Source organism: Artemia franciscana, unplaced genomic scaffold (genome assembly GCF_032884065.1).
Source record: "Artemia franciscana unplaced genomic scaffold, ASM3288406v1 Scaffold_1575, whole genome shotgun sequence".
Taxonomy (NCBI): domain Eukaryota; kingdom Metazoa; phylum Arthropoda; class Branchiopoda; order Anostraca; family Artemiidae; genus Artemia; species Artemia franciscana.
Genome location: NW_027062872.1, coordinates 2,955 through 75,043, shown reverse-complemented (window position 1 = coordinate 75,043; position 72,089 = coordinate 2,955). Strand labels below are relative to the sequence as shown.

The 72,089-nt window shown below is 35.1% G+C and overlaps 1 protein-coding gene and 1 long non-coding RNA gene across 2 annotated transcripts; one reads left to right on the top strand and one right to left on the bottom strand.

Annotated features, from left to right (window-relative positions):
* The first annotated feature begins 30,626 nt into the window (after window positions 1–30,626).
* LOC136042600 (TBC1 domain family member 2B-like) lies at window positions 30,627–48,285 on the top strand. The gene is made up of 4 exons (XM_065727572.1): window positions 30,627–30,656; window positions 32,872–33,042; window positions 35,674–35,751; window positions 47,905–48,285. The coding sequence occupies exons 1-4, from the start codon at window positions 30,627–30,629 to the stop codon at window positions 48,010–48,012; spliced, it is 387 nt and encodes a 128-aa protein (XP_065583644.1). The 3' UTR covers window positions 48,013–48,285.
* A 15,028-nt stretch (window positions 48,286–63,313) lies between these two features.
* LOC136042601 (uncharacterized) lies at window positions 63,314–70,838 on the bottom strand. Its single transcript, XR_010621357.1, has 2 exons — window positions 70,771–70,838; window positions 63,314–63,687 (listed from the first exon to the last, which is right to left on the bottom strand). It is a non-coding gene; the product is annotated as an uncharacterized LOC136042601 (long non-coding RNA).
* Window positions 70,839–72,089: the final 1,251 nt, after the last annotated feature.

Below are 72,089 nucleotides of genomic sequence, written 5' to 3'. Positions count from 1 at the left end.
AAAATCTAAAAATCTAAATAAACTAAAAAAGAAAAAAAAAGGAAAAAAATAAAGGAGAAAAACAAAACTAAAAAACGAATGCATATACAGACCGGTACACCGGGATACAAATGACGACCGGGACACAGGGAATATAAATAACGACCGGGACACAGGGACACAACTACAACGGGGACACCGGGGGAAACAGGGGGATATAAATGACGACCGGGACAAAAAAACTAAAAAGAAATAAAAACTAAAAACTAATAAAAAAAACTAAAAAATCTAAAAATCTAAATAAGCTAAAAAAGAAAAAAAAAGGAAAAAAATAAAGGAGAAAAACAAAACTAAAAAACGAATGTATATACAGACCGGGACACCGGGATACAAATGATGACCGGGACCCGGGACACAGGGAATATAAATGACGACCGGGACACAGGGACACAACTACAACGGGGACACCGGGGGAAACAGGGGGATAACCTGACAATCTATTTATATGCAAAGACAATGGGACAGCAAAGAATGTTGTATATTCGCAAGTTTTACGTAGTTAAAACCATATATATATATATATATCTATATTCACAGGTGGGACATAGGGACACAACTACAATGGCGCGTAACTATTATGGCGCGTAACGACTTACGCGCGCGGGGGGGCTTGGGGGGGGGCGCGAAGCGCCCCCACCAACTAGGTGTTGGGGTGGCGCGAAGCGCCACCCCAACAGCTAGTATATATATATATATATATCTATATATATAAAAATAAGTTGTCTGTCCGTTACGCCAGATTATATCTATATATATAAAAATAAGTTGTCTGTGACGTCACCTGAAAAAACTGGATCAGGTGACGTCAAAACTGAAAAAACTAAAAAAAGGCAAAAACTACAAAAAAAAACTAAAAACTAATAAAAAAAATAAAAAAGCTAAAAAACTAAAAAAACTAAAAAAAGGCAAAAACTACAAAAAACTAATAAAAAAGGTAAAAAACTAAAAAAACTAAAAAAAGGCAACAACTACAAAAAAAAACTAAAAACTAAAAAAAAAAATAAAAAATCTAAAAAACTAAAAAAACTAAAAAAACTGAAAAAAGGTAAAAAACTAAAAAAAAGTAAAAACTAAAAAAAACTAAAAAAAGGAAAAAACTGAAAAATAAGCTAAAATAAAGGTAAAAACCAATAAAAAGCTAAAAAAAACTGAAAAAAACTAAAAAAAGGCAAAAACTACAAAAAAAACTAAAAACTAATAAAAAAAGTAAAAAAGCTAAAAAACTAAAAACTAAAAAAACTAAAAAAAGGTAAAAAACTAAAAAAAATAAAAAATAAAAAAACTAAAAAAAAGGAAAAAACTGAAAAATAAGCTAAAATAAAGGTAAAAACCAATAAAAAACTAAAAAGAAAAAAAGGAAAAAACTAAAAAAAATTTTCATCTTAAAAATTAAAAAAAACTAAAAAAGGTAAAAACTAAAAGAACTAAAAAAGAAAAAAATAAATGACGACACTCAAAGAGAAAGCGACCAGGACAAAAGGAATGTTCGATTAGCAATCAACAAAGCACCGGGACACAGGGAGTATAAATGACGACCAGGACATAAGTAAAAAAAAAAACTATCTATATATATATAAAAATGAGTTGTCTGTGGATCTGTGGATCGTGGATCAGGTGACGTCACCTGAAAAAACTGGATCAGGTGACGTCAAAACTGAAAAAACTAAAAAAAGGCAAAAACTACAAAAAAAACTAAAAACTAATAAAAAAAAATAAAAAAGCTAAAAAACTAAAAAAACTAAAAAAAGGCAAAAACTACAAAAAAAACTAAAAACTAATAAAAAAGCTAAAAAACTAAAAAAACTAAAAAAAAGGCAAAAACTACAAAAAAAAACTAAAAACTAATAAAAAAATAAAAAAGCTAAAAAACTAAAAAAACTAAAAAAACTAAAAAAAGGTAAAAAACTAAAAAAACTAAAAACTAAAAAAAACTAAAAAAAAGGAAAAAACTGAAAAATAAGCTAACATAAAGGTAAAAACCAATAAAAAACTAAAAAAAAACTGAAAAAACTAAAAAAAGGCAAAAACTACAAAAAAACTAAAAACTAATAAAAAAAGTAAAAAAGCTAAAAAACTAAAAAAACTAAAAAAACTAAAAAAACTAAAAAAAGGTAAAAAAAAAAAAAAATAAAAAATAAAAAAAAACTAAAAAAAAAGGAAAAAACTGAAAAATAAGCTAAAATAAAGGTAAAAACCAATAAAAAACTAAAAAGAAAAAAAGGAAAAAACTGAAAAAAATTTTCATCTAAAAAACTAAAAAAAACTAAAAAAGGTAAAAACTAAAAGAACTAAAAAAGAAAAAAATAAATGACGACACTCAAAGAGAAAGCGACCAGGACAAAAGGAATGTTCGATTAGCAATCAACAAAGCACCGGGACACAGGGAGTATAAATGACGACCAGGACAAAAGTAAAAAAAAAATAACAAAACTAAAAAGAAGGTAAAAACTACAAAAAAACTAAAAAGAAAAAAAAAACTAAAAACTAATAAAAAAACTAAAAAATCTAAAAATCTAAATAAACTAAAAAAGAAAAAAAAAGGAAAAAAATAAAGGAGAAAAACAAAACTAAAAAACGAATGTATATACAGACCGGTACACCGGGATACAAATGACGACCGGGACACAGGGAATATAAATGACGACCGGGACACAGGGACACAACTACAACGGGGACACCGGGGGAAACAGGGGGATATAAATGACGACCGGGACAATAAAACTAAAAAGAAAAAAAAACTAAAAACTAATAAAAAAACTAAAAAATCTAAAAATCTAAATAAGCTAAAAAAGAAAAAAAAAGGAAAAAAATAAAGGAGAAAAACAAAACTAAAAAACGAATGTATATACAGACCGGGACACCGGGATACAAATGACGACCGGGACACAGGGAATATAAATGACGACCGGGACACAGGGACACAACTACAACGGGGACACCGGGGGAAACAGGGGGATATAAATGACGACCGGGACACCGGGACAGGGAATGGTCGATTAGCAATCACCATCAACAAAGCTCAAGGGCAATCATTACAATCATGAGGTATAGATCTGAATACAGATTGTTTTCCCATGGACCATTATATGTTGCATGTTCAAGAGTCGGTAAACCTGACAATCTATTTATATGCAAAGACAATGGGACAGCAAAGAATGTTGTATATTCGCAAGTTTTACGTAGTTAAAACCATATATATATATATATATATATATATATATATATATATATATATATATATATATATATATATGTATATATATATCTATCTATATTCACAGGTGGGACATAGGGACACAACTACAATGGCGCGTAACTATTATGGCGCGTAACGACTTACGCGCGCGGGGGGGCTTGGGGGGGCGCGAAGCGCCCCCACCAACTAGGTGTTGGGGTGGCGCGAAGCGCCACCCCAACAGCTAGTATATATATCTATATATATAAAAATAAGTTGTCTGTCTGTGGATGGATGGATGGATGGATGGATGGATGTGTCAGGTGACGTCACCTGAAAAAACTGGATTAGGTGACGTCAAAACTGAAAAAACTAAAAAAAAGGCAAAAACTACAAAAAAAAACTAAAAACTAATAAAAAAAATAAAAAAGCTAAAAAACTAAAAAAACTATAAAGGTAAAAACCAATAAAAAACTAAAAAAAAAACTGAAAAAACTAAAAAAAGGCAAAAACTACAAAAAAAAACTAAAAACTAATAAAAAAAGTAAAAAAGCTAAAAAACTAAAAAAACTATAAAAACTAAAAAAAGGTAAAAAACTAAAAAAAATAAAAAATAAAAAAAAACTAAAAAAAAGGAAAAAACTGAAAAATAAGCTAAAATAAAGGTAAAAACCAATAAAAAACTAAAAAAAAAAGGAAAAAACTAATAAATGACGACACTCAAAGAGAAAGCGACCAGGACAAAAGGAATGTTCGATTAGCAATCAACAAAGCACCGGGACACAGGGAGTATAAATGACGACCAGGACACAAGTAAAAAAAAAAATTAACAAAACTAAAAAGAAGGTAAAAACTACAAAAAAACTAAAAAGAAAAAAAAACTAAAAACTAATAAAAAAACTAAAAAATCTAAAAATCTAAATAAACTAAAAAAGAAAAAAAAAGGAAAAAAATAAAGGAGAAAAACAAAACTAAAAAACGAATGTATATACAGACCGGTACACCGGGATACAAATGACGACCGGGACACAGGGAATATAAATAACGACCGGGACACAGGGACACAACTACAACGGGGACACCGGGGGAAACAGGGGGATATAAATGACGACCGGGACAAAAAAACTAAAAAGAAATAAAAACTAAAAACTAATAAAAAAAACTAAAAAATCTAAATAAGCTAAAAAAGAAAAAAAAAGGAAAAAAATAAAGGAGAAAAACAAAACTAAAAAACGAATGTATATACAGACCGGGACACCGGGATACAAATGATGACCGGGACCCGGGACACAGGGAATATAAATGACGACCGGGACACAGGGACACAACTACAACGGGGACACCGGGGGAAACAGGGGGATGTAAATGACGACCGGGACACCGGGACAGGGAATGGTCGATTAGCAATCACCATCAACAAAGCTCAAGGGCAATCATTAGAATCATGAGGTATAGATCTGAATACAGATTGTTTTCCCATGGACCATTATATGTTGCATGTTCAAGAGTCGGTAAACCTGACAATCTATTTATATGCAAAGACAATGGGACAGCAAAGAATGTTGTATATTCGCAAGTTTTACGTAGTTAAAACCATATATCTATATATATAAAAATAAGTTGTCTGTCTGTGGATGGATGGATGGATGGATGGATGGATGTGTCAGGTGACGTCACCTGAAAAAACTGGATTAGGTGACGTCAAAACTGAAAAAACTAAAAAAAGGCAAAAACTACAAAAAAAACTAAAAACTAATAAAAAAAATAAAAAAGCTAAAAAACTAAAAAAACTATAAAGGTAAAAACCAATAAAAAACTAAAAAAAAAACTGAAAAAACTAAAAAAAGGCAAAAACTACAAAAAAAAACTAAAAACTAATAAAAAAAGTAAAAAAGCTAAAAAACTAAAAAAACTATAAAAACTAAAAAAAGGTAAAAAACTAAAAAAAATAAAAAATAAAAAAAAACTAAAAAAAAGGAAAAAACTGAAAAATAAGCTAAAATAAAGGTAAAAACCAATAAAAAACTAAAAAAAAAAGGAAAAAACTAATAAATGACGACACTCAAAGAGAAAGCGACCAGGACAAAAGGAATGTTCGATTAGCAATCAACAAAGCACCGGGACACAGGGAGTATAAATGACGACCAGGACACAAGTAAAAAAAAAAATTAACAAAACTAAAAAGAAGGTAAAAACTACAAAAAAACTAAAAAGAAAAAAAAACTAAAAACTAATAAAAAAACTAAAAAATCTAAAAATCTAAATAAACTAAAAAAGAAAAAAAAAGGAAAAAAATAAAGGAGAAAAACAAAACTAAAAAACGAATGTATATACAGACCGGTACACCGGGATACAAATGACGACCGGGACACAGGGAATATAAATAACGACCGGGACACAGGGACACAACTACAACGGGGACACCGGGGGAAACAGGGGGATATAAATGACGACCGGGACAAAAAAACTAAAAAGAAATAAAAACTAAAAACTAATAAAAAAAACTAAAAAATCTAAAAATCTAAATAAGCTAAAAAAGAAAAAAAAAGGAAAAAAATAAAGGAGAAAAACAAAACTAAAAAACGAATGTATATACAGACCGGGACACCGGGATACAAATGATGACCGGGACCCGGGACACAGGGAATATAAATGACGACCGGGACACAGGGACACAACTACAACGGGGACACCGGGGGAAACAGGGGGATGTAAATGACGACCGGGACACCGGGACAGGGAATGGTCGATTAGCAATCACCATCAACAAAGCTCAAGGGCAATCATTAGAATCATGAGGTATAGATCTGAATACAGATTGTTTTCCCATGGACCATTATATGTTGCATGTTCAAGAGTCGGTAAACCTGACAATCTATTTATATGCAAAGACAATGGGACAGCAAAGAATGTTGTATATTCGCAAGTTTTACGTAGTTAAAACCATATATATATATATATATCTATATTCACAGGTGGGACATAGGGACACAACTACAATGGCGCGTAACTATTATGGCGCGTAACGACTTACGCGCGCGGGGGGGCTTGGGGGGGGCGCGAAGCGCCCCCACCAACTAGGTGTTGGGGTGGCGCGAAGCGCCACCCCAACAGCTAGTATATATATATATATATATATATATATATATATATATATATATATATATATATATATATATATATATATATATATATATATATATATATATATATTTATATATATCTATCTCTATTCACAGGTGGGACACAGGGACACAACTACAATGGCGCGTAACTAATATGGCACGTAACGACTTACGCGCGGGGGGGCGTCTTGGGGGGATGCGAAGCGCCCCAACAGCTAGGTGTCGGGGTGGCGCGAAGCGCCACCCCAACAGCTAGTATATATATATAAAGATAAGTTGTCTGTCTGTCTGTCTGTCTGTCTGTCCGCATATGACATCTGAATTATTTCATCATATACCAATTCAAAAACGAAAGTATTCAAACCGATGTAGCAGAGTTGGTAACGCGTTATGTTCCAGGTTCTAGGTTCGAGAGATTCCAGGCTCGAACGTTGACTTTGGTATTAATACAAAAGAAGAAAAAAACTAAAAAAAGGTAAAAACTACAAAAAAAAACTAAAAAAAAAAAATTAAAAAAGCTAAAAAAAAGGTAAGAAAATAAAAACTAAAATAAAAAAAATAGGTAAAAACTACAAAAAAAAACTAAAAAGAAAAAAAACTAAAAACTAATAAGAAAAAAACTAAAAAAAGGCTAAAAAACTAAAAATAAACTGAGGCATCAATTCGATCAAAAAATGATATAGCGTTGGCAATTGCGTCGTCCGGAATAGCCGCAACATTGCTGCCTGGTGGAAGAGCTGCTCATTCCGCTTTGAAATTGCCTCTGAATTTGCATTCTACAGAAACTCCCACGTGCAATATTTCCAAATCATCTGGGATGGGTAAAGTATTGCAGCAATGCAAACTCATTATTTGGGATGAGTGCACAATGGCACACAAAAAATCGCTCGAGGCTCTGGATCAATACTTGAAAGATTTGCGAGGGAAGTCGAAACCCTTTGGCAGCACATTAATATTGCTTGCGGGAGATTTCAGGCAAACATTACCAATAATACCTAGATCAACTCCTGCAGACGAAATGAATGCTTGCCTGAAAAATTCTAATTTATGGGCACACGTAAAAACATTAAAATTAACTACAAATATACGTGTCCGATTGCAAAACGATGACTCTGGTCAAACATTTTCAGATCAATTGCTGGCAATTGGAAACGGAAAGCTCCCAGTAGACTCAATTTCAGGACGTATACGACTACCTGCTGATTTCTGTAACTTAGAGACGTCCAAAAATGAATTGATTGAAAAAGTATTTCCGAATATTCTAAGAAATTATATAAATAATAAATGGCTAAGTGAAAGAGCGATTCTCGCACCCAAAAATATAGAAGTCCACGAAATCAAAAATATTGTTTTGACCAAGATTCGAGACCAGGCAGTCCTTTACAAGTCAGTCGACACAGTTTTGGAACCAAATGAAGCGGTTAATTATCCATCTGAATTTTTAAATTCCATAGATCTTTCAGGGTTTCCACTACACGTGCTACAACTAAAAATAGGCGTACCAATAATACTTTTAAGAAATATCAACCCACCAAAGCTTTGCAATGGCACGTAACTTGCCGTAAAAAAAACAATGGAAAACCTAATAGAGGCCACAATCTTGACAGGGCCTTTTGAAGGTGAGGCTGTTCTTATTCCTCGCATTCCCATGATTTCAACGGATCTGCCTTTTCAATTTAAAAGATTGCAATTCCCAATTCGATTAGCATTTGCAATCACCATTAACAAAGCACAAGGTCAATCATTAGAAAAATATGGTATAGATTTTAATACTGATTGTTTTTCCCATGGACAATTGTACGTTGCATGTTCGAGGGTCAGTAAACCTGACAATCTATTTATATGCAGCGACAATTGGACAGCGAAGAATGTTGTATATTCGCAAGTTTTACGCAGTTAATTTGTATTGTATCGATCTATCTATCTATCTATATAAAAACGAGTTGTGTGTATGCATGTTTGTTTGTTTGTAAAAAGAGCGTTTGCATATGACGTCATTATTAGTACATACGGCTTTGTATATGCACAGACAATGGGAAAGCCAAGAAAGTTGTATATTCGCAAGTTTTGCGTAGTTTGAAACACATATATAAATCTATCTATATTCACAGGTGGGACACAGGGACACAACTACAATGGCGCGTAACTAATATGGCGCGTAACGACTTACGCGCGCGGGGGGGCTTGGGGGGGCGCGAAGCGCCCAACCAACAAGGTGTTGGGGTGGCGCGAATCGCCACCCCAACAGCTAGTCTATATATATAAAAATAAGTTGTCTGTCTGTGGATCGTGGATCTGTCAGGTGACGTCATGTTTCTGTGTCGACTGACGTCATGTTTTCGACTGACGAAATTACAGACTGGGACATCGGGACACAAATGACGACCGGGACACCGGCACATAGGGAATATAAATGACGACCGGGACGCAAGGAATGTTCGATTAGCAATCACCATCAACAAAGCACCGGGACACAAATGACGACCGGGACACAGGGAGTATAAATGACGACCAGGACATAAGTAAAAAAAAATTAAAAACTAAAAAAAAGGTAAAAACTACAAAAAACTAAAAAGAAAAAAAAACTAAAAACTAATAAAAAACTAAAAAAGCTAAAAAGCTAAAAAAAAAACTAAAAAAGAAAATAAAATGAAAAAGGAAAAAAAATGAAAAATTCAGGAGAAAAACAAAACTAAAAAAAAAATAAAAAAAATTAAAAAAGGTAAAAAACTAAAACCTAAAAAAAGACCAATTCAAAAACGAATGTATATACAGACCGGGACACAAATGACGACCGGGACACAAATGACGACCGGGACACCGGGACATGACGACCGGGACACAGGGACACAACTACAACAGGGACAGGGGGATATAAATGACGACCGGGACACCGAGACACAAGGAATATAAATGACGCCCGGGGCACTCAAAGAGAAATCACAAACGGGGACACCGGGACACAAATGACGACCGGGACACAGGGAATATAAATGACGACCGGGACACAGGGACACAACTACAAAGGGGTTGCCGGGGGGAATAGGGGGATATATAAATGACGACGGCGACACAGGGAATGGTCGATTAGCAATCACCATCAACAAAGCTCAAGGGCAATCATTAGAATCATGAGGTATAGATCTGAATACGGATTGTTTTCCCATGGACTATTATATGTTGCATGTTCAAGAGTCGGTAAACCTGACAATCTATTTATATGCACAGACAATGGGACAGCAAAGAATGTTTTATATTCGCAAGTTTTACGTAGTTAAAAACGTATATATATCTATATATATAAAAATAAGTGGTTTGTGGGTTATGTCTGTCTGTCTGTCTGTCTGTCTGTCCGCATATGACGTCTGAATTATTTCATCATATACCAATTCAAAAACGATAGTATACAAGCTGATGTAGCTGAGTTGGTAACGCGGTATGTTTCAGGTTCTAGATTCGAGAGATTCGAACCTTGAATACAAAAGAAGAAAAAAACTAAAAAAAGGTAAAAACTACGAAAAAACTAAAAAGGAAAAAACTAAAAAACTAAAAAAGCTGATATACTAAAAAAAACTAATAAAAGTTAAAAAACTAAAAACTAAAAAAGAAAAAAAAACTAAAAAACGTAAAAACTACAAAACTAATACCTAAAACAACTAAAAAAAGGTAAAAACGAAAAAAAACTAAAACGAAAGAAAAACTAAAAACAAATAAAAAAACTAAAAAAACTAAAAACTGAAAAAGAAAAAATACTAAAAAGAAAAAAGAAAAGAGCTAAAAAAGCTCAGATCTGAGAGGTTTAACCCTGAATACAAAAGAAGAAAAAAAACTAAAAAGGTAAAAACTACAAAAAAAACTAAAAAAAAGAAAGAAAAACTAAAAACAAAAAATTTATTTCATCAACCAATTCAAAAACGAATGTATTCAAACTCGAGTAGCTGAGTTGGTAACGCGTTATGTTCCAGGTTCTAGGTCTAAGAAACTACAAAAAAAAAGAAAAAACTAAAAAAACTAAAAAAACTTAAACAAGGTAAAAACTACAAAAAAAACTAAAAAGAAAAAAAATAAAAAACTAATAAAAAAATTAAAAAAAAAACTAAAAAAGAAAAAAGGAAAAAAACTGAAAAATAAAGGAGAAAAACAAAACTAAAAAAAAACTAAAAAGGTAAAAACTACAAAAAAAAAAACTAAAAAGAAAACAGAAAAAAACTAAAAAAACTAAAAAAAGGTAAAAACCAAAAAAACTAAAAAGAAAAAAGGAAAAAAAACACAAAATTTATTTCATCATATACCAATTCAAAAACGAATGTATATACAGACCGGGACACAGGGACACAAATGACGACCGGGACGCCGGGGAGCACAGGGGGATATATAAATGACGACAGGGGCACAGGGAATGTTCGATTAGCAATCACCATCAGCTCACCATCAAAGCTCAAGGGCAATCATTAGAATCATGAGGTATAACTAAAAAAAAACTAAAAAAAGGTAAAAAACATAAACTAAAAAAAAGACCAATTCAAAAACGAATGTATATACAGACCGGGACACAGGGAATATAAATGACGACCGGGACCCTCAAAGAGAGATTACAGACTGGGACACCGGGACACAAATGACGACCGGGACACAGGGAAGAAAAAAGAAAAAAACTAAAATAAAAGTAAAAACCAAAAAAAAAAAAACTAAAAAGAATATAAATGACGACCGGGACAGAGGGACACAACTACAACGGGGACGCTGGGGAGCATAGGGGGATATATAAATGCAGGTTCTAAATCCGAGAGGCTCCAGGTTTGAACCTTGGCTTTAGCATTAATACAAAAGAAGAAAAAAACTAAAAAAGGTAAAAACTACATAAAAACTAAAAAGATATATATATATATATATATATATATATATATATATATATATATATATATATATATATATATATATATATATATATATATCTTCTATATATATAAAAATAAGTTGTCTGTCTGTGGATCTGTCAGGTGACGTCATGTTTCTGTGTCGACTGACGTCATGTTTTCGACTGACGAAATTACAGACCGGGACATCGGGACACAAATGACGACCGGGACACCGGCACATAGGGAATATAAATGACGACCGGGACACAAGGAATGTTCAATTAGCAATCACCATCAACAAAGCACCGGGACAAAAATGACGACCGGGACACAGGGAGTATAAATGACGACCAGGACATAAGTAAAAAAATTAAAAACTAAAAAAAGGTAAAAACTACAAAAAAACTAAAAAGAAAAAAAACTAAAAACTAATAAAAAACTAAAAAAGCTAAAAAGCTAAGAAAACTAAAAAAGAAAATAAAATGAAAAAGGAAAAAAAATGAAAAATAAAGGGGAAAAACAAAACTAAAAAAAAGAAAAAAAACTAAAAAAAGGTAAAAAACTATAACCTAAAAAAAGACCAATTCAAAAACGAATGTATATACAGACCGGGACACAAATGACGACCGGGACACCGGGACATGACGACCGGGACACAGGGACACAACTACAACAGGGACGCCGGGGGGCTCAGGGAGATATATAAATGACGATGGCGACACAGGGAATCGTCGATTAGCAATCACCATAAACAAAGCTCAAGGGCAATCATTAGAATCATGAGGTATAGATCTGAATACGGATTGTTTTCCCATGGACCATTATATGTTGCATGTTCAAGAGTCGTTAAACCTGACATTCTATTTATATGCACAGACAATGGGACAGCAAAGAATGTTGTATATTCGCAAGTTTTACGCAGTTAAAAACATATATATATATATATATATATATATATATATATATATATATATATATATATATATATATATATATATATATATATATATATATATATATATATCTATATTCACAGGTGGGACATAGGGACACAACTACAATGGCGCGTAACTAATATGGCACGTAACGACTTACGCGCGCGGGGGGGCTTGGGGGGGCACGAAGCGCCCCCACCAACTAGGTGTTGGGGTGGCGCGAAGCGCCACCCCAACAGCTAGTAAGTATATAAGGCTTTGTATATGACATCATTATAAGATGACACTACAGTCCGGGACAGTCAAAGAGAAATTACAGACCGGGAAACCGGGACACAAATGACGACCGGGACACCGGGACACAGGGAATATAAATGACGACCGGGACTATCAAAGAGAAATTACAGACTGGGACACCGGGACACAAATGACGCCCGGGACACAGGAAATATAAATGACGACCAGGACAAAGGGACACAACTACAACTGGGACACCGGGGGGCACAGGGGGGATATATAAATGACGACAGGGACACAGGGAATATTCAATTAGCAATCACCATCAACAAAGTTCAAGGGCAATCATTAGAATAATGAGGTATAGATCTGAATACGGATTTTTTTTTCCCATGGACAATTATATGTTGCATGTTCAAGAGTCGGTAAACCTGACAATCTATTTATATACACAGACAATGGGACAGCGAAGAATGTTGTATATTCGCAAGTTTTACGTAATTAAAAGCATATAAATATCTATCTATATTCACAGGTGGGACACAGGGACACAACTACAATGGCGTGTAACTAATATGGCGCGTAACGACTTACGCGCGCGGGGGGGCTCGAGGGGGTGCGAAGTGCTCCCACCAACTAGGTGTTGGGGTGGCGCAAAGCTCCACCCCAACAGCTAGTTACCAAAAAAAATCGTGCCGAGGAATCACAAGAACAACGTTAAAACAGGCTCGTGGCTCAAAGAAATAATGCCAAAAGAAAGAGTGCCGAGGAATCACAAGAACAACGTGAAAACAAGCTTGAGGCTCAAAGAGATAATGCCACAAGAAAGCGTGCCGATGAATCACAAGAGTAACCTTGAAAATTACCGCCTGGCATTCAGGTACAGCCCAGTCGAAGATTAAAGCTTGAGCAGATGTTCAAATCGGGACTACGTCTAAAATTCTTCACTATTGCAAGACCTTGAAATTTAATCGTGAAACATTGGGAATGAGTTGCGCCTCAGGAAAAGTTAAACTTCCTCAACTGGCTGCACCACTAGAGCCATTGAAGAGCCATTTAATTATTTCAAAGCACGATTCCTGGTATAACTTTTTTTGCATTTTACATGGAAGATATATTACTTCATACGGGCAAGGGTAGTCTTCAACATATAAATTCTAGATGCGTCACATCTTATTTTGAGGGAACCGAGTCAATCAGTGGAAACAGTCTGTGAAATTTCTAGATATGGGGCCAGATATTAAAATTGATGAGGTCCAAAGAGGGGAGGGGAAGGGACTCTTATGGATGAACCTGATCTAAAGGTAAATATTGCCAGAAGATCCTTGTAGACAAGACGTCATCCCAAATAGCTGTCAAATATCCACATTCAAGACTTTTTCTATTACGGTTATTGTGGTTGCAGCAATAACAACAACCTTGTAAAAAACAAACACGCAAAAACAGCGTTTTTTACACGCTGTAAAAAACAAAACCGTAAATGACTAGGTGTCAAGCTTATCTGAAGTTTTATTATTCAGGTTACATAAGCTATAAGAAAAACTACCTTACAACTGTTTGACTATTTCAGAAGAATTTCTAATAGAGAAGAAAAACCGCAGCTAATAATTACACTTCAGATAATTAAATAACTAACTGACGCTTTGTTTCTAAAAAGAACAAATGTAAGAACGACAGAGACATCGTTTTTTACACGCTGTAAAAAACAAAACCATAAATGACTAGGTAACAAGCTTATCTACTAAAATGAGGTTTAAAAAACAAAACAAAACTCGCAAAAAAAATTTTGGGTAAATTTCTAGCTGTTAATTTGCTGAATTTGAACATATTGTGCACCAATATAGGAATCAATATACTTTCAACTAAGAACATTTCGAATATGGGCTGTATACTACGCGAATATTCCAGTTAAACCAGCCTGCACAGTCATGAGGGGACAAGCCACATTAGCTATAAGAAAAATTACCTTGCAGCCTTTTGACTATTTCAAAACAATCTCTAATAGAGAAGAAAAGCGAAAGCTAATGATTACACTTCATATAAATAAACAACTAACTGACGTTTTGTGTCTGAAAAAGACAAAGGTATGAACAGCAGAGACCCAAGATTTGTGTTAGTATACAGATTCTTGGAGATGAAAATTTCACTAAAAAAAGCTGAATACGGGAAATTTGGAAATTAAGATCATCCAATACTTTCGTCAAAGCACAGAAGATTTGAATTTAACATTAGGAAGAAAAGAAGAAGAGTCTAATTTCATAATGAAAATAAGATCAGCTTTACGAAGATTTATTTTATATAAAAAGTAGTTCCTTTGTTTATCAAATAGAGAGCAAAAAACTAGCACCAGGACTAGTGAGTAATGACTACTTTTGGAAAAAGAGAAAATATTATGTCTGAGTACCCTAAACATTTGGTAAAACAACAACAAAAAAGAAGAAAGTCTCATTAGACGACGGGAAATCTGGCTATCAAAACGATATCCAATACCAAACCTAGCATTACTCTTAGCATTACATGACTGCTAAGTGCACAATCATTGAGTATTACTACTACTCAATTACGTATATCCCAAAGTAATTGTAATTTTCTAGTTAGTAACAAACCTCGCAAGCAATGATTTTGGTGTGCTACCGATTGATTTTGTTTGAATTTTTTCGGAAATAAATTGTTACTAAAAAAAAAATAATTATTGTTCCTGCAATACCTGTTAAAAGTCCTTTTTTTACTGTTACTTATATTTGGTTCAATGCAAGACCTACACAGTGTCATGATTTAGGATAATCAAGCTACCGATTTTTGAATCCATGCATATTTTTGCTCTGGTAATAGGCGTTCCTCTTTTCCAAATATACATTTTGAAACTATATTCAAAAAAACAAATAGCCTATAGGGAAAATGAGATTTCCCTGATCTCCTTTCTCTGCAGAAAAACTGTTAACCGTTTTCTCAGGTTTGAGGCTGGATACAAAAAAAATTATCCATTATAAACTCCGAAACTTTAAATATATTCAGATTAGAATCAGTATGAACATTTTTGAGTTTTGAAGTTCTACTCGGTTGCATAAGCATAATAGATTCACATCTATTCACTTTCCTATTTTCTTCGGAATCAGTTGACAATTTAGCAATATCCCAGGACTTACTTGCAAAGATATTTTCAGGTTTGAAAAAAAGATGATAAATAATGTGTAAACTTGGCATGTTGACTAAAATTCCCTGTTGTTTCTATTTGTTGTTCGTATTTGTGATGGAAAGGCAGTGTGGTCTTTGTCACTCAGGACAGAAATCTCAAGGTCTTGGGGATCCCATATACCGGCAGCCCTGGATAGATGTCCCCAAAAACCTACAACTAGATATGAAGACGATGTGTCATTATCTAAAGCGACTCGTTGAGAAACCATAGGCAGCACAGTAACGCTGCCTAAGTAAAGAGCGATGTGGGCACAATTTATTATTATTTTTTTTTTGGTTTTAGACCAGGGTACTTCGTTTCGAAGGAGTTGTCGAAGAATCTTCGAAAAGGGATCATTCGATTGGAAATTGGAAGGCCTAGCGCCCTTTTTCATAGTCAAAAGTGATTGAGGTGACTAATACCCTTCCCTCGCCCACTTTTTCCCCAAATACATCCGATCAAAATTTTGACATTACCATTTTGTTCAACGTAGTTGAAAGATCCGTATATTATATCTTTGAGGATGGACCCCCCCCCTCCAAAGCCCTCAGGGCAAGGGTTGGGAGTTATACCCTGGGGGCATGTAAGGTTTATAAGGAAAGGGTGATCGTATAAAATTCGGATGGAACTCATTGGATTGGTTATTAAAAGTTCTAGTTACTTTTAAAGATTCAAAGTGAACGGAGGGTGGTTACCCCCCCCCTAGACCTCTTATTTTCCAGAAACCCAACCTTATGAAATTTTAAGCAATCCATTTGTTGTCATAGAAACTTCAAAAACAGCTCATTCGATTGGAAAATGAAGGGGATAGTGCTCCCTTTAATAGCCAAAAGTGATTTGAGGGAACTAACCCCCCTCACATGCTCATCATTTCCCCAAACACGTCCAATCAAAGTTTTTAGATAACCATTTTGTTCAGCATAGTTAAAAGGTCCATGAATTATATCTTTGATGGTGACATCCCCCCAGCCATCAGGGCAAGGGTTGTAAATTATGCCCTGGCGCCATATAATGTTTTTACAGAAAGGGTGGTCGTATAAACTTCGGAGGGGCTCATTGGATTGGTAATCAGAAGTTTCAATACCCTTTTTAAGATTCAGCGATCGTGTACGGGATACCCCCCCCCTCAGTTCGTATTTTCCCTTAATGCATCTGATACAAATTTGAGATTGTCGTTTGTTGTCGTAGAAACTTCAAAAAATGATCATTCGATTGGAAAAGGAAATGGTCTTTTTAATAGCCAAAATTGACTACAGGCCAACAAGCCCTCCCTCCCCGCCCAACAGCACTTTGTAAGGAACAGTTTGGTGCGTGAAGTTGAGACTGATAGGACTTGTTTTGAGGGATGGTTAACTAACCAACAAAAAATATTTACATCCTAATGCTAGTAAGACCTTGATAAAAAAAATTTACATGTTAATTATCGAAAATACTGTTATTTTATACAAATTAGATACATTGTGAGGATTTTAGCCTATAGGTCTCTTTTGTCGTCTACCTCTTTTCCAGAATCTTTTCCAAATCTATATATAAAAATAATTTGTCTGTGTGTGGATCTGTGGATGGATCAGGTGACGTCATGTTTGTCCGCATATGACGTCTGAATTATTTCACACTAATACAAAAGAAGAAAAAAACTAAAAAAGGTAAAAACTACAAAAAAAACTAAAAAGAAAAAAAAACTAAAAAAGCTAAAAAACTAAAAAAAACTAAAAAAAGGTAAAAATCTAATAACTAAAAAAAAAACTGAAAAAAATAAAAAAAGGCAAAAACTACAAAAAAAATAAAAACTAATAAAAAAACTAAAAAAGCTAAAAACCTAAAAAAACTAAAAAAAAACTAAAAAAAGGTAAAAAACTAAAAAAAACTAAAAACTAAAAAAGAAAAAAACTAAAAAAAAGGAAAAAACTGAAAAATAAAAGAGAAAAAGAAAACTAAAAAAATAGAATAAATATATATAAAAATAAGTTGTTTGTGGGTTATGTCTGTCTGTCTGTCTGTCGAGTGACGTCGTGTTTGTCCGCATATGACGTCTGAATTATTTCACACTAATACAAAAGAAGAAAAAAAACTGAAAAAGGTAAAAACTACAAAAAAAAACTAAAAAGAAAAAAAACTAAAAAAGCTAAAAAACTAAAAAAAACTAAAAAAAGGTAAAAAACTAAAAATTAAAAAAAAACTGAAAAAACTAAAAAAAGGCAAAAACTAAAAAAAAACTAAAAACTAATAAAAAAACTAAAAAAGCTAAAAAACTAAAAAAACTAAAAAAAGGTAAAAAACAAAAAAAAACTAAAAACTAAAAAAGAAAAAACTAAAAAAAAGGAAAAAACTGAAAAATAAGAGAAAAAGAAAACTAAAAAAATATTAATAAATATAAAAAATATAAATATAAATATAATATAAATTAGCAATCAACAAAGCACCGAGACACAAATGACGACCGGGACACTGGGAGTATAAATGACGACCAGGACATAAGTAAAAAAAAAAAACTAAAAAAACTAAAAAAATGGTAAAAACTACAAAAAAACTAAAAACTAATAAAAAAACTAAAAAATCTAAAAATCTAAATAAACTAAAAAAGAAAAAAAAGAAAAAAGGAAAAAAATAAAGGAGAAAAACAAAACTAAAAAACGAATGTATATACAGACCGGGACACCGGGATACAAATGACGACCGGGACACAGGGAATATAAATGACGACCGGGACACAGGGACACAACTACAATGGGGACGCCGGGGGGCACAGGGGGATATAAATGACGACCGGGACACCGGGACACAAGGAATATAAATGACGCCCGGGACACTCAAAGAGAAATCACAGACTGGAACACCGGGACACAAATGACGACCGGGACACAGGGAATATAAATGACGACCGGGACACAGGGACATAACTACAAAGGGGACGCCGGGGTGCACAGGGGGATATATAAATGACGATGGCGACTCAGGGAATGGTCGATTAGCAATCACCATCAACAAAGCTCAAGGGCAATCATTAGAATCATGAGGTATAGATCTGAATACGGACTGTTTTCCCATGGACCATTATATGTTGCATGTTCAAGAGTCGGTAAACCTGAAAATCTATTTATATGCACAGACAATGGGACAGCAAAGAATGTTGTATATTCGCAAGTTTTACGTAGTTAAAAACATATATATATATATATATATATATATATATATATATATATATATATATATATATATATATATATATATATACTAGCTGATGGGGTGGCGCTTCGCGCCACCCCAACACCTAGTTGGTGGGGCGCTTCGCGCCCCCCCCCAAGCCCCCCCGCGCGCGTAAGTCGTTACGCGCCATATTAGTTACGCGCCATTGTAGTTGTGTCCCTATGTCCCACCTGTGAATATAGATATATATATATATATATATATATATATATATATATATATATATATATATATATATATATATATATATATATATATATATATATATATATATATATATATATATATATATATATATATATATATATATATATATATATATATATATATATATATATATATATATATATATATATATATATATATATATATATATATATGTTTTTAACTACGTAAAACTTGCGAATATACAACATTCTTTGCTGTCCCATTGTCTGTGCATATAAATAGATTTTCAGGTTTACCGACTCTTGAACATGCAACATATAATGGTCCATGGGAAAACAATCCGTATTCAGATCTATACCTCATGATTCTAATGATTGCCCTTGAGCTTTGTTGATGGTGATTGCTAATCGACCATTCCCTGAGTCGCCATCGTCATTTATATATCCCCCTGTGCACCCCGGCGTCCCCTTTGTAGTTATGTCCCTGTGTCCCGGTCGTCATTTATATTCCCTGTGTCCGGTCGTCATTTGTGTCCCGGTGTTCCAGTCTGTGATTTCTCTTTGAGTGTCCCGGGCGTCATTTTTATTCCTTGTGTCCCGGTGTCCCGGTCGTCATTTATATCCCCCTGTGCCCCCCGGCGTCCCCATTGTAGTTGTGTCCCTGTGTCCCGGTCGTCATTTATATTCCCTGTGTCCCGGTCGTCATTTGTATCCCGGTGTCCCGGTCTGTATATACATTCGTTTTTTAGTTTTGTTTTTCTCCTTTATTTTTTTCTTTTTTTCTTTTTTTTCTTTTTTAGTTTATTTAGATTTTTAGATTTTTTAGTTTTTTTATTAGTTTTTAGTTTTTTTGTAGTTTTTACCATTTTTTTAGTTTTTTTTAGTTTTTTTTTTTTACTTATGTCCTGGTCGTCATTTATACTCCCTGTGTCCCGGTCGTCATTTGTGTCTCGGTGCTTTGTTGATTGCTAATTTATATTATATTTATATTTAAATTTTTTATATTTATTAATATTTTTTTAGTTTTCTTTTTCTCTTATTTTTCAGTTTTTTCCTTTTTTTTAGTTTTTTCTTTTTAGTTTTTAGTTTTTTTTTTGTTTGTTACCTTTTTTTAGTTTTTTTAGTTTTTTTTTAGTTTTTTAGCTTTTTTATTTTTTTTTATTAGTTTTTAGTTTTTTTTTAGTTTTTGCCTTTTTTTAGTTTTTTGCAGTTTTTTTAGTTTTTAGTTTTTACCTTTTTTAGTTTTTTTTAGTTTTTTAGCTTTTTTAGTTTTTTTTTCTTTTTAGTTTTTTTTGTAGTTTTTACCTTTTTTAGTTTTTTTTCTTCTTTTGTATTAGTGTGAAATAATTCAGACGTCATATGCGGACAAACACGACGTCACTCGACAGACAGACAGACAGACATAACCCACAAACAACTTATTTTTATATATATTTATTCATTTTTTTTAGTTTTCCTTTCTCTTTTATTTTTCAGTTTTTTCCTTTTTTTTAGTTTTTTTCTTTTTTAGTTTTTAGTTTTTTTAGTTTTTTACCTTTTTTTAGTTTTTTTTTAGTTTTTTAGTTTTTTAGCTTTTTTAGTTTTTTTATTAGTTTTTATTTTTTTTTGTAGTTTTTGCCTTTTTTTATTTTTTTCAGTTTTTTTTAGTTATTAGATTTTTACCTTTTTTTAGTTTTTTTTTAGTTTTTTAGCTTTTTTAGTTTTTTTTCTTTTTAGTTTTTTTTGTAGTTTTTACCTTTTTTGGTTTTTTTCTTCTTTTGTATTAGTGTGAAATAATTCAGACGTCATATGCGGACAAACATGACGTCACCTGATCCACGATCCACAGATCCACAGACAACTTATTTTTATATATATATAGATATATAGATGTCCCGGTCGTCATTTGCGTCCCGATGTCCCGGTCTGTAATTTCGTCAGTCGACAAACATGACGTCAGTCGACACACAAACATGACGTCACTCGACGCACAGACACACAGACAACTTATTTTTATATATATAGATAAATATATATATATTTAACTACGTAAAACTTGCGAATATGCAACATTCTTTGCTGTCCTATTGTGTGTCCATATAAATAGATTGCCAGGTTTACCAACTCTTGAACATGCAACATAATAATTGTCCATGGGAAAACAATCCGTATTCATATCTATACCGCATTTTTCCAACGATTGCCCTTGAGCTTTGTTGATGATGATTGCTAATCGAACATTCCCTGTGTCCCCGTCGTCATTTATATATCCCCCTGTGCCCCCGGCGTCCCGTTGTAGTTGTGTCCCTGTGTCCAGGTCGTCATATATATTCCCTGTGTCCCGGTCGTTATTTGTGTCCCGGTATCCCAGTCTGTAATTTCTCTTTGAGTGTCCCGGTCGTCATTTATATAGATATATAGATACAGTTTCATTTCAGTTTTTTTTCTTTTTTAGTTTTTTCTTTTCTTAGTTTTTCTTTTTAAGTTTTTCTTTTTTAAGTTTCTTCTTTTTATTGATTTGTTTTCTTCAATTTGTCAATGTTCATTCTAACATTGACACTTGGAAAAATCTTTACGTGCCAAGCAAGCTAAAGCTCCAACAATTTATAATAAACCTCAAATTGGGGGTATCTGTTTTAAGGTTTTCGAATTACTTTAATCTATTGTCAAAATATATTGAAATATTTGTGCAATTCCCAGTTTTTTTAGTTTTTTCTTTTTTTAGTTTTGTAGCTTTTTTTAGATTTTTTTTTAGTTTTTTATCTTTTTTATTTTTTTAGGTTTTTTCTTTTTTTAATTTTTCTAATTTTTTTTTTAGTTTTTTCTTTTTAGTTTTTTTTTAGTTTTTTACCATTTTTCTTTTTTCGAATTTAATCTATTGTCAAAATATTTCGAAATATTTATGCAATTTCCAGTTTTTACATTCTAGTTTGTTTTCTTTTATACATATAGAAGATATAATCTGGCGTAACGGACAGACAACTTATTTTTATATATATAGATATATATATATATATATATATATATATATATATATATAATATATATATATATATATATATATATATATATATATATATATATATAATATATATATATATATATATATATCTATATTCACAGGTGGGACATAGGGACACAACTACAATGGCGCGTAACTATATGGCACGTAACGACTTACGCGCGCGGGGGGGCTTGGGGGGGGGCGCGAAACGCCCCCTCCAACTAGGTGTTGGGTTGGCGCGAAGCGCCACCCCAACAGCTTGTTATTTATAAGATATTATGCACCATTCCTGGTCTTTTTTCTTCTTTCTTTTTTTTTTGGTACTTGAGTTTAATTTCCCACGTTGAATGCAAATACGTCAAAATCGGCTCTTATGCTGATAGTCAATTACTAGAAAAAAAAAGGTGTATTGGTTTATCCGTTCAAAAATATACCATAAGATTAAGGGTAAATCAAATTCTTCTAATGTCTTGTCATTATCATGTGCTACTCTAAATAAGAAGCTCGTATAAACTCATGTAATTAATTGATTCAACTGTGTTTTTTTTTTTTTTACATATTTTGAGAAACTTTTTGAATCAACAGCGTAGGTAATGTTTAAGTTTCTATGTGAAAACATAAAAGGAAAAAAGAAATAGAAGAAACATTTTATTTTAACTTTCCTCTATACTAAAATAATGAATTAACTTAAATTAAAAGACTTGAATCTTTCTATTATTTTCTTATTGCTTGCTAACTCTAGATTAGGTGAAATATTGTACGTTTATAAATACTTGTATCACACTCCTTGCTCCTTAATTAAAAAAATACAAAAGCTGTATCATCCTTTACACGTTCCTAAATTTTATAGCATTAGTGCAATGGTGAAAGTTCATTTTCCAAGACATAAGCTGTCTTCTGTCAGAGGACAGAAGAGGACTTTACACACCCTTTATCCCCCTCAAGGTTGTTCCTTGGGCGCAATACCTTTTACCCAGTACATTTATACCACACAAGGTAGTTCAACGAACAAAGCCTGAGAGTTTCGTACTGTCTTTCATTGAGACATTTTTTACATATCCTTGTGCTGAATAACGTCGTTCTAAAGGTATTCATAAAGCCCTAAAAATTCATAGGAGTCTACTAATTTAATATTAGTTTATGAGCCTTGAAACCGAAAACAAATTAATAACCAAGAGGATAAATAGCTAAACTAACATAAATACCGACTTTCATTTGAGTAGCCTTGGTCCCAACGCTAAAATCACATTTTCAACGAGTTATTGACGAGTTCTTAATTGAGAACACACTATGAAGCGATTGATGAAGGCAGGTTTTTTGCTACTCCTAAAACAGGATTTGATACGAAGTTGAAAGTAACAGAAAATAAGCTAGAGGTTCAAAAAGTTACTTCTAAATAATATCAAAATAGCAAAAACCTGCGAAGTCCCTGAATAGCCTTTCAGATTCCTTGCTCAGAACCAGATTTTTGAGTAACACAAAAACCACCGTGCTATAAAACTTAACAGAGTGTGACTATTTCGTCCCATTGTAAATGTTTCAAGGGTGAAAAAAAAAGAAAAAAGAAGAACCAATAAAGAAAAAATTCCTAAATGGCCAAGTACCTTTTAGGGACACATGAGTCCAACCTCCTTTATGGCGATATAAAACAATAATCATAAAACTATTTAATCCAGAAAAACATATTTTTGAGCAATCAAGGCTCTTTCTTCCGGCGCCAACTTATAATACAAACTCTGGTCAACATTACATCAACCCTCAATAAATACACCCGTATTTAAATTGCTTCAGCTAATACATAATATTACATGCCGAATAAGTTGTTGCAAACAACTACTAGCATATTTGATTTTTCTCTTTGCACAAATTAAAGCTATTTTATATTTCTCATTCCTGTTTGACTTTGATCAAGAGATGGATTCTCCAAAGGGACTGCAGGGTTCAAAATTTTTAATAAGTGAATAAGGATGAACTTTGGTCTAACTTCCTGAATAACTTATACTGCAAGAAAAAAAAGTGACATGTGTCAACAAGTTAACAAAGACTAAATTCAAATCTATCGTCGTGTCACATGGGACACAATCTCTGTGTGATCCATTAAAACTAAATCAATTGGATTAAACTCAAAATCAAATGCCTCATATAACTCCTTAAGGCAAAACACTACGGATAACCATTAGAAAATGATGACATTTCTACCCTTTTTTTTACCATAACTTTTCCACTGTCAGTAAGTTTTATAGTTTTCACTCCTCCTATATAAGAAAAATGAACAGTTTATCGACGATAATATCATCAGTACACGCTTAGGACCTGACATCTTATTAAGACGTAAAATAATTAGGACGTGACAATTGTTGGTGCACAACATCTTATCTTGGGGGGAGAGCAATCGAATGACATCATACTTTAAATTAATTAAACCAATTAATCAATGTTTGGGCAGGATTTGATAAATTTTCGACTTATTTGTTGTTCTCAAGAAAAATATAGGTCGAAAAATCATTTGAATAGAGTCTTAAATCATCACTGAATTTCTAAGTAGTGTTCAAAAGCAAGAGAAAGAGAGAGATAGAGAGAGAGAGAGAGAGAGAGAGAGAGAGAGAGAGAGAGAGAGAGAGAGAGAGAGAGAGAGAGAGAGACAGAGAGAGAGAGACAGAGAGAGAGAGAGAGAGAGAGAGAGACAGACAGACAGAGTGACAGACAGACAGACAGAGAGAGAGAGACAGACAGACAGACAGAGAGAGAGAGTAATCTAGTGACACCACACTTTAAATCAAGAGAAAGAAAGAGAGAGAGAGAGAGAGAAAGAGCGAGAGAGAGAGAGAGACATCAGAGAGAGAGTTTTGACATCAAGCTTTAATTTATTTAAACCTGTTTGGGCAGGATCTGATAAATTGTCGACTTATTTGTTGTTCTCAAGAAAAATATAGGTCGAAACATCGTTTGAAACATCATTTCAAATCCTGCCCAAACGGGTTTAATTGATTTAAAGTATGATGTCATTCGATTGCTCTCTCTCTCTCTCTCTCTCTCTCTCTCTCTCTCTCTCTCTCTCTCTCTCTCTCTCTCTCTCTCTCTCTCTTGCTTTTGAACACTACTTAGAAATTTAGTGATGATTTCAAATGATTTCAAACTCTATTCAAATGATTTTTGGACCTATATTTTTCTTGAGAACAACAAATAAGTCGAAAATTTATCAAATCCTGCCCAAACAGGTTTAATTGATTTAAAGAGTGATGTCATTCGATTGCTCTCTCTCTCTCTCTCTCTCTCTCTCTCTCTCTCTCTCTCTTTCTCTCTCTCTCTCCCTCTCTATTTCTCTGTCAAATAATTTTTCGACCTATATTTTTCTTGAGAACAACAATTAAGTTGTTCTCTCTCTCTGTCTCTCTCTTTCTTTCTCTCTCTCTCATCATTGAGAAATATCGGACAGACAGACAGATTGACAGATAGACCAGACGGACCAGACAGATAGTCAAACAGAGAGACAGACAGACAGACCAACCCAACCAGAGAGATCAGAGAGACTGACAGACCGAAATACAAACGAGACATACAGACAGACAGACGGAGAGAATGACAGGCAGATCAGACAAACAGACAGACAGAAAGACAGACAGACCAGAGAGACCACACCACACAGACAAGACAGACCAGACAGACCGGACAGACAGACAGCAATCTCTCTCTCTCTCTCCCTCTCTCAAATGATTGTTCGACCTATATTTTTCTTGAGAAAAACAAATAAGTCGACAATTTATCAAATCCTGCCCAAACAGGTTTAATAGATTTAAAGTATGATGTCATTCAATTGCTCTCTCTCTCTCTCTCTCACTCTCTCTCTCTCTCTCTTTCTCTCTCTCTCTCTTTCTCTCTCTCTCTTTCTCTCTCTCTTGATTTAAAGTCTGGTGTCAATAAATTATTCTCTCTTTCTCTGTCTGTCTATCTCTGTCTCTCTCTGTCTCTCTCTCTCTCTCTCTCTCTCTCTCTCTCTTTTCTCTCTCTCTCTCTCTCTATCTCTCTTTCTCTTCCTTTTGAACACTACTTAGAAATTCAGTGATGATTTAAGACTCTATTCAAATGATTTTTCGACCTATATTTTTCTTGAGAGCAACAAATAAGTCGAAAATTTATCAAATCCTGCCCAAACATTGATTAATTGGTTTAATTAATTTAAAGTATGATGTCATTCAATTGCTCTCCCCCCAAGATAAGATGTTGTGCACCAACAATTGTCACGTCCTAATCATGTTACGTCTTAATAAGATGTCACGTCCTAAGCGTGTACTGATGATATTATCGTCGATAAACTGTTCATTTTTCTTATATAGGAGGAGTGAAAACTATAAAACGTACTGATAGTGGAAAAGTTATGGTAAAAAAAAAGGGTAGAAATGTCATCATTTTCTAATGGTTATCCGTAGTGTTTTGCCTTAAGGAGTTATATGAGGCATTTGATTTTGAGTTTAATCCAATTGATTTAGTTTTAATGGATCACACAGAGATTGTGTCCTATGTGACACGACGATAGATTTGAATTTAGTCTTTGTTAACTTGTTGACACATGTCACTTTTTTTTCTTGCAGTATAAGTTATTCAGGAAGTTAGACCAAAGTTCATCCTTATTCACTTATTAAAAATTTTGAACCCTGCAGTCCCTTTGGAGAATCCATCTCTTGATCAAAGTCAAACAGGAAACTGAATAGATATGAATCTATTATGCTTATGCAACCGAGTAGAACTTCAAAACTCAAAAATGTTCATACTAATTCTAATCTGAATATATTTAAAGTTTCGGAGTTTATAATGGATAATTTTTTTTGTATCCAGCCTCAAACCTGAGAAAACGGTTAACAGTTTTTCTGCAGAGAAAGGAGATCAGGGAAATCTCATTTTCCCTATAGGCTATTTGTTTTTTTGAATATAGTTTCAAAATGTATATTTGGAAAAGAGGAACGCCTATTACCAGAGCATAAATATGCATGGATTCAAAAATCGGTAGCTTGATTATCCTAAATCATGACACTGTGTAGGTCTTGCATTGAACCAAGTATAAGTAACAGTAAAAAAAGGACTTTTAACAGGTGTTGCAGGAACAATATTTTTTTTTTTTTTTAGTAACAATTTATTTCCGAAAAAATTCAAACAAAATCAATCGGTAGCACACCAAAATCGTTGCTTGCGAGGTGTGCTACTAACTAGAAAATTACAATTACTTTGGGGTATACGTAACTGAGTAGTAGTAATACTCAATGAGTGTGCACTTAGCAGTCATGTAATGCTAAGAGCAATGCTAGGTTTGGTATTGGATTTCATTTCGATAGATAGATTTCACTTCGTTTAATGAGACGACTTTTTTTCTTCTTTTTTGTTGTTGTTATACCAAATATTTAGGGTACTCAGACATAATATTTTCTCTTTTTTCAAAAGTAGTCATTACTTACTAGTCCTGGTGCTAGTTTTTTGCTCCCTATATGATAAATAAAGGAACTCTTTTCTATATAAAATACATTTTCGTACAACTGATCTTATTTTCATTATAAAATTAGTCTCTTCTTCTTTTCTTCCTAATGTCAAATTAAAATCTTCTGTGCTTTGACGAAAGTATTGGATGATCTTAATTTCCAAATTTCCCGTATTCAGCTTTTTTTAGTGAAATTTTCATCTCCAAGAATCTGTATACTAACACAAATCTTGGGTCTCTGCTGTTCTTACCTTTGTCTTTTTTAGACACAAAACGTCAGTTAGTTGTTTATTTATATGAAGTGTAATCATTAGCTGTCGCTTTTCTTCTCTATTAGAGATTGTTTTGAAATAGTCAAAAGGCTGCAAGGTAATTTTTCTTATAGCTAATGTGGCTTGTCCCCTCATGACTGTGCAGGCTGGTTTAACTGGAATATTCGCGTAGTATACAGCCCATATTCGAAATCTTCTTAGTTGGAAGTATATTGATTCCTATATTGGTGCACAAAACGTTCAAATTCCACAAGATAGCCATTGAAGCCACTACTTCTACATTTGAGGCGTAAGAGCTTTTTATGAAAATTTGTGAAACCCTTGATGTTTTTTTTTTTAGAGTTTGGTTCACTTCGTCTCTCAAGCTTGAACACAAAGTTTTATGTGAGAGGAGGGGATGCAATATTGCCGAAAAAATAAGGTGATTAATGCTAACACACTTCATATGTCTCTGTCGTTCTTACATTTGTTCTTTTTAGAAACAAAGCGTCAGTTAGTTATTTAATTATCTGAAGTGTAATTATTAGCTGCGGTTTTTCTTCTCTATTAGAAATTCTTCTGAAATAGTCAAACAGTTGTAAGGTAGTTTTTCTTATAGCTTATGTAACTTTTCGCCTCAGGACTGTGCTGGCAATTTTACCTAGTATATTTGCGTAATGTATAACGTACACAAATTACTTGTATAATCATTTCAAGTGTATTCTGAATATCCAATAGTAATACCTTGTGATAGCGTATTGGTGTAAAGAAGGTTCAAATTCTGCAAGAGAGCCATTAAAGCCAGAACCACCACTTTTCACCGAGCGAAGCTAGATTCCCTGGTACTCATAACCCAGCAAGATGACAAGTAAGCTTGAAAATGAAATTCAACCTACCAGAACAAATTTATGGTACTATAAGAGAACAATCTGATAACGGAGGAATTGAAGTCCCAAGTTTCAATTTACGTGAAGTGCCTTATACGGTCATGCTGATCTGTGGTAGTCTTTGTCATTATTAAACTTAAAAAAAACAAGTTTTTTTTTCAACTGAATGTAGGGAGCAATATTAAAACTTAAAACGAACAGAAATTATTATGTATACGAGGGGTTTCACACCCTCGTCATTATCTCGCTCTCTACGCTAAAGTTTGAATTTTTTACCAATTCTTTAAGAATGACCCCTAAGTCAGAAAGGCCGTTTATGTAGAATAAATAGCTCTTTTGAAAGTACTAAAAATACTTCAGCGTAAAGAGCGAGGTATTGACGAGGGGGCGAAATTCCTCGTCTATGTAAAAATTTCTGTTCGTATTAAGTTTTAATGTTGCTCCTTACGTTGAGTTGAAAAAACTTGTTTTTTTATTTAATTTCTGACCATTTTTTAAGTAATGCTGGGAAAACCAGCGCCCCCTTCTTGGAAATTTCTCTTCCCCCATGAACAATTCCTCTATGAAAGATCCTCCCACGTACTTTTTGATCCTCCCTTCAGCTTTTGATGGGTAAGAGTAAACTTGATGAAACTTATGTATTTAAAATTAGCATAAAAATCCGATTCTTTCGATGTATCTATTTATATGAAAATTACGTTTTTTAGTGTTTCGGTTACTATTGAGCCGGGTCGCTCCTTACTTACATTTTGCTACCATGAACTTTGATAAAAGATAAGGCACTAAACATAGTATCAGTATCGGTTCAGTTTATCTTGGTCTCCCGTACGTTAAAGGGGTTTCAGACCTCATTTCCAAAAATTATAGGAAAAATAATAGTTTCACTTACTATAGACCCAGAAAAACTATCAGTTCCCAAATCTACCAAGGTGAAAACCCTATCCCGATAGGTGAAAACTCCGGTGTCTACAGAATGCCTTTCTCTTGTGGTCTTTGGTACTACGGAAGGACTGATCAATGACTTACGCATAGATTAAATCAGAACTATATCTCAATTAATAAAACTATTAAAAAGCGGAAAAACCAGAAAATTATGACTTTGCCCTCTCAGTACACATATTTAATAATCCAGACCATACTGTTTTATTTAACCAAGCTAGCCTAATTTGACATGACGAAGGTATTGTCCAGCACTACAGAGAAGCTGTTGAAATTTATAAATACCAACATTTAGGTCTATCTCTGAACAGAGATTCAGGTGATTTAGGAATAAACCAGTCGTATTTCGGTTTTCTCAAAAGATAAGCCGATACTTTAGTAATCCCTGAAATAAACAAACCACTTACCCAATCACATAATCAAATACACCATCGACCCCTTAGGTCTCAAAGGGTATCAGCGAGAAATGCAATGGTTAAAATCAGAAATCAGGGGACCTAGTTCTCCAATTTATTCAATTCCTTTTTCGTTTGTTTGAGGGAACGAATTTTTCTTTTATTTCTCAGTTGTTCGGTATTATCCATCGATGGCAGTTCATATTCTTTTGGATTTTGTGCAAATCGCGGATATTTGCGAATACCTCACTTTATGGTTTGTTAGGTATTTGAAATTAATTCTTTTAATTTTCGCTCTTTTATTGAATTCTGTTTAATTTTTTGGCGTTTTTTTTCTCATTGGTTTTGTTGTACTTTCCGCGCTTGTTCTTTGGTTTTGTTTTTCATATTATTTTGTTCGCGTGAAGAAGAGAGATGGTTGTTCTCTCGAAATATTCGCTTTCTGTGTTTTCTTCTGTATTTTCATTTGGCCTTTAAAAACCCCATTTTGATCGTTTTCTTTCTTTATGATAAACATAGTATGTCGCGTTTCACAACCGTTGTCATACAAATTTTATATGTTAACCCGAAATGTCACAAACAGAGTCAAACTAAAACCTGAAACATACAGCTATCTGCGAAAATTAAAATAAACAGTTTCTTAAGTTCAAATTAAAGAAAAAACCTTCAAAAGCGACAACGAATAAATAGAATAATTAACTAAAACAAATGAATATATACAATTATTCAGGAGTGAATGTAGTATTGAAAAACTTGACAAAGGAGGGAACGAAACTGTTTGCATAATGTATATGTGGTGCTGTTACCGGCTGAATGTAAGCTAAAACAAATAGCATCAAACAGCTTAAGAAGGTGTAGCTTTCTTTCGAAGTTAACTTTTCAAAAGTGTAGCTTTCCTTTGAAGTTTAAGAAAGTTAAGTGGGAATTAATAGGTTGTCAATGCTTTAGTGTCGACTGACGAAAAGTGTTGTAAAACCCATCTAATTAGCTTTGATTATCTGTTTTCCCGGATCAGTGTGGCAAAATGACTGAAATGCTATTCTGCCCTTGTAACTTTATAATCTTAAAACAACAAAAGAAAAATTCTAGAATATCGGGGTTGTAGGTTGAACAGTCCAAAGATATGTTCAAGGAGTAAAATTTTTTTCGTTTCATGGGGCGCTTTAAAATCAGTATCAGATTGGAAAATATTTCTTGGTAGACACTTGGTGTGTTTTGAAACTCAATAAATCTCTAATGATTGATTCTTTGTTTTTAACTTCAGTCTAAAGCGGCAGATGACAATAAATATAGCCTAAAAATGCTTATAATAACCACAGGAAGCTAATATTATGGTCATTTCTCCACTTACGGTAATTCAAATACTTATAATTATGTATTACCCGTTGTCTAAATAATTAATCACAATTGAATTCTAGAATACATCCTTGGTGAAAAGAATGACCGTCTCGATAAATCTAGCTTGTTTTGTTCCTTCCCGTAAGGCTTTTTAAAATGGATTTTGAGTTGGAAAGCCTTTTAAAACTTTTTACAATATTCTAAAACGGAGTAATAATGAAATTATCGACTGTCGGTAAGAAAGAAAACCGGAATTAACTGCGAAAGTAACTGCTTAAATATTATGGCCAATGCATGAGCTAAAGCTTAGTTGATGAATACAGTGTCAAATATTCGGTTATGAGTATGTTGTGCTATTCAAAAATATAAACTTAAACCTTGTTCTATTCAATACTGTGTCCTCCCTTTACACTAATAAGATGGTTCTGAAATCAGCTAAAATAAAATGAAAGGGAGTTTTTATGTGGGCAAGACAGTTCGAGTGTCACCAGTGCCATGTTTAGCACACCCATATGGCAGATCATGTCTTTGATGAGCAACACTTCGGTTTCAATTTTTATTAATTTTTTTCACATTTTGAAATTGCGTTTACTTCTGGTTAATAATTAATTTTATGCTATTTCTTTCTATAAATACCACTGATTCATAAACTTACGCAATAGATCCTTCGGTGACGGCAGTAAAGACAAGGATTCGAAACAAATTCGTCCTAGATTTTCTAATTATTTAATTTTAATTTTTGCATGCTTTCATTGCAAGCCCACCAAGCTATGTGGTTTTTTCATTCCATTGATTCTGGCAGGCTTTTAGTAGACTAAACTGCATAAAGTGTATTTACAGATTTTGCGCTGAAGTATCATACATTGGTAATTTCAGTTAGTATCCCTGGTCCTTGACAAGAAGTTGCCTATCTAGCACAAAAGCGCCAAATATATAACTGCTTCTTCGGTAGAGTTATTAAGTTTGTCCCTTCTCCAGTAAAATATACTTTTAGCCTACACATAATCTCTTTCTCAAAAGTTTCTTTACAAAATCTGCATATAGCCCTGTTCATATAAAGGAAATATATATTGATTTTCAGTTTTGATCTCACTATTTGCTTCCATTCGGGAAAACGTCTTTTTTTGTATTTAAAACAAATTCACCACCCCTCTGTTTGTTACCCACGATTTCTCAGTTTGTGTTAATATATTCTGTCGCAGAGTAACAGACAAAAGTCCCGCTTTTTTTGTGTTCAAAGACGCTGAAATAATGATAATATTCTGATATGTTGTTTTAATATTGACTTGAAATCAGCTGTAAAAGTTTTGATGGCATAGAAAGATGTATAATCCTTCATACAACTATATCATTATGATAGATTAGAATCTCCATGTTCAAATCCGTATGTAAGAAGGTTTTGTTTTAGTTTTATTGATTTACAATATGGATTAACAAACTATTGTAATTTGATTTTTATCAAAAGTCAAGAAATAGTCTAGTTCCAAGACACCACAGCTTTGGTGTATACTCGTCAGGCACCCATGATAAGTACGAATCAGTTAATGTTTATTAGGTAACCTGAAAAAGCGGAATTTTTTATAATTTTAATGTTTTTAAAGCTTAAAATGTTGCACAGAGTTGCACAACCTATCTTTTCCTTTTTTTGGTGACCTAATCACCTAAAAAAACGAAATTTATCGTCAAAATCAGGTGTCATTCGGGTTTTTGATTTCATTTTTAACTCAGGTTTTACTTCGTTATGCTCTCGCTCTATTTAAGTACTGTGAAGAAGAAGTATTGAAATGTGAAGATGCTGGATCAAGCCTTGAATGCTTACAACGCACTGCCAATACTGTTCTTGATGCAGATCAGTTAGCCCAGGTAAATAATAAGAGGTATCTATTTTTACTCGCTTTTCTTTTAATTTCGTTTCTCACAAGCTCCACGCATTTTATAATTGACATTGCTCTTACTTTTTCCTGCTTCAATGCTCCCTGGTTTTCCCTATAAGCTTTTATATTTTCTTACAATTCCAGACTCGTCCTTTTACCAAAATCTAGGGGGAGAGTGGGAGGGTATGGGTGCAACATTTTTCTGCCCCACAGGCCCTTCATTTTATGGAAAAGTGTCGTCAGGAATAGAAACATGGTCGTTGAACCTTAATCCCCCCGATATAATTTTTCAACTCATGAAAAAGTAAAGAATGCATATAAAAATTGCAATGGTTTAGTACAGTTTTAATGGTACCCCTCCCCCTCCTGAAAAAAATCCTGGATACGCCCTTGGGTTGGAATTCCAGTTATATCTGTGTTTAGTGACAGCGTATTTCTCCACTCACAGATAAAATACAAATGTTTTCAATTACCGTGAAAGTGTATTTCTGCAAACTACAGAAAAAATAGATAAGTGGATAAGTAGACAAAGAAGCTAAACAAGGGGATAATGTCTTTTTTTTCTAATTTTGTAAAATGATCGACTATCTTATCCTTGTTGAGGCAGCGCCTCCTCTTTCTTATAGGCTATTAAAAGTAGATTGCTAACCCTTTCATCACCACAGGTCGTGCGTAAATATTTTTTTTACGTGTTTCATTGTGTTGAACAAATTGTCGTTAGTCACAGAAGTCGCTAGAAGAATAATAGCAATGTCACTAATTTTATTAAGTTCGGTAAATACCCTCAGCAGCCTGGAAAGCTCGAACCAAACTTGAAAATATTGGATGGACGAATCTGCATTGATTGAAAAAGTGACATAGATGGCTTAGCTTGCGAGGAAAGGGCTAGATTGTCTATGTCAGACGTTGGGTAGAAACTACTCAAATTTTGTAATTTTCCGTCTAAAAGAAAGTCTTGTGATTCTGGGATCAGTGCGGACAAACTTTCATAGAGACTGGTGTTTTCTTTGAAGCACATGCAAGTTTTACCCATTAAGAAGAGAGAAAATTAACTTTATCACTCCGCTGTTCAGAACTACTGTCAAACGTCATTCTCCTTGTGAAGGAGATAACACAGTAATCCATTGGGCTTTAAGAAGACATGTCTCACCTCGGTCGCTAAGAAGGGTTTTCTTCGGGTGGCACTTCCATTGAAGATGCTATTCGTTGGTGAATAGCAAAATGGTCGTAACTAGCACCCCTAGTCGAAATTGAGATACGAACGGTATGCAACCTTATTTTTCGAGCTTTCGATTTATCTAGTTCGTTTTGTTGCACGATGCCTTTCAGCTGAATAAATTAACAATGCGACATTATAGCTAAACTTTGGAGGCTATGTTTAAACCAAGGTAGGATATTTTTTCCACAGAAGTGGTTAAGGTTCTTGTAGTCCCAAATCTTTTGAATCGTAAGCCTATTATTGCTATTGAAAGCATCAGAGACGTGTAGTCAGTCTACATGTTTATGTCTCCTCTAAATGCGACTATTCAGGTGCGTTTTTGCTAGTATCGGTCAAGAAAACGACTGCCCAACCCATTGCAGCACAGACAGCTTGCTCCCTGAAAAAGCTGAGAACAGGGAGAGGCAATTAGTAAAGGCCTAATCAGTTGCCTTCCTTTGTTGTTTTAACCGTGTAATTGAAATTTCTGAAGCGGATCTATAACCATTTTGAATAAAAATCAGTTTGAATGGATAAAGTAGTACAAAAAGGTAGAAAATTCGCATTTGAGTCCCAAAATAAACCTTGGCTACTCCCAAAAAAATCTAGGTGACAAATTGTCGTAACACAGGGCAAAAGAACAGAAGGGCTTTCGTGAATTTTGTCGTACCTGTCATAGCAGCAAAGAGGATGATCGAAAATGTCTTCAGAATTACATGTTGTGTTTATTTGAACCAAATAGGCACTTGCAAACGTAAGTTTTATCTGTGGCTCAACGGCAGGTGCTCTAAATCGTCTTATTTGGCAGACACTTCAGCTGAAGGCTGGATGTTTCATACAAAAATCCTCTGAAATCGGTAGTTCTAGGGGTACCAAGGTATTTTATGTCATTCCATTCGCCCACCCACCCACTCGTCTGGAACTATACCTTGTTGGACTGTAGATTGAAAATTGTGAAAGAAATCTTGATAGAATACATTTTTTGAGTTTAGAACCTATGTTTGGGTCTTTTATCCTCTCGGTTGCGTTTCCCCAGTTTCGATATTTTGTAATTATAATGTTAGTCTTTCTGGCCAATTAGTTTGTTTATTTCCTCTCGAAAGCTAAGATTTTAATAAACAAAAACAAACAAAAAATCTCCCACATGCTTGAGTGTAATCACTTTTTGCGGTTGAGGAAGAAGATAGTATAGTATATCATTAAACCTTTGTAATTCGAAGTTGATGAACTTTCAGCGATTAATCAGTTTAATTTTAACCACGCGAAGACTGTCGTTCCTTCAAAACAATTTGACTGAAAATCACGAGGATTGGTCTAAAAATTGTTAATGCCTATAATGCTGCCATTGTAGCAGTCTCAAATTTAGTTGTTATTATGAAATCATTTTTTTTCTTGTGTTTATCTACTTATCACATTTTCTAGATTGCTTTCTGTGAATTGAATCCTTTTTCACAAAAGATGGTCAACAGTAAAAGGGAAAAACATCTGAAGGCGCTAAAGGTAATTGTAAATTTCATTTTTTTTAATGCTAGTTAAATCATAGATCAATCAATCGTGGCTAACATTACTTTTGAACCGCCTTCACCACCGAGGAGAACTCTTTTCCTCACACACTTTACACATATGTGTTAATCAGGCGGGCAAGGTATGGTCATTTTTGTAGAAAGAAAATCCAGATGTTTTTCCGATGTCCTTAAAGAAATAGGAGTTCTTTCAAATTAACTAAAAAGTATCGATTAATTAAAGTTCTGTGAATAATTCAAAAGCTATTAGATTTACCTAAAATCTAGAATCGATACATATCACATTAGTAACAAGCTTTATTATTCCTGTCATTTTTTACGTTCAAAATGATTGAGGAGACATACTAAGACAAGCAAAAAATTGTTCATGATTCTATTGTTAAAGTTACGGGAAAAACTTCTGTTGAAGTAGGATAACTTTCCTCGGGGCTGGGTAATAGCATCTATCAGAAATTGAGCAACTATAGTAAAATCCAGTCACCCATACTGCTTTAAACCTTGCATTGTCCCCATTCTCCCGGAAAAAATAGGCAATAGCATTGCATTATGCTAAGTCCTGTGGTTTTTAATAATGCTATTCGTTCGGTTAATCACCGTTTACTGCCATATTCAATTGAGCCATATGTAGATCCAAGTCATTTTTCATATGCGGATGATATTCTTCTTCTGTCTGATGACCTCCAAGGGTTACAGAAAGCTGTAGACAGTGTTTGCGCTGCTTTAAATGGAATCGGACTTTCAGTTGCCACTTCTTAAACAGAACTTCTTGTTTTTGGTTCGGGTTCCCAACAATCCCCAAATGCGGCTATTCAAGTTGGTACTACTACTGTATTTGCATCTTTTTCACTTAAGTATCTTGGTCTCCCATTTGGGAGCTCGATTAAAGCTACTAAAACACTCATTATAATCTCGCTGAAGGATAAACTGAGAAAATCATATGGGCATGCTTGCTAGGGTAAAAGGCCAATTTGATAAACGAACACTGGGTCGGCTATACAATTCATTTTTTTGCACCGCATGTATTTTGCCTGATACCAGTGTGGCAATTATTTTCTCAAGGTGAGCGTAAACAGATCCGTTCAGTGTTTTTTCGTTTTTGCAAATATTTTCTATGTATACTCATTTGGATACGAAACAGTTACATTTCTAGGCGCTATGGAGTGTTTGAAATATGTGAAAAAATAGATGTACTCGCCACCAAATTCCGAGAGCGTTGCGACAGAATTCTTGATTTTCCTCGTGCGTGCATTCTGAACTAAATATATATATCACTAGCGTTCGACCTATAGTTGATGTTTTTTTTTCTTTTTGTGTTGTTACGTGAACGTTTTTTGCTTTTCTTTTTTCTCTCTTTATTAACTCCTCTATGATGCTTTTTTTGTAAAGAGGGTGTCAATAAATTATTATTATTATGCACTCTGACTCCCTCGGCTACTGTCCATTCGTGGTTGCAGTCATCTAATACTGGTGCAAATTTTTATTGTAATTTTCTTTGTAACTTCCACTTTGATGCTTGACTCCGTCAATCCCTGCACAAATCTTAGTTGATTTTTTTTCCAGTGATCAGTAAAAATGTTTTCAAATAATTGAATTTCGTGTATCATGTAGACACTTAAACATCATATACATAATTTTTATACAAAGCTGTCATGTGCTAGTAACTTAGAACCAATGGTGCCCGTCATGACGATTTTCGGACCATACGTGTATATAAAGTGATTTTCTTAAAATATATCGGTGTGATATTTCTGTTGTCCAATGGCGACGTTGATTTTTTTTTAAATGACGTATTTGCTTTGAATTTGGAATATATGCTTAATTTGGAAATGCTTAATTTGGAAAAATTAGAAAAAAATGAGGTATTTTTAACTTACGAACGGCTGATCGGATCTTAATGAAATTTGATATTTAGAAGGATATCGTGTCTCAGAGCTCTTATTTCAAATCCCGACCGGATCCGGTGTCATTGGGGGAGTCGGAGGGGGAACCTAAAATCTTGGGAAACGCTTAGAGTGGAGGGCTCGGGATGAAACTTGGTGGAAAAATTAAGCACAAGTCCTAGATACGTGATTGACCTTATCGGAACGGACCCACTCTCTTTGGGGGAGTTGGGGGGAGGGTTAATTATAAAAAATTAGGAAAAATGAGGTATTTTCAACTTAAGGTGGAGTGATCAGGTCTTAACGAAATTTCATATTTAGAAGGACCTCGTAAATCAGATCTCTTATTTTAAACCCCGACCGGATCCAGTGTCATTGGGGGAGTTGGGGGGGGGACCGGAAATCTTGGAAAACGCTTAGAGTGGAGAGATTAGGACGAAACTTGGCGGGAAGAATGAGCACAAGTCCAAGATACGTGACTGACATTACCGGACCGGATCCGCTCTCTTTGGGGGAGTTGGGGAAAATCTTGGAAAACGTGAAAATTGAGGTATCTTTATCTTACGAATAGGTCGTCGAATCTTAATGAAACTTGATATATAGAAAGGTTTTATGTCTCAGATGCTCTATTTTCAATTTAAATCGGATCCGGGAACATGGGGGTTGTAGGGGGGAAACAAAAATCTTGGAAACCGGAAATCTTGGAAAACTTTTAGAGTGGAGAAATCGGGATGAAACTTGATGGGAAGAATAAGCACAAATTCTAGATACGTGATTGACATAATTGGAACAGGTCTGCTCTCTTTGGAGGACTTGGGGGCGATTTCCAGTGCTTTGGCGAGTTCGGTGTTTCTGGACGTGCTAGGACGATGAAAATTGGTAGGCGTGTCAGGGACCTGCACAAATTGACTTTATAATAGTCGTTTCCCCGATTCGACTATCTGGGGGGCTGGAGGGAGAGGAAAAATCCAAAAAAATGAGGTATTTTAACTGATGAATGGGTGTTCGGATCTTAATGAAATTTGGAAGGACCTCGTGTCTCAGAGCTCTTATTTTAAATCCCGACCGTATCCAATGATATTTTGGGAGTTGGAGAGGGAAACGGGAAATCTTGGAAAACGCTTAGAGTGGAGATATCGGGATGAAACTTGGTGGGAAGAATAAGCACAAGTCCTGGATACGTGATTGACATAACCAGACTGAATCTGCTCTCTTTGGGGGAGTTGGGGTGTTAATTCGGAAAAATTAGAAAAATAGAGGTATTTTTAACTTAAGAACGGGCTGCCGGATCTTAAGGAAATTTGATATTTAGAAGGAAATAATGTCTCAAAGCTTTTATTTTAAATACCAACCAGATCTGGTGACATTGGGAGGAATTGGAGGTGGAAATTGAAAATCTTGGAAAACGCTTAGAGTGGAGAGATCAGGATGAAACTTGGTGGGTAGAATAAGCAAAAGTCGTAGAGACGTGATTGACATAACCGGACCGGATCTGCTCTCCTTGAGGGAGTTAGGGGGGGGGGGGTCCAGTGCTTTGGCGAGTTCGGTGCTTCTGGACGTGTTAGGACGATGAAAATTGATAGGAATGTCAAAGATCTGCACAAATTGACTTGATAAAGTCGTTTTCCCCAATTCGATCATCTGGGGGGCTGAAGGGAGAGGAAGAGAAAAAATGAGGCATTTTTAACTTACGAACGGGTGATCGGATCTTAATGAATTTTGATATTTAGAAGGACCTTGTGTCTCAGAGCTATTATTTTAAATCCCGACTGGCATTAAGCCTCTGATTTTTCTTTTAAGTCAATCTATTGATTCTTAGAATTTTGCTAGAGCTCATGCCATATGAGCTCTCGACTCATAGATCTTCCGACCTCGTCACAAGTGACATATGAGCTCTTAGCTCTTGTTTTTTTAGGCTATTTTCAATAAATCGTACTGGGAATTGATCTAGACTCCAAACTCTTCTGGTTAAGCTGTAGAACATGATCATTAGGCCCAAATCGGATAAGCTCTCATAACGTTTTCGTAATTTAATGATAGGTTGAAAGCAAAGCTTTTATTTTTATTTTATTTTTGGAATAGCTTATGGCTTTAGGTTTTGGATAAGAAAATTTGCTTAGGTGAATAACAAGGCTGTGTTCTGACATATAGCACATCAAACTTTTCCGACATGAAATTATGTCCGAAATATGCCCTTTTTGAGAGGATTGGGAGCATGCCGGGTGTTAGGGGATGGTCAACTTTGCTTTAATTAAAACCTCAAATGCTGAAAGCATAATTGGGTACTAAAATTCTTTTGTATTTTTATGAAACTTGAACGCTGTCTTAACTATACCATGAATGGTATAGTTCATGCGTAAATTTCTCGTGAATGGCCTGTCTGATTATGAATAATACTATTTTAAGCCTGTTGGGATTATGGAAAAGAGGTGACTACAAAAGTAATGCAATGATTGCCTGTAAAACAAGTTGAAAATCAATTTTACACTTTAAAAGAGGCTTATATTTATCTCTTTTTTTTAACTGCTTTGTAGGAAATAAACTGAATCTATATTTTGTTTTTAGCTACCCTTGTTTATTTTTTATTTTTTTATTATTCTTCTTATTCTCGTGATGCAGGGAGTTATATTAACCACCATGAAGGTTCTTTTCATTTCTTTGGACGAGTCGATAGAATATCTTTTGTAGGTGGCATTATCGGTGTCACAAAAATTTAGCAGGGCAGTGGAGGTAACTTATTTTTGAAAATGTAGGAGAGGGTGAAATTTGTAATTAATCTAATAAAACACCGAAGAAGGAATTTTTTATGAAAATATCCCCAAAACAAAGTATTTGTCAAAATCTAGGGAGAAGACAAAAAACCCAAGGGGTACGTGCCTCCCCGCCCAATTGACGCCGCTGGTTAGCCTGAATTGCCCTATATCTAAAAGAACATTTCATTTTTTAGGCTATAGATTATTCCTTTTAAGGTGCCTGATTTGGTTTTAGGACGAATGGTGATTAATGACACGGTATTTTCTTGGGCTCCTTTGGCCCGAAAATAATGTTCTCTTAATGAGCACACTAGCTGTTGGTGGGCACACCAACACCTAATCATAACGTCATACGAGCACACCACCAACACCTAGTTGGTGGGGGCGCTTCGCGCCCCCCAAGCCCCCCGTGCGCGTAAGTCGTTACACGCCATATTAGTTACGTGCCATTGTAGTTGTGTCCCTGTGTCCCATCTGTGAATATAGATAAAAGAGAAAAGATTTCTCTTTTCGTTATAGATATATATATATATGTTTTTAACTACGTAAAACTTGCGAATATACAACATTCTTCGATGTCCCATTGTCTGTGCATATAAATAGATTGTCAGGTTTACCGACTCTTGAACATGCAACATAAAATTGTCCATGGAAAAATAATCCGTATTCAGATCTATACCTCATTATTCTAATGATTGCCTTTGAGTTTTGTTGATGGTGATTGCTAATCGAACATTCCCTGTGTCCCGGTCGTCATTTATATTCCCAGTATCCGGTCGTCATTTGTATCCCAGTGTCCCAGTCTGTAATTTCTCTTTGAGCGTCCCGTTCGTCATTTATATTCCCTGTGTCCCGGTCGTCATTTGTGTCCCGGTGTCCCGGTCTGTAATTTATCTTTGAGTGTCCCGGTCGTAATTTATATCTCCCGGTCGTCATTTGTGTCCCAGTCTGTAATTTCTCTTTGAATGTCCCGGTCGTCATTTATATTCCCTGTGTCCCGGCTAGTTTATTTTTCAGTTTTTTTCCTTTTTTTAGTTTTTTTCACTTCAGTTTTTAGTTTTTTTAGTTTTTTTTATTAGTTTTTAGTTTTTTTTCGTTTTAGTTTTTTTTTTGTAGTTTTTACCTTTTTTTTAGTTTTTTTTTATTTATTTTTTAGTTTTTAGTTTTTTACCCTTTTTTTGTTTTTTTTAGTTTTTTAGCTTTTTTATGTTTTTTAGTATTTTCTTTTTAGTTTTTTTTTGTAGTTTTTACCTTTTTTAGTTTTTTTCTTCTTCTGTATTAATGCTAAAGCCAAGGTTCAAACCTGAAGCCTCTCGGACCTAGAACCTGAAACATAACGCTTTACCAACTCAGCTACTTCGGCTTGAATACATTCGTTTTGAGCAGCTTCCTCGGATGTTGCCATTGTAGGTTCTTCAGTCATTTTACAATTAGAAATTTCTCTTTCAACGATCTTCTTACAATTAAAAATTTGTCTTTGAACGATATTCTTAAATACCTGTGTCCCGGTCGTCATTTATATTCCCTCTGTCCCGGTCGTCATTTGTGTCCCGGTCTGTAATTTCTCTTTGAGTGTTTTTTCTTTTTAGTTTTTTATAGTTTTTTACCTTTTTTCTTTTTTCAGTTTTCTTTTTCTTCTTTATTTTTCAGCGTCACTATGAAATACATATCGCCGAACCTTTGTTTTTTAAACTAAAATCTGGTAGGCATTGATGACCTTATCCAAGTCAAAATCCCAAACCCAATCATCATCGCTATCATTTTCAGTTTTGATATGTTTTTACTCTCGCTGTCCAGGTGGATTTTCATCTAACTGCGCGGTTTTGCGTTCTTTAGCCGCAAGCCTGTTTTCTTGCTGTTCTTGTGATTCCTCGGCACGCTTTCTTTTCTTACTTTCTCTATCAGCCGCAAGTTTTTGGCATAGACTCTTTGAGCAGCTTCCTCGGCTGTTGCCATTGTAGGTTCTTCAGTCATTTTACAATTAAACATTTTTCCGTCCACGATCTTCTTACAATTAAAAATTTGTCTTTGAACGATTTTCTTAAATACTTTTTAATGACGTCATCGACATAACAAACATGACGACAACTAACCTCATGACCACATGATGACATGACGTCACTCGACAGACCCACAGACAAACAACTTATTTTTATATATATAGATTTCAAAAGCATAGGTATGTCATTTCCGCCTCAGGAGTGGTCGTATTGTTTTTAGTATCTATGACGCATGCAAAATTGCACAAGAAACAAAGCTAGTGTAAAAGACCAAGTGTAACGAGTTTATTTACAAAAGGTGGTTTAAGTGCTTTTGTAATATTTAGAGGACAAAAACGCAAATTAACAGTTGCTCGAAATGGAAAAAAATGAACCATCAAATGAAACAAGAACAAGAGAACGATAAAAGCAATTTAAATTAAAAATGTATGAAAATAAACAACCTAGACCATGAAATGCTACCAGACCTACCAGAAGCAGCTAAGGCAAAGGGCATTGACAAAAATATACGAAGTAATGATAAAAGAAAAAGAAGAACATCAGCAGGTGGACCAAAGCGAGAATCAGAACGTGTCAACGATGAAAGTGAGGAACAAAGAATTGTGCAGTTAGCAGACACACGAAAGGGAGTATCAGAACGTGAAGTGAAGGACAAAGAATTATGTTGTTAAAAGTAAGAATCAGAGCGAGGCAAAATGAAAGTGAATAAGAGAAAAATGTTACATTTCTCTTACAACGTCATTGTACCTTCGACGCGAACAGACTGTGGCGCAAAACTCAGTACACACCTACAAAGATGCCGTAAACTACGCAAGTGTTAAATATGAGTCATTGGGACCCTTCAACGTCTCGTGTATTTACTGTGGAACCCTCCATTTTCCCGAGGAAAGAGTGGCAAATGAAGGTGATTCATTTGAAGGCTGCTGCGTGCTTTGTCGAATTTCTCAATTTGAATCGGTTTAGTCCTTTTTAGGACGTCACTTGCTCTCTAAAAATTTCGACTAGCAAATCCGGAACTTGAAATCATGTTTTGCTTTAGCTTCATTCAACTTAAGCTATGATCGAGCCATCAACAACTCATTATGTTTTCAGCTTCAAAGTAGCTGGACAAATTTATCATAAAATTAATTCAGTGGCAAATCAACCGCAAATCATGAAGGTGTTATTGATCCACCTTCATATGGCCAAATGTACTTTTTAGACCTCAATGAAGTTGTTGAAGATTGCCTTGCACATCCTTTAAATTATATGACTTCTCCTAACCTAATGGATCTCTTGTATGAAATATTGTGAGACACAAACAACAATGCCAAAGGTTACATGAAAATGTGAGAAGGGGAAGACGGTGTAAATCAACCTGCTACTTCACTGGGACAACAGCCTTGGCTAGAAGACATGCGACAATGGAAATCTATACATAAAAGCGTACCGGATAGTCTTGCCAGGGACCTGTGGTGAAGCTGCCTGTTTCATGGTACTATCTCTTTAAATGAGCAATAGTTGTGTATATATTTTTTTTTCGAAATGGGATCCAACTTTTAATTTCAAATTGGCACCCTGGGTTTTTATGGTCTGAAAAATGATCTAGATAGGTCACCAGTTTCTGGAAAGGTCACGAGAACATTGGTTTAGAGCCTTACTTTTGGAAACACATTTTTCATTTAAATGCCGTTACACGGTTATAGTCACGTAATAATTATATCAAAAGAAGATAAAAGATAAACTTATTCATCTATCTATATATATAAAAATAAGTTGTTTGTGAACTGACGTCATGTTTGTCGACTGACGTCATTATAAGGATTGAGTATTATGCCGTCATGAAGTTGTTTGTCGACTGACGAAATTATAGACCGGGACACCGGGACACAAATGACGACCGGGACACCGGGACACAGGGAATATAAATGACGACCGGGACACAGGGACGCAACTACAACGGGGACACCGGGGCACAGGGAGGATATATAAATGACGACCGGGACACAGGGAATGTTCGATTAGCAATCACCATCAACAAAGCTCAAGGGCAATCATTAGAATAATGAGGTATAGATCTGAATACGGATTGTTTTCCCATTTACAATTATATGTTGCATGTTCAAGAGTCGGTAAACCTGACAATCTATTTATATGCACAGACAATGGGACAGCGAAGAATGTTGTATATTCGCAAGATATAAGTATATAAGGCTTTGTGTATGACGTCATTATAAGATGACACTACAGACCGGGACACCAGGACACAAATGACGACCGGGACACAGGGAATATAAATGACGACCGGGACACTCAAAGAGAAATTACAAACCGGGACACAAATGACGACCGGGACACCGGGAAACAGAAAATATAAATGGACACAGGGAATATAAATGACGACCGGGACACTCAAAGAGAAATTATAGACCGGGACACAAATGACTACTGGGACACAAATGACGACTGGGACACAGGGAATATAAATGACGACCGGGAAACTCAAAGAGAAATTACAGACTGGGACACCGGGACACAAATGACGACCGGGACACAGGGAATATCAATGGACACAGGGAATATAAATGACGACCTGGACACTCAAAGAGAAATTACAGACCGGGACACAAATGACGACCGGGACACAGGGAATATAAATGACGACCGGGAAACTCAAAGAGAAATTACAGACTGGGACACCGGGACACAACTGACGACCAGGACACAGGGAATATAAATGACGACCGGGACACAGGGACACAACTACAACGGGGACGCCGGGTGGCACAGGGGGGATATATAAATGACGACGGGGACACAGGGAATGTTCGATTAGCAATCACCATCAACAAACCTCGAGGGCAATCATTAGAATAATGAGGCATAGATCTGAATACGGATTGTTTTTCCCATGGATAATTATATGTTGCATGTTCAAGAGTCGGTAAACCTGATAATCTATTTATATGCACAGACAATGGGACAGCGAAAAATGTTGTATATTCGCAAGTTTTACGTAGTTAAAAACATATATATATATATATATATCTATCTATATTCACAGGTGGGACACAGGGACACAACTACAATGGCGCGTAACGACTACGCGCGCGGGGGGGCTTTGGGGCCCCACCAACTAGGTGTTGGGGTGGCGCGAAGCGCCACCCCAACAGCTAGTTCTAAATAACAATTGCAAAAACATTTGTTAAAATCTTTGAAATACTTAAATCGTTTAGTAGCCTGGCATATTAACGTCAAAAAATTAAACTAGAATTATCATAACTTGGAAGGAATAGGATCACATGCTTATTTCAGAGTGAAACTCGGATTTACTAAATAATTTAAGATAAAAAAACGCCTTGAAAAAGACCCACTAACTAAAATTTGGAATTATATGCGGGTAGAAGACTTACTATAACAGGGATTCAAACGAATCGAAACGAAAGTGAAGAACAAAGAAACGTAAGGTTCGAAGAAAAGTAACAGCGACAGTCAGAATGAATTAAAAACGTAAGTGAAAATACAAGAAATGTGTGGGTAGAAGGCATGCAACACTGACAATCAGAGCGAGTGAAAACGAAAGTCAAGAACAAATTAATGTGCGGTTAGAAGACAAGCAACAGCGATAATTAAATCGAAAGTGAAGAACAGAGAAATATTAGGTTAGAAGCGCAAGACTGTTGCAACCATTGACGCCAACAAGGTATGGCACAAAACCCACAACAAACACACAACGGTGCCGTAAACTACGCAAGTGCTAATTAATCTTTTCATGTAACCCTATCCCGTTTTAGCACTTTGTCGACACAATAGTTATTTTTTACATCGTAACATTCCAAGTTGAAATTTTCATATTCTTTCATAATTAAAATTATGAAATAGTATCATAGTATCAGGAAAAGCAATGGTCCCAGAACTAATGCAGGACGGAGACTAACACATCTTCTTGCGTCTACGCTGTAGTGCTGAAGCCCGGCTTAGAACCTGACAGCAAGAAGTCCCTGGGAACTTCAGTTGAATGGAGGCTTTTTGCAATCCTGGAATTATCTTTGTCTCAATATGGTTGGAGGACCAGCCCGAGAAGAATTTTCCATTAATAAGAACCCGTTTACTTGGATTCGATTTTTTTGAGGGGTGCCACTCTTCAAGTTGACCGTTTGATTTCCTTATTGCTAATTAAAGATTTAAGAAAAGCTAGACATTTCTATCTCTATATCAATTTGCCTGAGAACCAAACGTGTCGAATATTAAGAGTCATAGAGTAATTTGTTGCCTCATATTTTTTTTACCTGTTTTGCCAGAAAAAAAGAACTATGCAATCATTGCTTTTTGGAAAAACTTTTTCCCAAAAAATAATCAAAGCAATTTGTGAAAACGCAAAAACGGCAGTTGGATAGGAACAGAGAGAAGGATTTTTTTTTTTATTCTTTGATTCTAATTAATGAGAAATTTTACCATTGTACTAAACTTGAAACACTTACAAAAATGAATTGACTGAATACAAAATAATTGTCCAATAGTGAGCATTTTCTACACTTTCCTTGCAACAAGTAAGATTGGAGCTCAATCCCAGACGTTTCCAGGCATGGCTTTATCCACTACGCTGTCACAAAGCGTTTGATTCAGATGTTCAGAATACACATTAAATAGATAAGAGGGAAAATTAATTCGTCTCTGAGAGAAAATGACATCTTACTCCAGAGAAGTGACTATCACTGCAATCATGATGTCGCTCTGCCTTCACATTTAAAATAACCAAATTTTGCTACTTTGATGCTATTTTTATTTTCCATTTCTTACGGTTTCAACCCCCTAAGCTAAGGTTTTCTAATGCTATGCCAAAAAGATATATGAGTGCAACAAATGTGCAATCGATTTTCTTTTAAATTATTTCAACTGGAACTTCTATTGCTGAAAGTAAAGGTTGATCAATCAGCTCTTTTGCTCTTGAAATATTGTGGGAAAGACTTTTTATTTCATTCTATTTAGCCTATTGTTCAATTTACAAAACTTAATCTGAATGAAAAATAGAAACAGATATTTGTTCTTATTACTTAAGAAAAGGTACTCTTGCTTATCTTTAATTAAATCTAAAAAGTATTTTTGGCTTCTAGAGACCTGTTCAGGGGCAACAATTAGGGATGATGGCACTTTCTTCTCCCAGCCCCACAATTGTTTGTCTGTCCTAGATTAAAAAAAAAAACAAAAAATAAAAAAACACTTTTTGGTTTGTATTTCCGCTGTAAAGTTTTTAGTATAGTGAACTACAAAGAGCGGTTACAGCTCCTTGTTTACTCCATGGCGTTAATATTTTTATAATCATACTATTTAATGTCACTCTACTCTTAATCAACATTTCTCCAACCAAATACAATAAGATTTGTACTATTTTAAAAATTAAACCAGTAGAACTTATTTCTATTTTTTCTCCCTTTGTGCTATTTGACTCGTTTTTTGTTTGTTTTTCTTTAGCATTAATATACTGCGGTCTTTGTTTTCAATGGATTTGTCTTTACAGGAGGAAGCTCTAGTTAAAGCGCAGAGTAATACAAGTTGGACAGATGACTCTAATTCAACACTTGGAAATTCCTTGGGGAAGCGCACGTGGTCCACAGGGCCCAGTTAATCAAAGAAAAAAAAACTACATAGTGAATCTCGCCACATCACGTTTTGTGTTGATACTTCTTATATCACGGGTTGTTTCATGATGTTCACGAAGACTCTGTATTTACATTATATGGGAGAATACCTTGGTTATTATCATGTGTGAAAAGTAACCATGACAACATTTATGTTTGGAGACCGAATCTATTTTACATTCAAAACAATTGTACATAGTTACTGAAGTCTAAGTTTTTATTTAATTTATGAACGAGTTATATTAGACATTAACAGATTGTTTCAATATCTAATCTGCCAGTAATTGTAGGTTTTTGGTGTTTAGCCAATGAAATACAGTTGCCTAGCGGCTGTAACCATTTAATTGGATATTTAGTTAGGAACGGCACTGGGGAGTTGACCACCTGTATGAGAATTGCCATAATCTCTTTCGTTTGCTTGCTTTTTCATGGTCGCAAAATCTAGTTTAGGGCAAATATATCTTTCAGGGAAGAAAGCCCCATTCTCACGTTAAGGGTTGTTAAGTGGCAACACTGTACAAAGTAATTGCATTTAGCGTGCTGCAGCCTTGAACCGATACCGAAGAAAATAGAAACTGAATAGAAGCGAATCTATGATGTTTTAGTAAGGCTGCTAGTAATGACCGCAACCGAGCAGAACTTCAAACACTCAAAAATAACCACACTGATTCTAATCTAAATATACTTAAAGTTCTGGATTTTATAAAGGGTGAGCTTTTTGGATCCAGCCTGAAATATACAAAAATGCTCAAAACTTGTTCTTAGGGGAAAGAAAGTGTAGGAAAATGTCATATACCCCCTATCTGTTTTTTTTAATGCATTTTCAAAATGTAGACTTGGAAAAAGGGAACATCTCTTTCATATCTGGAATTAATTTACCTACCGGAGCATAAATGTGAATGATTTCCCAAATAGTTAGCTTGGTTGTCCTAAACTGAGGCACGCTACTTAGATTTTGCAAGCAACCAAACATAAGTAGCAGTAACAACTGGACTTTTAACAGTTATTACAGAAAAAGTAGTCATGTATTATTTTTAGTAGCAATAATTAATAAAAAAAATACGTCAAACAAAATCAATTGGTAGCACACCAAAACCGTTGCTTGTGATGGTGTACTACTAACAATAAAATAATAATAACTGACCGGAATACGTGCATTGCATGCAATAAATCTACACTGAGCAGTCGTATAATGCTAAGAGCAGTGTTAGCAGTTCGGAGTCAAGTTCCGTTTCAGAGGCTAGATTTCACGTCATCTTTTTTCTTCTTTTATTTTGTTGTTATACCAAATGTTTAGGTTACTCAGACAGAATATTATCTCTTTTTTTCCAAAAGAAGCCAATATTTTCTAGTTCTGGTGCTAGTTTTATTGCTCCCTGAATGAAATTATTTAGAAACTATTTTCCAGATCAAAATTTTGATTATAAAATTAGTCTTCTTCTTTTCATTTAATATTAAATTAAGTTCTTTTGTGCTTTGAAAAAAGTAGTGAGTGATCCTAATTTCCAACTATCCCCGTCTTCGGTTGTTTGTAGTGATCACTAAGATCATCTGTGTACTAACTCAGATCCTACGTCTCTGCCGTTCTTGAGTTTGCTCTCTTTAGAAACAACACGTCAGTTAGTTATTTATTCATCTGCGGCGTTTTTTTTAGCTGCGGCGTTTCTTCTCTATTAGAAATTCTTTTGAAATAGTCAAACGCTTGCAAAGTAGTTTTTATTACAGCTAATGTAGGTTTTCCCCTCATGACTTTGCAGGATGTTTTACTTTGCGTAGTGTATATCCCGTAATAGAAATCATATACCTAGAACTATATTGATTCCCATATCGATGTACAAAGCGTTAAAATTCCGCAGGAGAGCCATTGAAGCCACGACCTCTACCTGTGAGCTATAAGAGCTTTTCATGAAAATTTGTGGAAAGCATATTTTTTGTTCTTTTTTACAGAATTTGGTTCACTTCAACCCACAGGCTTAAACCCAAGATTCTATTTAAAAGAAGGATGTGAAAACACGGAAAAAAAAGAGGATTGAAGTTTAAGCGATAATGCGTTCAAAATACTGCCAAAAAGGTTAGGATTTTGGGGCCATAACCTTTTCCTCCTTCTGTGTTCGGGCTTGCTCTCCCTCCCTATGTAGTTTTTCTCATGTGCTTTTGTGTGAAGAATGTGTAGAGCTGCATTTTAGAATGGACTTGATTAAATTTGGTCCTACAAAAATAACAATAATAACAGATTTTTGCCATTTTTTTGTTTTAATTCTTGTTTCCAGGGCATACCCTTGTGACTATAAATTTAAGACTACTGAATCTCGTGCTTTTACCTTAAAACCTCGGATTGATTTCTGAAAAACTGTTAAATAGTCAGATTGACTTTATAACCATGATAGATAAAGTTTAGAATTTGAAAGTTTTACTGCTGATAAAAAAAAAAGATTTTTGTTAGAAAATCACATGCATAAAGTCAAGTCTGAGCAAATCCTTTTTTACCGTTTATTCGATTTCAATTAGTTTGGAGTTATCTGTTGTGTGTAAAAACCTTCTGATCATATATTTATTGCTGCTTTAATTTCCTGTCATTGAATTTCCAGCGATTCAAATATGATTTTACCAAAATCGCCAACATAAAAAATTGGTTCAAAAGAATTGTCACGTTAAGCCAAAGTTTTAAAACATCTGGTTTAAAAAGAAACGTAGTTTCAAAATGGGTTGATCGGTTAATAATGACACATATGTTACCTTTAGATCTATTTCATCTTTAGGAGAATCCGTACCTCTCTCCTCCCCGAAATCTCTTGATATATTTCAAAATCTTGCCACATATTTGGAATTTTCATTGACTGTTTCCACTAATTGACTCCATCCCCCCAAGATAAGATGTCATGCACCAAGAATTGTCACGTCCTAATCATGTTACGTCTTAATAAGATGTCACGTCCTAATCGTGTGCTGATGATATTATCGTCGATAAACTGTTCATTTTTTTTTATATAGGAGGAGTGAAAACTATAAAACGTACTGATAGGGAAGAAGTTATGGTAAAAAAAAGGGTAGAAATGTCATCATGCTCTAATGGTTATCCGTAGTGTTTTGCCTTAAAGAGTTATATGAGGTGTTTGATTTTGAGCTTAATCCAATTGATTTAGTTTTAATGGATCACACAGAGATTGTCTCCTATGTGACACGACGATAGATTCGAATTTAGTCTTTGTTAACTTGTTGACATATGTCACTTTTTTTTCTTGCAGTATAAGTTATTCAGGAAGTTGGACAAAAGTTCAACCTTATTCGCTTATTAAAAATTTTGAACCCTGCAGTCCCTCTGGAGAATCCATCTCTTGATCAAACTCAAACAGGAATGAGAAATATAAAATAGCTTTAATTTGTGCAAAGAGAAAAATCAAATATGCTAGTAGTTGTTTGCATCAACTTATTCGGCATGTAATATTATGTATTAGCAAAGGAATTTGAATATATTGAGGGTTGATGTAATGTTGAGCAGAGTTTGTATTATAAGTTGGCGCCGGAAGAAAGAGCCGTGATTGCTCAAAAATTTGTTTTTCTGGAATAAATAGTTTTATGATTATTATTTTATATCGCCTTGAAGGAGGTTCGACTCATGTGTCCGTAAAAGGTTCTTGGCCATTTAGGATTTTTTTCTTTATTGGTTCTTCTTTTTTCTTTGTTTTTCAACAAAAACATTTTTTAGAAATAACTTTTTGAACCAAGGAACAATCGAGGGGGGGGGGTAAGGGGTGTGTAAAGTAATGCTCTGGCAGAAGACAGCTTATATCTTGGACAATGAACTTTCACCATTACACTAATGCTATAAAATTTAGGAGCAAGTAAAGGATGAGACAGCTTTTGTAATTTTTTGATTAAAGAGCAAGGAGTGTGATACAGGTATTTATAAACGTACAATATTTCACTTAATCTAAGAGTTAGCAAGCAATAAGAAAAATAATAGAAAGATTCAAGTTTTTTTAACTTAATTCGTCATTTTAGTATAGAGAAGTTAAAATAAAATGTTTCTTCCATTTCTATTTTCCTTTTTGTTTTCACATAGAAACTTAAACATTATCTACGCTGTTGATTCAAAAATTTTTTCAAAATATGTAAAAAAAAAACACAGTTGAATCAATTAATTGCATTATTTTATATGAGCTTCCTATTTAGAATAGCACATGATAATGACGAGACATTAGAAGAATTTGATTTATCCTTAATCTTATGGTTTATTCTTGAACGGATAAGCCAATACACCTTTTTTTCTACTAATTGACTATCAGCATAAGAGCCAATTTTTGACGTCTTTGCATTCAACGTGGGAAATAAAACCCAAGTACCAAATAAAAAAAGAAAGAAAAAGAGACCAGGAATGGTGCATAATATCTTTATAAATAATTTGGAAAAGAGTCTGAAAAAAAGGTAAATGACAAAGGGGACCTATAGGCTAAAATCCTCACCATGTATCCATTTGTATAAAATAACATTATTTTCGATAATTAACTTATAATTAACATATAAGGTTTTTATCAAGGTATTGCTAGCATTAGGATGCAAATATTTTCTGTTGGTTAGTTCACCATCCCTCACAATAAGCCCCATCAGTTTCAACTTCACACACCAAACTGTTCCTAAGAAATCGCTGTTGGGCGGGGGAGGGGGGCTTGCTGGCCTGTAATCAATTTTGGCTATTAAAAAAGACCCTTTCATTTTCCGATTGAATGATCATTTTTTGAATTTTTGTACGACAACAAATAGCCATCTCAAATTCCTATCAGATACATTCTGTGAAAATATGAACTGTGGGGGGGGGGTTATCCCCTACACGATCGCTGAATCTTAAAAAGGGTACTAAAACTTCTGATTACCAATCCAATGAGCTCCTCTGAAGTTTATACGACCACCCTTTCTATAAAAACATATGCCCCCGGGCATATCTTACAACCTTTGCCCTGATGGCAGGGGGGATGTCATCATCAAAGACATAATTTTTGGACCTTTTAACTACGCTGAATAAACTGTCTATCTTTAAACTTTGATTGGATGTGTTTGGGGAAATAATGAGCGTGTGAGGGGGGATAGTTCCCCTCAAATCACTTTTGGCTATTAAAAGGTGCACTAGCCCCTTCATTTTTCAATTGAATGAGCTTTTTTTGAAGTTTCTGTGGCAACAAATGGCTTACTTAAAATTTTTGTAAGTTGTATTTCAGGAAAATAAGAGGTGTAGGGGAGGTATCCACCCCCCGATCACTGCATCTTTAAAAGTAGCTAGAAGTTTTAATAACCAATCCACCCCCTTCGAAGTTTATACGATCACCCTTTTTGTATTAACCTTACATGCACCCAGGGTATAACTTACAACTCTTGCCTTGATGGCTTTGAGGGGGGGGCTCATACTCAAAGGCATAATTTATGCACCTTTCAACTACGTTGAAAAAAATGGTAATGTCAAAATTTTGATTGGATGTATTTGGAGTAATAGTGGGCGTGGGAAGGGTGTTAATCACATCAATCATTTTTAACTATGAAAAAGGGCACTAGGCCTTCCAATTTCCAATCCAATGATCCCTTTTTGAAGATTCTAAGACAATTCCTTCGAAAGGAAGTACCCTGGTCTAAAAAAAACAACAATAATAATAAAAATAAATAATACATTGCACCCACATCGCTCTTTCCTTAGGCAGCGTTATTGCGCTGCCTATGATTTCTCAATGAGTTATTTTAGATAATGACACATTGTCTTCATGTCTAATTGTAGGTTTTTGTGACCTCTATCCAGGGCTGCCGATGTCGAATCGATTTTGAGGGCTTAGCGTGGAATATTTCCTCCAACGCAAATTCTCGACTCCAGGACCGCGTTCAAAGCGGCTTTGTCGATAAACTGGAGCCAAAAAGTGCGTGAATAGCCGATTTGATTAGCACTGACAAGTCCGTCCACTGAGGACTCTAAATTACCTCTTGAGTAGTCATCAGGTATTTCACGGACATCAGGTATTCCAGGTAGTAGTGTGGTCATATATGTTCGTCTCAATGTATTTTTGAGGGGGCCTCGCTTTCTTCTGCCGTCTGGCTTCTTCGAAGAAGGCGACTCTCTTCCATACGAAGAACGTGACCTAGGCAAGTCCACCGCCTTCTTTTCAGCAATTCTATGACTGGAGGTTGCCGTGTTTTTCTGTGTATTTCTGCATTTGTAATTTTTGTTGCCAGCTTGTATTCAAGATTCTTCTGAGGCTCATATTTTCAAATGCGAGGATCCTTTTTTCAAGCTGGGTGTAAAAGAAAATTTAGAGTACATTGCTGTTGAAGAGTCGACGCTTCAGTCGCATTGAACATTTGCTACTTCTCCAAATAGGCTTCAATCTATTGATCACACCTGTAGCTTGTCAAATTCTACGTTAAATCTCCGTCGAAATCTCTCCATCACAGTCAATTCAGCTACTTAGGTACTTGAATTTCCTAGACTTAATCTAGATCCTTGTTTTTGCAATGGAGAACAAGTGGTGAGCTTGTGATGGCCATGCTCTTCGATTTGTCAATGTTTATCTTTAACCCGACATTTTCTGCGTTCTCGGTGATGGTGTCAAGTAGCTGCTGCAACCGTTCTTTAGACTCTTCGAGAAGGACAACGTCGTCCGCGAAGTCCAGATTGAACAGTTGATTGTTGCTTACTTTTACCCCGGAGCCCGATGCGAATCTCAGGGCATAATCCGTTATTACTATAAAGGGCATGGGGGAAAGTACACACGCTTGAGGAACACCAGACATGGTCTTGAAAAATCTGGTTGTACCATTTTCAGTCTGAACACAACATTCCGATTCTTCATAGGAGGTAAGCTTCTTGTTCCGTTCTTTTGATTCTTCGACAAGCATTCTCATTACAAATATTAATTTAGAACATGATCTCCCAGTTCTGAAACCATGCTGCTCTTCTCGTAGATTCGAGTCTAGTGCTTTTTGTAGACGTTATAAAATGACGGAGGCTAATAGTTTGGATGAGACAGAGAGAAGATTGATGCCTCTCCAGTTACGGCAGTTCATTAAGTCTCCCCTATTGAAGCGGTTGACTATAATGCCTCTGCTCCAATATCTTGGGACCTTCCTTAAGGTCCATATTTTGGTGAAAAGGAGAGCCAAATGGATATGCAGGTACTAATTGAGTACTTCAGATTTTTTCGCCGGACTGCCATCTATACCCAGGACTCGTCCATTTTTTAAATTCTTTGCTAAATGCATGACTTCCGCAGCAGTCGGAGGATCTGTGTTGATGTCGAAATTCTTAAGAGGGATATCAGGTATATTCGCTCGGTCACTTGCCTCACTTGCGAGAGAAGTCCCATATTGAGTTGAAGGCTGTCTACCGTGTCCCGGTAATTTAAGGGGCAAGCCCAGCGGGTACCATGGCTCTTGCCAACAACTCTCTCACCCCAATCTGCTTACTTTTCTCCTGTCACCCTTATCGCAGCATGATTGCCTTTAAATATCGGATATTCCTAATTATATTCACGCTCCTGACCTATATTATATAGGTCAATGATAAGGAAAATATCAATAAGAAAATCCACAGCTCCCAAGGGAATTCTCACTCAAGTAGCGAAATAATATGCTTATTCAAATTATAGCCCTTTGATCACTGAATTAATTATTATCAAAATATTGGATGTAGGTCTGTAGGAGACTATAATCCTTTACTAATTTTTCGCGTATAGGGTCGAATAGAGTTCTTCTTATAGATTGGCGCTGGGAAAACGATACTGGTTAGCTTAAAAATGTGTTTTTCTGGATTATATAGTCTTGTGATAATTATTTTATACCGCCTCGAAGGAGGTTTGAACCAGAGTGTGTCCGTTAAGTCGTTGGAGGAGTGGTTTAATTGCTGTTCTCAAGAAAAATATAGGTCGTAAAATCCTTTGAATAGAGTCTTAAATTATCACTGAATTCCTAAGTAGTGTTCAAAAGCAAGAGAGAGAGAGAGAGAGAGTATATCTATCTATATATATATAAAAATAAGTTGTCTGTGTGTGGATCTGTGGATGGATCAGGTGACGTCATGTTTCGGCTGACGTCATGAAATTAGTTGCCATCATTTTTGCTTTGAAGGTGACGTCATTCAAGTTATATAAGACATATGTTCGCCGTCATGTTTCGGCTGACATCATGAAATTAGTTGCCATCATTTTTGCTTTGAAGGCGTGACGTCATTCAAGTTATATAAGACGTATGTTCGCGTAGGATTCTATTAATGCTTAAGTTTATAATGACTGATGAAGATGCTCAAAGAGTCTATGCCAAAAAACTTGCTGCTGATAGAGAAAGTCAGAAAAGAAAGCGTGCCGAGGAACTACCAGAGCAACGCGAAAGCAGACTTGCTGCTAAAAGAGAAAGTGAAAAAAGAAGGCGTGCCGAGGAACTACTAGAGCAACGCAGAAGCAGACTTGCTGCTAAAAGAGAAAGTGAAAAAAGAAGGCGTGCCGAGGAATCAAAAGACCAGCAGGGAAACAGGCTTGAGGCTGATAGAGAAAGAAAGAACAGAAAGCATGCCGAGGAACTACCAGAGCAACGCAGAAGCAGACTTGCTGCTAAAAGAGAAAGTGAAAAAAGAAGGTGTGCCGAGGAACTACTAGAGCAACGCAGAAGCAGACTTGCTGCTAAAAGAGAAAGTGAAAAAAGAAGGCGTGCCGAGGAACTACTAGAGCAACGCAGAAGCAGACTTGCTGCTAAAAGAGAAAGTGAAAAAAGAAGGCGTGCCGAGGAATCAAAAGACCAGCAGGGAAACAGGCTTGAGGCTGATAGAGAAAGAAAGAACAGAAAGCATGCCGAGGAACTACCAGAGCAACGCAGAAGCAGACTTGCTGCTAAAAGAGAAAGTGAAAAAAGAAGGTGTGCCGAGGAACTAGTAGAGCAACGCAGAAGCAGACTTGCTGCTAAAAGAGAAAGTGAAAAAAGAAGGCGTGCCGAGGAATCAAAAGACCAGCAGGGAAACAGGCTTGCTGCTGATAGAGAAAGTAAGAAAAGAAAGCGTGCCGAGGAATCAGAGCAATCTGAAAGTTATCGCCTGGCATTCAGGTACAACCCAGTCGATGATTATAGCTTGAGTAGATGTGTTCAAATCGGGACAATGTCTAAAATTTGTCCCTATTGCAAGGCCTTGAAATTCAATGGTGAAACAATGGGAATGTGTTGCGCCTCAGGAAAAGTTAAACTTCCTCTATTGGCTGCACCACCAGAGCCATTGAAGACTTTCCTTACTGGAACTACGTCAGAATCTAAGCGTTTTTTGTCAAAAATCAGACAATACAACTCATGTTTCCAAATGACGTCGTTTGGAGCCCAAATCGAAAATCCAGATCAATTTATGTCTACTTTCAAAGTAAAAGGGCAAATTTATCATAAAGCAGGGTCCCTTCTACCATTCTCAGGCGAGAATCATAAATTTTTACAATTGTACTTCATCAGTGATAGAAATTCTGAATTGAATGCACGTTGCGAAATTTCTCCCAACGTTGAAAGGACAATCGTTTCCCAATTGCAACATCTTTTCCACGAAAATAATAAGTTAGTGCGTCTGTTCAAAACAGCCATCGATTTGATGCCTACTGATACTCATAAAATTGTTATTTCCGCTGACAAAACGCCTCCTGGCCAACATGTGCGTAGATACAATGCTCCGACTATCGACGAAGTGGCAATCGTTATGGTCGGTGATCAGTTTTTACCTCGAGATATTATTCTACATAAGCGAAACGCTCAGTTGTTAAGAATTGCTGAAACTCATCGATGCTACGATGCCCTACAATATCCTATCATTTTTTGGGATGGAGCCGACGGCTATCACTTTAATATTAAATTGATGAATCCAGCCACTAACAAAGAAATGAATAAGAAATGCAGTGCAATGCATTATTATTCCTATAGACTAATGATTCGGCAGGATGAAGAAAATTATATTTTAAAATGCCGTGAATTGTTTCACCAATTTATGGTTGATATGTATGCTAAAATTGAATCAGAACGTTTGCTATATATCCGCCTGAATCAGACCAAGCTCCGCTCTGAACAATACATTCATTTGCGAGATGCAGTTATAAATGACGGTAATACCACAAACGTTGGAAGATTAACAATTTTACCTTCGTCATATGTTGGCAGTCCCCGTCATATGCATGAATATGCTCAAGATGCTATTGCGTATGTTCGTCTCTATGGTCGTCCAGATTTATTTATTACATTTACATGTAATCAATCTTGGGACGAGATACTGCAGCTTTTACTTCAAGGACAATCGGCGGTTCATAGGCATGACATTACGGCCCGTGTCTTCCGGCAAAAGTTGAAATCACTGATAAACTACCTTGTAAAACATGAAGTGTTTGGGTCAGTGCGATGCTGGATGTACTCAGTGGAATGGCAAAAACGAGGTTTGCCACACGCAAATATACTAATCTGGCTACATAAAAAAATTACTTCAAACGAAATTGATGATGTGATTTCCGCTGAAATACCTGATAAAAATGTCGATAAGGGGTTACATGATATTATTGTAAAAAATATGATACATGGACCTTGCGGTGCACTGAACGAAAATTCACCATGCATGGCCAAAGGAGGGTGCACAAAGCAATATCCTCGACTTTTAGTACCCAAAACAATTACTGGCAATGATGGTTACCCACAATATAGAAGAAGATCTACTGAAGATGGCGGTAAAACAGCAATAATAAAGAAGCGTAACGGTACCACCATCGAAGTAGATAACCAGTGGGTTGTTCCATATTCCCCTTTATTATCAAAAACATTTAATGTACACATAAACGTTGAATACTGTAACTCCGTAAAGGCAATCAAATATATATGTAAATACGTCAACAAAGGCAGTGACATGGCAGTTTTTGGCTTGCAGTCCGAAATCAAAGATTTCGATGAAATCGTAGAATATCAGGCTGGAAGATACATAAGCAGTAATGAAGCTGTTTGGCGAATTCTTTCATTTCCGATACATGAACGTAGTCCAGCTGTTGTTCACTTAGCGGTACATTTACAGAATGGTCAACGTGTTTATTTCACGGAAACCAACGTGCAACAAAGAGTCCTGAATCCACCGGATACAACATTAACAGCTTTTTTTTCGCTTTGCAAAAATGATTCTTTTGCGAAAAAACTGCTGTATACTGAAGTGCCTTCGTATTACACGTGGAATACTAAAAATAAAGTATTTGAACGTCGAAAACAGGGTAAGTCAGTCGACGGCCAACCTACCATCTTCAAAGATACCACGATAGGAAGACTCTACACCGTTCATCCCAATCAACATGAATGCTTCTTTCTACGCCTGCTTTTGGTGAATGTACCCGGTCCGACATCCTTTGAGTATTTGAGGACTGTAAATGGTACTATACATGACACTTACCGTAGTGCATGCCAAGCTCTGAATTTATTGGAGAATGACCAACACTGGGATAACTGCATCAATGACGCGTGCGAAACGTCAACCCCAAGTCAAATTCGTGCATTGTTTGGCATCATTTTAACAACTTGCTCTCCATCAGCTCCTACAGATTTATGGGAAAAATATAAATCAAAAATGTCCGAAGATATACTTCATCGAAAACAGTTAGAGACGTCAGACATGACTTTTGATTTTACACCAGAAATTTATAACTACACTTTAGTTGTTATAGAAGATTTTTGCATAAGTATGGCAAACAAACCTCTTCAGGGTTTGGGAATGCCTTCACCTAACCGTATCGCTGCTGTTTCGACATGTGTAGAATTGGATCGTGAACAAAGTTACAGTACGAGTGATCTATTGTCGTATGTACAAAATAACATTTCCAAGTTAACGTCGGAACAAAAAGACATTTATGATACGATAATGCATTGTGTCGATAACAACGTTGGAGAAATTTTCTTTTTGGATGCGCCAGGAGGTACTGGTAAAACGTTTGTGATAAAACTGATTCTGGCATCAATTCGATCTAAAAATGATATAGCGTTGGCAATTGCGTCGTCCGGAATAGCCGCAACATTGCTGCCTGGTGGAAGAACTGCTCATTCCGCTTTGAAATTGCCTCTGAACTTGCATTCTACAGAAACTCCCACGTGCAATATTTCAAAATCATCTGGGATGGGTAAAGTATTGCAGCAATGCAAACTTATTATTTGGGATGAGTGCACAATGGCACACAAAAAATCGCTCGAGGCTCTGGATCAATGCTTGAAAGATTTGCGAGGGAAGTCGAAACCCTTTGGCAGCACCTTAATATTGCTTGCGGAAGATTTCAGGCAAACATTACCTATAATACCTAGACCAACTCCTGCAGACGAAATGAATGCTTGCCTGAAAAATTCTAATTTATGGGCACACGTAAAAACATTAAAATTAACTACAAATATGCGTGTCCGATTGCAAAACGATGCAAACATTTTCAGATCAATTGCTGGCAATGGGAAACGGAAAGCTCCCAGTAGACTCAATTTCAGGACGTATACAACTACCTGCTGATTTCTGTAATTTAGTGACGTCCAAAAATGAATTGATTGAAAAAGTATTTCCGAATATTCTAAAAAATTATAAAAATAATAAATGCCTAAGTGAAAGAGCGATTCTCGCACCCAAAAATATAGACGTCCACGAAATCAACAATATTGTTTTGACCAAGATTCAAGACCAGGCAGTCCTTTACAAGTCAGTCGACACAGTTTTGGAACCAAATGAAGCGGTTAATTATCCATCTGAATTTTTAAATTCCATAGATCTTTCAGGGTTTCCACCACACGTGCTACAACTAAAAATAGGCGTACCAATAATATTGTTACGTAACATAAACCCACCAAAGCTTTGCAATGGCACTCGACTTGCCGTAAAAAAAACAATGGAAAACCTAATAGAGGCCACAATCCTGACAGGGCCTTTTGAGGGTGAGGCTGTTCTTATTCCTCGCATTCCCATGATTCCAACAGATCTGCCTTTTCAATTTAAAAGATTGCAATTCCCAATTCGATTAGCATTTGCAATCACCATTAACAAAGCTCAAGGTCAATCATTAGAAAAATGTGGTATTGATCTTAATACTGATTGTTTTTCCCATGGACAATTGTACGTTGCATGTTCGAGGGTCGGTAAACCTGACAATCTATTTATATGCAGTGAGAATTGGACAGCGAAGAATGTTGTATATTCTCAAGTTTTACGCAGTTAATTTGTATTTCGGAACCAAATGAAGCGGTTAATTATCCATCTGAATTTTTGAATTCCATAGATCCTTCAGGGTGTCCACCACACCTGCTACAACTAAAAATAGGCGTACCAATAATACTTTTAAGAAATATCAACCCACCAAAGCTTTGCAATGGCACGTGACTTGCCGTAAAAAAAAACAATGGAAAACCTAATAGATGCCACAATCTTGACAGGGCCTTATGAGGGTGAGGCTGTTCTTATTCCTCGCATTCCCATGATTCCAACGGATCTGCTTTTTCAATTTAAAAGATTGCAATTCCCAATTCGATTAGCATTTGCAACCACCATCAACAAAGCTCAAGGGCAATCACTAGAAAAATGCGGTATAGATCTTAATACAGATTGCTTTACCAATGTACAATTGTATGTTGCATCTTTGAGGGTCGGTAAACCTGACAATCTATTTATACGCACAGACAATGGGACAGCGAAGACTGTTGTATATTCACAAGTTTTACGTAGTTAATTTGTATTGTATCTATCTATCTATCTATCTATATAAAAACGAGTTGTGTGTATGCATGTTTGTTTGTTTGTAAAAAGAGCGTTTGCATATGACGTCATTATTAGTACATACGGCTTTGTATATGGACAGACAATGGGAAAGCCAAGAATGTTGTATATTCGCAATTTTTACGTAGTTTGAAACACATATATAAATCTATCTATATTCACAGGTGGGACACAGGGACACAACTACAATGGCGCGTAACTAATATGGCGCGTAACTAATATGGCGCGTAATGACTTACGCGCGCGGGGGGGCTTGGGGGGGCGCGAAGCGCCCCCACCAACTAGGTGTTGGGGTGGCGCGAAGCGCCACCCCAACAGCTAGTATATATATACAATGTGTGATATATAATATACATATATAAATATATATTTATATATACATATATACAATATATGTATATAAATATATATACATATATATATGTACACGTATATATATATATATATATATATATATATATATATATATATATATATATTATATATATATATATATATATATATATATATATATATATATATATATATATATATATATATATATATATATATATATATATATATATATATATATATATATATATATATATATATATTAAATAAATTTATATCGAGGGTAATGAACAAACTGAAGTAGCAGCTAAAATGGCCGCCAGTACAGACATGCAAATAATGCAAACAACGACACCGACAATAGTATTCCAGATAGAAGACATAATAAAGCAGATAAAACAGTTTAGCTTTGAAGAAAATAGAAATCGCTCTGGAAATCTTTTGATTACAAAGAAGACCAGAAGGAAATTTGAAAATAAGTTATATGAAAGTTTATCAAGAGAAGAAGGAAAAATTGCATTTCGACTTAGGTCACAACATGCAGCTACAAGATCATATCTTTCTCTTTTCTATGGAGAAGATCCGAATTGCATCTATTGTGGTCAGATAGAGACCTTAGCACACCTCATCATCCATTGTATCCGCACAGAATGTTACAGGACAGACATTAGAAGGTTTATGAGAGAACATCGAATAAAACTATGTGAAGAATTACTCGGAGGAACATTAACTGAAAGCCTACCAAAATAATCATGCAAACTATTTTCAATTTTTTTGCGCGTAACAACTTGGCTTTAATAGATGTCAGTCCTTAAAGTTTTAATAATTACATTATCCAAACCTCTGGAAATATGTCATTAACATTTCGTTAGCTAAAATCAATATTTTATGTTTTATTTCCTTTCCTAAAGAAAGGAAAGGAGGTTGAAATAATGCTATTGCCCCCATGTTTTTTGGTTTAACACTTAGATGATAGAACCGACTCTTTACTCTTCAAACCGACAAACCCATCAGGAGCATTGTGTTTTTGTCTATGGGTGTTTTATATTCTCCATCGATGCGATTCAAAAATTAGCGCAGGCCTTCTAAAAAGAACCTAGAAATACCCATTAAAACACAACGCTTATTCGTCAACCAGGGGCTATCGCCAGCATAAAAACAGTGTATTTACAAATTCAATGTCCTTTCAAAAAGAAAATCAATCAAATTAAAATAATTTAAGTCAAACTAAAATAATAAAATGTCAAACAAATGGCCATAAAATGTTGTTTGTTGACTGTCGAAGCCGTTCCTTGGCAGAGGAGCAGAGGCCATGGAAGAAGCAGAAGTGCTTGGATAGCATTAAATTCGTTTAGTAAGGGATGAGCAAAAAAGATTGAAATATTGAAGCAAACATTAAGCCAAATCTTCCTTTAGCAATGGAGCATTCTGAATATACTGGAGCATTGTGAATAGAACACCTGTATGGGCATTGTGATGAATTTGAATCCAATGTAGTCTATACTGTTGTCCTGTGATTGTGTTTAAACACCATCTATAACTCAAATCACGGAATAACAGTTAATAGACAACAGATCTGAAAGAGAACAGAAAAAAAAAAAAAATTAAAATCTTGAAGCGAAGAGTTCAAAAAAAGAATAACTAACGTCTAATAAAGAATAACCAAATAAAAAGAATAAACGAAAAACGAATACCTAAAATTAACCTAACTACCAAAGAGGCAGATGAAGGCATTCAAAGGTAACAAATCTTGGGCAAAAACTGACCTTTGTGAACCTACTTCCACCCTTATAGTTTTGAACTGCTTTGCTTAATTATCTGCATTTCAGGCTTGTTCAACTTAGCTTAGTTTTACTTAAAAAAATAACAAATTTGTGCACTTTATATATTTGGCCTGCTTGTTGTCACAGTGTTGCATTTACATTTAAAGGAAACTACTATAATGTTTTCATCTATTTCTTTACTTTTAATTAATGTAAAAACTTCTTTTCAAAAAAATAGAGCTAAATTAAGCCAAAAATAAAGTTAATGATCTCCCAAGCGAAAAACTACCACAGATCACTATTCATAAATAAATGAAACTCAAAACAAACAGAAATTACGATCAAACAGTCTGTGGTAAGGAACTGTAATAAGCAGCGACCTGCCTCAATGGTAACAGAAACTAAAAAAAATGGAATTTTAATAGTAATAGTTACGTCAAAAGAAATATATTTTTATGCTGATTTTAAATATATAAGTTTCAAGTTCAGTCTTACCCATCAAAAGTTACGAGCCTGAGAAGATTACTAAAAGTGAAAAAATAACTGAAAAATCAGCCTTATTTTAGAAAATAGCAGGGAACACCCCTTTGGCCATAACATGACAAGTCATTAAATGACTTTTTGTCAAAAAAATTTTGCATTTGCCTAAATGACTAATTTTGTCATTTAATGACAAAAATCATTAAATGTTAACAAAAATCACACCATCAAATTCACCGTACCAAAGAACCCCACTGCAGGAGTTTCAAGCTCCTATCTATAAAGATGTGGAGTTGTGGATTTTTTTTTTTTTGCCAGAAGACAGATCACGGATGCGTGTTTATTATTTTTTTTTTTTCAGGGGTAATTGTATCGACCCAGTGGCCCTACAATGTCGCAAGAGGACTAATTCTAATGGAAATTAAAACTTATGATGCCCTTTTTAAGTGACAAAAATATAAGGTCTAAGTTACAAACTTTGATCATTGTTTACATGTAGTAAGGATTATTGGGAAGTATACAGTCGTTTTCAGGGGAAATTTTTCGTGTTGAGGGGGAGGGAGTTGCGTCGGAGGATCTTTCCATGGAGTTTTTCATGAGAGAATAAAATTTCAAAGAAGGGGCTGTAGGATTTTCTGGCATTAATTATGAAAAAAAGTGAAAAAAAATTCAGCTGAAACTAAGGAGCAGCATTAAAACTTAAGAAGAACGGATATTGTTATGTAAATAAGGGAGTTCATCTCCTCCATGATACCCTGTTCTTTATGTTGAAGTATTTTTAGTGATTTTAACTATTTAATTTACGGCCTTTGTGATTAAGGGGTCATTATTAAAGAATTGGGACAAAATTCAAGCTTCAGTGAAAAGAGCGAGGTATTGAAGAGGGGGCGAAACAAAAATCACACCATCAAATTCAGCGTACCACAGAACCCCACTGCAGGAATTTCAAGCTCCTATCTACAAAAATGTGGAGCTGTGTATTTTCTTTTGCCAGAAGACCGATCACGGATGTGTGTTTATTTGTTTTTTTTTTTTTTTTCTCAGGGGTGATTGTATCGACCGAGTGACCCTACAATGTCGCAAGAGGACTAAATCTAACGGAAATTAAAATTTATAGTGCCCTTTTAAGCGACAAAAACATTAGGTCTAAGTTACAAACTTTGACCATTGTTGACATATAGTAAGGATTATTGGGAAGTGTACAGTCGTTTTCAAGGAAAATTTTTCGTGTTGAGGGGGAGGGAGTTACGTGGGAGGATCTTTCCGTGGACGAGTTTGTCATGAGAGAAGAGATTTTCCTTGAATGGGCTTCAGCATTTTCTGGCATTAATTAAAAAAAAAGTAAAAAAAAAATCAGCTGAAAGTAAGGAGCAGCATTTAAACCTAAGAAGAAAGGATATTGTTATGTAAATAAGGGAGTTCATCTCCTCCATGATACCCTTCTCTTTATGTTGAAGTATTTTTAGTAATTTTAACTATTTAGTTTACGGCCTTTGTGATTAAGGGGTCATTATTAAAGAATTGGGACAAAATTCAAGCTTCAGTGAAAAGAGCAAGGTATTGAAGAGGGGGCGAAACGCCTCATAGACGTAATAAAAATATACAAATATAGAAGTTAGTTGCACAAGTTAATTCGTAAGTTACATTTATTTATTACTAAGAAAAACGTTAGTAAAAAAAAGTTCTAGTTGTTTTTTTAAGTAATCAAAAATTGGAGGGCAACTAGGCCGCCTCCTCCTCCCCCACCCGCCTTTTTTTTTATCAAAACCGTCCGATCAAAACTGTGAAAAAAACATTTAGCCAAAAAAAAAAAAAAAAAATATGCAAATTTAGTTTGAATTATTCATGCGCGGTGAGCCAAAATCAAGACTGCTTTAATTAAAAAACTTTCCGGATTTAAACAAAAACAAAGTAGCTTTTGTTATTTTATATACAGAAATTATTCCGTATATGAAAGAGGTTATCCCTTCCTCAACGCCTCGCTCTTTACGCTAAAGTTTTTTATTGAATTAAAAAGTAGAGTTGTAAGAAAGAGTCAAACTTTGGCGTAAACAGCCAGGTGTTGAGAAGCGGTTAACCCCTTTCATATACGGAATAATTTCTGATCTTTTTAATATCGCTCCTTACTTGCAGTTACAAAAACCTGTGTTTTTGTATTGAATAAATAGCTGAGTCAAACTCAAAATGAGGAAAAATTAACATGAATAGGGCTGATAATCCTCGTACCTTTTCAAGACCAGAACACAATTTGCGCTTAACTGAAAACAAAATAAGCTTCAAATTAATATGTAGGCTATACTTAATAATGTAAACCAGTCTTGAGATGTGACTGTTGCCTTTTTGAAAATTTTCATGTTCATATATACTTTTGATTTTTTTGAACATCTGGCAAAATATTAATTGAATATTAAGAACTTATGCGACAAAACTACTCTTCATAGAAAATGTTAGCTAAATAAAAATATTGTGATAAAATTTTTACTTACAGTCGAATATTTGAATTCTCAAGCAGATGACTAAAAAAAGCGGGGAAACTTACAACCAATTTACAAGCATTGGTAACTTTACTTTTCCAGCAATAATCAGTTTGTGTAATTATTCCGGAAGAATATGGGTGGGGATCTGCCTGGGAGAGGAGGAATTCCCACGGGGTGGAAGTTTCCAGGGGAGAGGGGGAGAATACGCTGAAAGAATGAACATAAACTCTTAAAATAGCCTCTTTGACTTTTGGAGATCTCTGGAACCTTCTAGGTGTAACCGCAAAGCCAGCTTGGGGTTTATTATTGAAATAGGGTTACAGCTTGGTAATCCAAAGCTCTTTTGACCACCCATTTTATTCAGCATTTTTTGTTTATTTTGAAAATTGCAGATAAATTATACTCACTTTAAAACTGCCTATTAAATAACAATTAATTTTGCATAGCCTCTGAATCTCATTGATATTCTTGGCCTGTGTTAATATTGCAGCAAATAAGTATGATATGGGTACTGTCCCCGATTTTTGTCCATGTAATTTTTTAAAGATAGTGAATTCCCCATAGTTTCGCAAAAAAAAGATCGATTCATTAGACTGCATCACAGGTCAAAACTTAAACACAATGTCACTAGATGCTCAATATGAACTGAACTCGAAATAGTACAATGAAAATAAGGTAAAGTCCTCTCTTTTCAAGGACCAGTGCTGATTAATAAGAAGAAACCTTTGTCAATCAGCGTTTGTAACTTCAATTGACTATAGAAAGAAAGCAAAATAACCAAAAAAGGATTAAGTCAGCTGGTATGGTCACTCATAAAAACACACTAACGCAGTAAGCCAATATAATTTTTGCCAAATTTAAGCTTGAAAAAACGATTCACTGAAAGAGCGCCTGAAGAATATTTATAATAAAGAGAAAAAGGACATTTATCTGGTAATAAAAAGGATGAGTGTCCCAGTGCGGACGATTTTTGGCTAAAGTCTACATTGATAAGGTGGTCACAACTGACCCTGCTAGGCCAAATTCATTTTTTTTTTTGAATTGACTAGCTACAGGGTTGTAATTTTCTATAGGACAGGGGAGGGCAACTGTCCCTCCCATCCCTCTGTTTACTCCACCCAAACCCATACACCCCCAGTTGAAATTTAATTTTTTTTCAAAGATCTTGTCAAAACTAAAATAAGCCTGCATGACCGAAGCATCAACAGAAACGGGCCAGTTTTCTTTAGAACATACTTACCTATACATTACTAAAGTATCTTTATAGTACTTTTATAGTACTAAATAGTACCTTTATGGTACCAAATGCCATATTTTTTTTTTTTTTAGAGCCATTTTAACTTGATTTGGGAAAATGCGCTCCAACTCCTACATATAGAATATATTTGGAGGTCTACTGAAGATTATAACTAAAATTTGCAGTTTGATCGAGCATTGTAAAGACAATCAGAAATCTAGAAATAATGAAGTCACTACTTAACCACTTGACGCGGGAAGTGTTTAATTTTAGTTGCATAGTAACTATATGGCACAGCTACTTAAAATGCAGCTTTTATGGATCAAAAAACTAACAACGACATAAAAAACAAAACAAAAAAAACAAAAACGGAAAAGACAACATTTCGAAAGAGTATCATTTCTGAAACAACGTTCCCATTTGAGTGAAGAAATAGATTGCTTTATTTTCTTCTGATTTGTTTCTACCATTCATCCTTGGATGTACAAAAAATAAAATATATTTACGGAAAATGAATTTGTGTAAAATAACATAAAATGCACAGCAAAGCGGAATTAAATGATTGTTAGAAAATTTTCCATCCTAAGTAGTCAGTACTAGAAAAAAAAAAAAAAAAAAAAAAAAAAAAAAAAAAAAAAAAAAAAAAAAAAAAAAAACACCTGTTAGAAAGACATTGGAATTAAATAAATTTTACCATACTCAGATACTTAAATTGAGTTTATTAATGATTCGTTGTAAAATTAGCAATAAACGGAATACAATAGAAAGAAAAAGACAGCAGGTAATGACAAAAGAAACAAAATTCCTAATATTCACATAAGGCACGATAAACAAACAGTTCGTAGCAACGAACCGTCGGCTCAATAGTAGCCGAAACTGTAAACAAGAGCTAAGAGCTCATATGGCACTTGTGACGAGGCGAGAAGAGCTAAGAGCCAAGAGATCATATGGTATGAGCTCTAGCAAAATTCCATGAATAAATGGAGTGATTTGAAAGGAAAATAAGAGGCTTAATGTCGGTCATGATTTAAAATAAGAGCTCTGAGTCACGATATCCTATTAAATATCAAAATTCATTAAGATCCGATCACAAACTCGTATGCTATAAATACCTAATTTTTTCTAATTTTTCTCTCCCTTTTGCCCCCCAGATGGTCGAATCTAGGAAAATGACTTTAACAAGTCAATTTGTGCAGCTCCCTGACACGTCTACCCATTTTCATCGTCCTAGTAGGTCCAGAAGCACCAAACTCGCCAAATCACTGAACACCTCCCCCCAACTCAACCAAAGAGAGCGAATCATGTACGGTTCTGTCAATCACGTATTAAGGACATTTGCTTATTCTATCCACCAAGCTTCATCCCGATTCCTCCACTCTAAGTGTTTTCCAAGATTTCCCCCTCCGACTCCCCCCAATGTCAAGAGATCTGGTCAGGATTTGAAATAAGAGCTCTGAGACATGAATTCCTTCTAAATATCCAATTTCATTAAGATCCGATCACCTATTCGTAAAATAAAAATACACCAATTTTCACATTTTCCAAGAATTCCGGTTTCCTCCTCCAACTCCCCCCAAAGTAACAGGATCTGATCGGAATTTAAAATTAGAGCTAAATATCAAAGGTCATTAAGATCTGGTCACCCTTTCGTAAGTTACAAATACCTCAATTTCAAAATTACCCCCCCCCCCCCAACTCCACTAAAGACAGCAGATCTGGTCCGATTATGTCAGTCACGTGTCTTAGACAGGTTTTTATTCTTCCCATCCAGTTTCATCCTGATATCACCGCTTTAAGTATTTTCTAAGGTTTGCGGTTCCCTTCAACTGCCCCTCCCCCCAATTACGCTGGATCCGGTTGAGATTTAAAATAAGAGAACTGAGTCACTTCTAAATATGAAGTTTTATGAAGATCCGATCACTCCTTCGTAAGACTATTTCTAATTTAATTTGGTCCGGTCCCTGATACGCTTGCCAAATTTCACCGTCCTAGCTTACCTGGAAGTGCCTAAAGTAGCCAAACCGGGACTTTAGGTTTCCCCCCTCTAACTCCCCCCAATGTCATCAGATCCGGTCGGGATTTAAAATAAGAGCTCTGAGACACAATATCATTCCAAACCTCAAATTTCATTAAGATCCAATCACCCGCTCATAAGTTAAAAATATTTCATTTTTTCTATTTTTTGCGAATTAACCGGGCCGTCACCCCCCCCCCCAGATGGTCAAATCAGGAAAACGACTATTTATAATTTAATCTTGTCCGGTCCCTGATACGCTTGCCAAATTACATCGTCCTAGCTTACCTGGAAGTGCCTAAAGTAGCAAAACCAGGACCGACAGACAGACTGACAGAATTGGCGATTGCTATATGTCACTTGGTTAATACCAAGTGCCAGAACAAGTAAATTCGATAAGGACTATTGACAATGCAATAATGCCAATTTTCATCAAAACGAACCTGAGCTGAATTAGAGTTTAGCAACAAAATATTTTGTATACAAAACATGAGCTATGTTTTGATTAATCCTATATAGTTTCTAATAAGGTTCGAGTAGTATTTTGGGTTAGATTTTTAAAGTAACATACTAGAGCGTTTTCTTAAATAAGTTCGGAGACCAAGCAGGCAAAGCAAGACAATGCAAGGCAACAGGACAACAACAACAACAACAAAAAAAAAAAAAAAATAGAATTCCAAGTACTGACCTTTCTTTATTATAGCTTTCTTAGGCAAAATTGGTTGAGTGGAAACAATTTTCAAATCCGCTTAGTTACCAAGAAAAAAAAAAAAAAAAAAAAAAAAAAAAAATCAGAAGCGCGAAGTCTTTTCCTGAAAAAGCCTCATTGAAATCATGGCTCAAATAAGATTTTTTTTTTTGCAAAATTATTATTTTCTTTTTTACTGTGGATAGCTTCGTTTTTTTTCCGTGTCCTTATTCTCTCGTATCAAACAGTTCGTGGTAACGAACTGTAGTAAGGAGCGACCCGGCTCAATAGTAACCAAAACTCTAAAAAATTGAATTTTGATATCAATACCTACATCAAAAGAATTGCATTTTAATGCTGATTTTAAATATATAAGTTTCATCAAGTTTAGTCTTACCCATCAAAAGCTAAGAGCCTGAGAAAATTTGACTTTTTTAAGAAAATAGGGGGATACACCCCCTAAAAGTCACAGAGTCTTAACGAAAATCACACCATCAGATTCAGCGTATCAGAGAACCCTACTGTAGAAGTTTCAAGCTCCTATCTACAAAAATGTGGAATTTTGTATTTTTTGCCAAAAGACAAATCACGGCTGCGCGTTTATTTTTTTTTTCTTCTTCTTTTTCCCAGGGGTCGTTGTATCGACCAAGTGGTCCTAGAATGTCGCAAGAGGGCTCATTCTAACGGAAATGAAAAGTTCTAGTGCCCTTTTTAAGTGACCGAAAAAATTGGAGGGCATCTAGGCCCCCTCCCACGCTCATTTTTTCCCAAAGTCAACGGATCAAAATTTTGAGATATCCATTTTGTTCAGCATAGTCGAAAACCATAATAACTATGTATTTGGGGATGATTTACTCCCCTACAATCCCTGGGGGAGGGGCTGCAAGTTACAACTTTGACCAGTGTTTACATATAGTAATGGTTATTGGAAAGTGTAGACGTTTTCAGGGGGATTTTATTTTGTTTGGGTGGTGGGGCTGAGGGGAGGGGGCTATGCTGGAGGATCTTTCCTTGGAGGAATCTGTCATGGGGGAAGAAAAATTCAAGGAAAAGGGCGCATGATTTTCTAGCATTACTATAAGAAAACAATGAAAAATAAACATGAAAACGTTTTTTCAAATGAAAGGTAGGAGTAGCATTGAAACTTAAAACGAACAGAGATTATTACGCATATGAAGGGTTCTAAAAATACTTTAGCATAAAGAGCGAGGTATTTAGGAGGAGATAAATACCTCGCTCTTTATGCTAAAGTATTTTTAGTAATTTCAACTATTTATTCTACGGCCTTTCTGATTCAGGGGTCATTTTCAAAGAATTGG

Bases quoted from the DNA above. Each gene is read 5' to 3' on its own strand.
- LOC136042600 (XM_065727572.1), top strand. From the start codon at position 30,627: ATGTATATGTGGTGCTGTTACCGGCTGAAT. The intron at 30,657-32,871 runs GTAAGCTAAAAC...CGTCAAAATCAG, and splicing joins GGTGCTGTTACCGGCTGAAT to GTGTCATTCGGGTTTTTGAT. The intron at 35,752-47,904 runs GTAATTGTAAAT...TTGTCTTTACAG, and splicing joins AACATCTGAAGGCGCTAAAG to GAGGAAGCTCTAGTTAAAGC.